Source organism: Triticum aestivum, chromosome 2D (genome assembly GCF_018294505.1).
Source record: "Triticum aestivum cultivar Chinese Spring chromosome 2D, IWGSC CS RefSeq v2.1, whole genome shotgun sequence".
NCBI classification, from domain to species: domain Eukaryota; kingdom Viridiplantae; phylum Streptophyta; class Magnoliopsida; order Poales; family Poaceae; genus Triticum; species Triticum aestivum.
In genome coordinates, this window is record NC_057799.1 from 11036389 (window position 1) to 11108477 (window position 72089).

General features: G+C 47.5%; 2 protein-coding genes and 1 pseudogene across 2 annotated transcripts; all 3 read right to left on the minus strand.

The window, feature by feature from the left end:
• Positions 1 to 2856: 2856 nt before the first annotated feature.
• Positions 2857 to 4876, minus strand: LOC123048234 (tyrosine N-monooxygenase). Its single transcript, XM_044471375.1, has 2 exons — positions 3849 to 4876; positions 2857 to 3721 (listed from the first exon to the last, which is right to left on the minus strand). The coding sequence occupies exons 1-2, from the start codon at positions 4815 to 4817 to the stop codon at positions 3080 to 3082; spliced, it is 1611 nt and encodes a 536-aa protein (XP_044327310.1). The 5' UTR covers positions 4818 to 4876; the 3' UTR covers positions 2857 to 3079.
• Positions 4877 to 21258: 16382 nt separating this feature from the next.
• Positions 21259 to 23889, minus strand: LOC123048235 (probably inactive receptor-like protein kinase At2g46850). The gene has a single exon (XM_044471376.1). It carries the CDS (start codon positions 23509 to 23511, stop codon positions 21451 to 21453), a length of 2061 nt encoding a protein of 686 aa, XP_044327311.1. The 5' UTR covers positions 23512 to 23889; the 3' UTR covers positions 21259 to 21450.
• Positions 23890 to 31603: 7714 nt separating this feature from the next.
• LOC123051043 (disease resistance protein RGA5-like) lies at positions 31604 to 40565 on the minus strand (annotated as a pseudogene).
• Between the last annotated feature and the right edge of the window lie 31524 nt (positions 40566 to 72089).

The window sequence follows — 72089 nt, forward strand, 5'->3', positions numbered from 1 at the left end:
TTTTGAAGATTTTGGAGAACCTTTGTTTGATTTGATTAGATTAGAATGTTGCATGTATTAGATATCTAATTTGTCGTACGGGCTGTGGCTGCCTTGACTATTCTCTCCTCTTCTCGTACACACCGTGTCAGGCATGCACGCGGACGTTCTTATCCACGACTGCAGAGCCACATTACATAGTACATGATTATCTTTGCGCGTTTTTCAGACGTATATACTGGTGTCACATTTGCCACCTGCTGAAGATATGACAACCTCGTACGTACGTACGTGCTCCCCATGACAATTCAACGCCGCGCGTGGGACCGTGCGGGTGTCGTTGCCATGACTTTTCTCTTCTGATGCACAATGTGTCTGCAGCACGTGATTTGCAGCACGTGATGATGTGCAAGTAGCGATGGTCCGGCCAAGTGTAAGTGCTGTGATAATCACAGCTCACAGCCAGAAGACAAGCTAAGGTTGGTTGTGAGTCCCAGTCTCCAAAATTGCCCTGTCACCTGGAGACATGTATTATATTCTATTTTGGTGTTAAAAGGGATATGTATTTTTCGAAAACTAGGGTTTCCTCCAGCTTTCTTGGCAAAGCAACATCACCAATACAACCAGTAATCAAGTAGCACAAACTTTCTTGAAAAAATAAGCCACCTATATTGGAACCGGGTGTTGACCGTGTGCATCTTTTTCTTTTCCGAAAAGGCCACCTTTATTAAGTAGCACAAACCCTCACAAGAACACTCTTATAAAATTGAAAACTACATCCAACCCTTCAGGGTACCAAAGTGTTCTTCGTCATGCATCCACCGGCCACACGTGGTGAACGAAGCTCGTTGCCGCAGCAGATCAAACTTGTTTTAACCAAGGAACATGTAAAAGCAATGACCAGGAGGTCATCGATATAGACCAGAAGACGTCGATCGCCGTGATGTACATGTTAACCATGCAGAGACCTGGCGTATACTCATTGTACGTATCTCCTAGATGTCATATTATGAGTCAATAAAGGCGCCCTTAATGCAAAACTACTCCGGGATAGCATGATGGTATGTAATTTAACATAGGAGACCGTGTTAGTATCGAACACGATGACTTTTCTTATCGGAACCCGAAAGAGTATTGTGGAAATTAAATCTAGAAAAAGTGCATGACTATCCATTCTCCACGTCTGCAGGCTATAAACAGGAATTAAAAAAAATCCACCATCAACTATATCAGCCAGCAAACTCCTATAATAGCATATTTCTCAAATCAACAAAATTACATATTTCAGAAGTACCTTTAGAGATACATATATGCATATGATTTATAAACATCGTATCTGCATATTTTTAAAGTTGATGAAAGTAATAAAGAGAAGTTGGAAAACAAATAAAACTCCAGCTTGGCTAGCTCAAAACCCAGTAGGAGTTATTTCTTAAATAAGGTAGCTGCGAGTCCCAGTCTCAGACCTGCCCTTTCCTCGGAGACATGTACTATTTGTATTTGGTGTTAACATGGCCGCACAATTGGATTAGGAATTCATAAGTCACCATCGACTAGATCATTAGCAGAGCACGTGGCAGATCATCGGGCATAATGAAATATATAAATAACCAAATTCTTGAAAACACATAAAATAAGTCAACAAGTGATAAAAATTGCATACCAATGGATTTGCAGGTCTGACTGTCTGCCGGACAAAAAATTATACAGAAAGAGACAGACATGAACCGAAAGGCCATAAGTGTTTAGAAAATAATAAAGGAAACAATTAGATTATAATTTCCAGCAAAAAATAAAACTTATCACATTTTTATAATGTGAAATTCATGATTGAAAGAAAAATAAAATTTTAACAAAATGCACAATTAATCTAAGAAAATTAAGAAAAGTCTGGAAATACTTTAGGAACAATCAGTTTTTTAATTCCCAAGTTAGTAAAGCAATGAATATCATGCTACCTAAAATAAAAAAGAGCAGATTGGTACAATATAAACTTGGAAACTCTATCTCCACCTATTATATAGTCTACTTAAGACTGGTCTTTTTTCTTTTGTAATACTAGATATAGAATTCACTACATGAATGCAACTTGTATGATGTATGATATGATCTATGCCACAGGTAGATAGTCTATTCCATAAACACCTGTGGATAATGACGATTTTGTTCTTTAGACTAATTTGCAGTTTATGCCAAAAAGTGTAATTACTATAGCAACTTTGCCCGTGTAATTCAGCAATAATTTTTTCTTTCTGTCTTTGTTGTTGCACTGATGAAATGAAGAACCTGCAGCAATAAACGAAAAAGCTGAGAGTACAAACCAAACAACAAGAACTTAGTTGTAGCATTATCAACAATAACCACTAGCCTGATAATAAACTGTCCTGTAAAATACAATTCATTAAACAAATACAAAGTAGAAAATTACTTCCAAAATAAGAATTCTCGCATCGTATTCAAGCACCAAGCCATATTTGTGAACAGCGTGTTTCACTTGATTATTAAGCAGAATCTGCCGCAGTCCAGTTCTTCAGAATTTTAGTTGTTTCAAAGGGAAAATGAACTGGGCATTGAGCCTGATTAGGATGAGCATTTTCTTTTTTTCGCCTTTTCGATGACAGGGAACCTTCCCGGCCGGCTCGTTAATCATTGTGTATAAGTTATTTCTACTAAAATGCATGGTGATACAGCTTTTATATCTCAGAAGAAAAGATTTCTCACGACAAAAGAAACCCTAGTTAATAGAATAAAAAAACTTAGTTCATAGAACAACAAGTTAGCAATACAGAACATATCAATGCATGAGTGACATAATGGTAAGACGGGGTCAAAGCTGGGCACACAATTGTACAGGCAGGCATGTATACACCATAAACATAAAACTTTTGTGCAGTTCCAAGGATTATTTGCATGGTACACCATAATGGAAAATACAGAGGTTTTGTTTTACATAATGATAAGTACACACATCGATTGCTTCTTCGTTTGTACACACATGCAGTGTCATAACATTACAAGAGAACCGAACGCAGCGCCAGAAACATGTAACACACACTAGTTCCAGATACATTTTATTGATACATAAATGAGAAAACGCGTATTAACTCTTTTTAGCTGGATCATATATATAGAGATGTGCAGCCAAACGTGGTGTAGCTTGCAGAACAAGGGGTTCAGCTAGTGCAAGGCCCGCATTGCGTTCTTGGAGACTGATACTCTTAACGCCAGGAAGCTTTGTCCAAGTGAATCCCTGCAACATCCTTGCGAACAACATCATTGTCATAGAGGTACCAAGTGACATCCCAGGACAACCCCTCCTCCCACTGCTAAATGAAATGAAACGTAGGCCTGGATCAGTGAGAAGTACATTCGCAGTGTTCAAATGCCTCTCAGGTTGAAACTCCAATGGTTCAGTCCAGATCTTGGGATTGCGGCCAAGTCCAAGCCGGCTTAAAAGTATGTGGCTATCCTTGGGGATTGTGTAGCCAGCAACAGTTGTGTCCGCCATGGCGACATGGGGTACATTAAGAGCATGGTATGGGTGTATGCGGAAGGCCTCCCGGATGCACGATTTGAGATAGTTTAGCCGAGGAATGTCAGACTCTTCGACTAGTCTATCTTTACCGACAACGGTGTCGAGTTCCTCAGTTGCTTTTTGCATGATCTCTGGCACGTTCATCATCTCAGCAAGTGCCCACTCAACCGCATTAGATGGGTTATCGACTGCTGCAAACATCATTTCCTACATCCATAGATGTGAGAATAAATAAAGTAATTAGTACAACGCAACAGAAAAGGTCAATACATGTATAATATGGCTCAAAGAACAATTAATGAACTTTCTATCGAGCTTAAGGAGACATACTAACCGTTGTTTGTGCTCTAATTTCTTGTAGGGACAGCAATGGTTGTCCCTCTGCATCTTTTAGATGAACTAGGACGTCCAAAAAGTCTCTCGCCTCTTTCTTTTCACCACATTTCTCAAGAGTGGATGACCTTTCGTGGATCCGCTCCTCTATAATGGGATCATGCAACCGGTTGAGTGTTTGCATGGCATCCTTCGAAACCTTTTCTTGGCCATCCATGTCAAGGCCTATAAGGGCTGGGAAGTAGTCGGACACGCAAAAGCTGTAGAGATGGTTGAGGGCCGTGAAGAGAGCGGCAACATGTGCCACCTCATCATGTCCAGGCCCACTAGTGGATGAAGCTGGTAGGTCACTGAAGTATCTTTTACCGAACACAAGCCTTCTTATCATGTTACCAACGAAGTGTTGGGTTACATGACGGACGTTGACAATGTTGCCTGGACATGCCATGTCGCTGCAATAAGTTTTATTAATGTACCTCACAAGGTGGCCGTACTCCTCTTTCCTGAGGTGGTAGAGCTTTCGCTCCATGGACGAGGCGAGGATCTCAACAGTGAGGACACGCCTCATCTTCTTCCACTGCTCTCCGTGTGGTGAGAAGATGGAGCCCTTGTACCCGAAGCTGAATAAGCCTGAGGCGAAGGTGGTGGGACGGGAGGCGAAAACTTCGTCTTTTTTTCGCAGTACCTCACAGGCTATCTGTGGGCATGCGACAACAATGACATGAGTAGCCCCAAGACGGAGGCACATGATGTCTGTGTTCATCTCCTTGAGCAGGCCATGGATCCACCGGAATACCGCTGGCTTGTTCAGAATCAGCTGGTGCATGTTACCGATGATGGGCAGCGTGGCAGGCCCTGGGGGCAGCCTGCCTCGTCGCCCCCGTTGCTGCTGGGACAATAGCACTCTTTTATTCTTCAAGACAAAATACACCAGCAAAGTCACCATGATAACAAGAGTACCAAGAGTCATCTTTGGATGAGCTGGGAAGGATGTTATATGGAGTAGGATAGAAGGCAATTTGTGGAACGGATCGGTAATAGACAGATATTTTAAGACTTGTGCTTGAGGACAGTCTTGCTTGGTGCATCTAAGTTTGTTAGTTCTCCGGGTATTTATAGGACAGCCGGGGAGCCTGCATCCCTGACGTACATATAATTGTTTTATCAGTTAGAGACTCCTTCCATTACCACACGTGGCCACATATACCATTCATGTCTAGAAGGATCATGCCTCGTGCATTTTCAATGCATTCTGAACAGTCCACCTTCTTTTGGTAATTTGGTTAGTAGGAAAATTAATTGATAGAGAGCAAATCAAGTGAATGTTGGCAAAAAAATATGCAGCTCTCAGTTAGACATCTTCATGAGCGAGCCGAAGCCCCCGCATCGCCACCCGCTAGGGCGACTCGGGCGGCACCCAGAAACCTAGCCGCCGCCAGCCCGCACTCCCTCTTCCCCTCCCTCCGCCGCCGCCGGGGGACGCCGCCGGTCTAAGCCCGGGGGCCGACGGCGGTGGCGGAGGACATCACCTCTCTCCCGCGTCTCTGGGGTTGTGCGGAGTCCCGATTCATATGGAGACGCGCTCGATCCGATCTGTGGCGCGGAGGCGGCGCGTCATCTTCCTTTGGATCGGCGACGGCGGCGTGGAGGGCCTGGTGGTAGCGTTGGTGGCACCTCGAGTCGGATCTGTTCTGGCCGGTGCAGTCGGCGGTGGTCGTCATCTCTTCCGTTAGAGATGGTCGGCCCGCGGCTGGGTGGTCGGATCTTGAGATTCGTCATCTAGTCCCGGCTACGAGTCGGGGAGACATAATTGCCGGTGAAAACCGAGTCGTTGGCGGGCGATGGCGGCGTTTTGCGTCGTTACCTTGATGAACGCATCGTCGTGTAACTGTTGTCGACCCACTCGTGCTGCTTCGGAGGAAACCCTAGGATCTGGTCTTTCAGATCGGACGATGGCGGCACTACAGTGCCATTTCTCTCTTGGGAGCATCGTTTGTGGAGCAACGCTGGAAGACAGAGGAAGGAGGTGGAGCGGCTTCCTCTGGCATGGAGCTTCGGTGGAGATGTCAAGTCATGCCTGGCCGACAGATGCTATACTGAGTCATGCATGGTTGGCAGGTGCTACGCACGACAGATCTTCCAGATTCTTCGCGTCTGGACGGACGAGCAGGACGGTGGCGCCGTTGGGCGCCTTGGTGGCGTCAACGGATGTCCGGGTTGGCAAGGATGATGCGGATCTCTCTCCTGAAGATGGATCAGTGGTCCGATGATGATGGCAGCTCCTAAAATGTGTGCATGTGATGTGCGCTTTAGGTAGGCTGCACCGGATGTTGCTCCCGATACGTTATGTGTTGTTTCGGCGGCGATACCGGTTTTAGATATGGGAAGTGAGAGCACTCCACATTATCGAGTCTGAAGGTGTGAGTGATGATTTCGGGTGGATTGATGTATGGAATAATTAATAAAGATGGCTACATGCATCGATTGATGCAGAGGCCGGGGGTTAACCTCCTTTTCTATAAAAAAAGACATCTTCATGAGCTCTTTCAAATGCCATTGTCAGAGAAGGCCTTTGCTGAGCTGGATCATATGGAGTAAAGTATTTCCTTCCGCCTTTGGCAGCCTCTGACCAGAAAGAATCTTGCAAGTTTTATGGAAATTCTTCTCAGTTCAGAGTGTCCCAGGCATATAAACTCCTCTCGTAGATTTTCCTTTTTTGCAAAAATGAGGGAACACCCCCGGCCTCTATATCGGTTGATGCACACAGACGTCTCCTGTTTGACTGTCAATTATATTTGCCCTGGTAACAGCAGTGCTGCATGCTCGTAGTCCTCGAAGTTGACTGGGTAACAGTGAAAATGCCCTAAAATGTGTTATTCATGGCTCCTGGTTGGCGTCTCTTGCTTTGGAATCTTGCACTGAGGCTGGCCGGGTTGCTGTGGGTGACAGTCGACCATAACGTTCACTGTCCGAAGCCATTCTCCTCCACACACACACGCACTAGCTGCAGGTAGCACATGATGCACGAGTGTCGCTGTTCCGGTCTATAGCTAGTCTCAGTACTGCTTCCATGAGCGTGCGGAAGATCACTGTTGACGAGTTATTACACATGCATATTGCTCGCTAATTGACATCCACGCATATATAGCTCGTGTGATACGTGAGTTAAGGGCGTTGAACCAGAATCCAATTACCCTTTCTCTTATAGTACTGTCGATCATTCTGACGTCCGCCTTCTAGATGGAACATAGCTATAGGTTCGTTTTCTTTGGGATATTTTTATTGCATTCGGCCTCTCCATCCACCGGTACACACATGTAGAAAAAGTTTGTTACCCTCAGAGATAGAGGTAAATAAATTTGGTTCAAACGAACAATGGCTTGCTTTGTATTTGAATCCTCTTCCCACCTTGTTTTCTATATATCACTTCTTCTATACAAACCCCTAAACACAACAACGGCTCAAATCGCTCTGTACCTTTCATAAAAAAGGGCAAGATCGTCCTACCACTAAAAAGACCACCCACCCCGGTGTACCCGTGTCAGCTCCACGGCATACGCGGTCGCCCCGGGTGACGTACATGTACGGACGCACGCCCGGGCGTGGTACACGTACGGCACGTACGCCGCATCAGCCGGTGTGACGTGTGGCATCAAAGCGCGTCGGGTAGTCAACCACGTAGCGTCGTTTCCCGAGGCCACCGTCGGCTCTCGATGCCGCCGCCATTAGTCCTGCAGTAACGCCGGCGGTTGGACGCCCGTCCGCCTACACTAGTAGAAAAAGGGTCATCTGTCCCGGTTGATAAGGGCCTTTTGTCCCGGTTGTTGAACCGGGACTAAAGGGTCGTTACTAATGCCCTAACCCTTTAGTCCCGGTTCTTACACGAACAGGGACAGATGGGCCTCCACGTGGCCGGTGCGGCGAGCCCAGGCAGGAGGGCCTTTGGTCCCGGTTGGTGGCACTAACCGGGACCAATAGGCATCCACGCGTCAGCATTTCAGGGGCTGGGGTTTTTGTTTTTTTTGAAAGGGGGGGGGTTGGGGGGTTTTTGGGGGGTTAATTTAGGTGTTTCATATATTGTGTTAGCTAGCTAATTAATAGAGAGAAGTGTCCTCTCTTATCTCCGTGCTTGGTCGACGCTACGTACTATATACGTATAGAGAGGACTAGACACGCTAGCTAGTAAGCAAATGAAGGAAACAGAAGATCGTCATGAACATATGCATACAGAGAGAAGTGATATCGACCACCTCTCCTTCTCCGAGAGATTGGTCGAACAACAAGTTCTCGTATATCTATCCGACACTACCGGCTACATATATACAATAATTATCTCTTACAATATAATCTCCTAATTATATATGAACACAGGGTCCACATAGTATTCTCCGTTTTCAGCGATCACGTGGTCAAGGAAGAATGCCGCCAATTCCTCTTGAATTGCTCGCATACGATCTGGTGGTAGGAGTTCATCCCGCATCCGAAAGATCTAATTTGAAGAAGGGGGTCAATACATATATATATGAATAAATGAAACTCAACACAAATGATGGTAATAAAATAAAATTGTGAATATTATTGCTTACGCACTTCATATTGTTCGTCAGAGTAGCCCCGCTCACAGGTCGTGTGGCGGATGGACTCGCAAACGTAGTATCCACAGAAATCATTCCCTTGTTCCTGCCACAACCACTTTACAAGAAATAGAGGTCAATCAAACTGATAAGCAAGCATGCTAAATGGTATTGATGAAACTAGCGCTTGAATCACTAGGAGATGCGCGGAACATGCTACTATAGTACTTACTTTCGGGTGTCTAAATTGCAGCTTCTTCGGCAGTCCCGGAGCTTTTTTGGTGAATTTTCTCCAAACCCTGCCAGACAAAGAAAACAATTACTTGATATCAGGAAATGAACAAAGTTGCTGATATGGTGGATAATGATCGATTTAACTTACTTCTCGAGCATTTGAGTCATGTCCGCATAGTCCTGGGGATCTTTTCGTCTCGAGTCTAAGACGGTTACTAGTCCCTGCTCAAGCTTAATCTCTAGGAGAATATAGTGGAAGCTGCGCACGCATGCATAAGTCATCAATTACATTACTATAACCTGGACTAATAAGGGAAACCGAATATGCACAAGACAGTAACACTCACTTGAAGTTGTAAGGAAAGAGTATTATATCTTTGTTTTCATTTATTACCAACGATCGTAGCAAGTTGGCCTCGGTATTTTCGGCATGATATTTAACCTCAGTTGCATCTATGAGATTTGTGTTAATGAACCCAATATCACCGATTTGTCTTTTCTTCAATTCGGCGATCTTCAATCTGCATAATATAGTGAGGATAATTATAAATACATGCAATGAAAGAGCTGACCTGTATAGAGAGACTTAATGACAGAAGTAGTACTACTTACAGACAGTAGCAAGTGACCGTTGATTTATCGAGGGCCTTTTGATTGAAAACTAGAAGGACTCCTCAAATGCAACATTCAACAGTTCAATTCCAATGAGGTCATGCTCCTCTTTAACTCTCAGCGTCAAAGTATTCCTCCCCCCAGACTCTGTGCAGGTTTTCATGTACCAATCATGGAATCTTCGCATCATCGTTGTCAGAGATCTTTCATCTTTGACGAGAGGCTTCCCGTACTCGTATCTGTGTTCCTCCACCTCCAAGAAATCATAATGTACATCGTCGGGCAGGTAATCTCCAAGATTGCTATAACCGGGCACCATCCTCGGATCATTAGCGACGATGTCGCTAGACACCTTGAGCGGGGGGCACGATTGGTTCGCTTGTTCGCCGAGCTGGGCAATTTTTTTCCCAGCTCGTCATTCTTTTAACCTTTGATCACTGACAGTACTTCCCGACCGCTCCGCTTCGACAAATGTCTTTGCAATAATGCACTCATAGTTGCCTTTCGGCGGAGACTTTGGTGGTTTTGTCAGGGCAGCCAGAGTGCGCTTCGCTTTCACTGGATCTACCTTCTCCTCCGGAGGTGGATGTTTCTTTGCTTTCACCCCTTGAAAGAAGTTTGTCACTTCGGCTCGCACGATCTTCGCGTTCTCCTCCGGGGTCCTCTTGTATGGTAACTTCTCTGGAGTCTTCAGAGAAGGACCGAATCTGTATTGCCTCCCGCCTCTGGCTGTACTGCTAGACGCCGGCAGAACAGACGGAGTGGCTGCGGCTGTCTTCTTTCCTTGCTTACGAGGCGGAGGAGAAGGACTACAATGCGCCGGAGCAGCCGGAGCGGCGGCGGGTCTCTTCCGCCCTTGCTGACGAGGGGGAGAAGGAGGAGGCTGGCTGCTCGGGCGCGCCAGCGCAGGCGGAGAAGGAGGCGGAGTGCCGCCACGCGCTGGAGAAGGAGGCTGAGTGCCCTGATCACTCGCCGGAGGAGGAGGTGGAGTGCCCTTACTCGCCGGAGGAGGAGGAGGAGGAGGCGGAGGCGTCCAGTTCGGAAGGTTGATGAGCTCCTTCCGCCATAGGCATGGAGTCTTCAGAGCAGAACCCAGCCGAGTCTCCCCTTCACCGGTAGGGTGGTCAAGCTGGAGGTCCTCAAATCCCTCCGTTATTTCATCCACCGTCACCCTAGCATATCCTTCTGGAATCGGATGACAGTGAAAAGTTGCGCCGGGTTCAGGAGGTCGAACAGAGCCGACAGCCGCCTTGACTTTGAAGTTCTGCCATTGCGTCATAAGGTGGCAATGTTGAGACTCCGTGATAGCATCCACGGGGTAGCTAGCAGGAGCCGTCAAGACATGCTCTGGCTGAAGCAGCTCGGTGGAAGCCACGCTGCTTCTCCGCTGAGATGGCGGGGTAGTTTCGGCAGGTCGCTTGCTGCGAGTTACGTCTCATTCCTCTAGCGCTTGAACCCTTTCGTGCAGCTTCTGAATTTGGGTCTGCTCCACTTTTTTCCTCCTCTCCTGGCATTTGTAACCGCCTGCGTCCGGAAAACCAGCCTTCCACGGAACGGAGCCTGGCGTGCCTCGTGTCCGTCCAGGGTGCTCAGGATTCCCGAGGGCCATTGTGAGCTCGTCGTTCTCTCTGTCTGGAATGAACGTCCCTTGCTGCGCTGCATCGATATAGTGCTGAAGCCTCTTGACTGGTATTCTCATTTGCTCGTCCGTCCAAACGCACTTCCCTGATACAAGGTCCAAGGTTCCGCCAGCCCCGAAGAACCAAGTCCGGCAACGGTCTGGCCAGTTCATTGTCTCTGGTTCGATCCCTTTATCAAGCAGATCATTCTCAGCCTTGGCCCACTTAGGCCGGGCTTTGAGGTAGCCACCTGACCCCGTGCGATGGTGAAGCTTCTTCTTCGCAGCATTTTTCTTGTTTGTCGCTGACATCTTCTTACTCTTTTCCGATGTCTTGTGGGCCACAAATGCGGGCCAGTGATCTCTGATCTTCTCATATTTGCCGATGAATTTTGGTGTCTCTTCTTTGTCGACAAATGTTTTCAGCTCATTCTTCCACCTCCTGAATAGGTCTGCCATCTTCTTAAGAGCATGAGACTTGATTAATTGCTCTTTAACTGGCTTCTCCGGATCCTCCTCTGGCGGTAGGGTGAAATTTGCCTTCAGCTCAGTCCAAAGATCATCTTTCTGCATATCATTGACATAAGACACCTTAGGGTCTTCCTTCTTAGGCTTATACCATTGGTGGATGCTGATCGGGATCTTGTCCCTAACAAGAACCCCGCACTGAGCAGCAAATGCTTCCTTTGTCCGGATGGGTTCAATCGGTTGGCCGTCGCGCGCGATTGCTGTGATCTCAAACCTTTCATCCGAGCGCAACTTTTTCTTCGGGCCTCGTCTCTTTACCGAAGTTGTGCTCGATCCGGAGGGATAGAAAAAAGAAGAAAGATGAGAGTTAATTAATATGTGTACATACCAAAACAATGAATGCATCAATTAGCTAGTCAGCACAGGCTTAACTAATATATTTACCTGGCCGGACTCTGTTCGGTCACCGGAGCCGTCACCACGGGCTCCTTCTTGCACCAGCATTGGGTCACCGGAGCCATCATAATCATGTCTTTCCTCCTCCACTCTTCGATCACCGTAGCCTGCTTCTTCACCCTGTTCTTCCAGACCATCATTGTCGTTAAGATACGACAAGACATCACCTCCGGCTAAGATTATGTCCCCCAACACCTCTTCTGCTTGCTCGTCTCGTCCGTGCTCCATTGTTTCTGCAAATATTACAACATGGCAATTATTACACAAACATGACAGCAGGTGGATATATTAGTGCAAACGTAGACCTAGCTTATTCCGGGTTTGGGGTGGCCTCGGCAACGCTTCAAGGGTAGGGGCGCGGCGTGGGGGGGGGGGTAGGAGACCGACATCGTTTTTTTCTAGGGTTTGGGTGTCCTCGAGAGTTTTGGTCAAGCGAGAGGGCCGGGGGGTGCTCCCGTGGTATAAGTTATCACGGTCGAAGTTATCCGTGAGGGGGTTATATTGATAATGACGACATACATACATTGGAAAATAATGTTATCGGGGAGGGGGTAGGTCGAACCCCGCCCCCCCCCCCCTCATGTTGAAGTTATCGGGACACGGGGTATATCGACAACGACATATCCGATAAAAAATAAGAAGACCAAGAAGAAATAAAAAGAGGAGAAGAAGATATTAATAGAGGAGAAGATTGAAGAAAAAAAAGAGGAGAAGAAGAAAGGAATAGAGGAGAAGAAGAGAAAAATAGAATATTCTATTTTCTCTTCTTCTCCTCTATTCCTTTCTTCTTCTCCTCTTTTCTATTTTCTCTTCTTCTCCTCTATTCCTTTCTTCTTCTCCTCTTCTTTTTCTTCTTTTTTCTTCTTCTTATTTATTTCTCCTCTTCTTCCTCTCCTCTTCTTCTCCTTTCTTCCTCTTCTTATTTCCTTTTTCCTCTCATTCTTTTTCTTCTTCTTCCTTTCCTAGCTAGATATATAAAACTTTTCTAAAAATGTAACTTTTGCATATATACATGGAAAAAATGTTATCGGGGAGGGGCTATATCGACCCCCCCCCCCCGACCCTCTTTTCCTTCTTCTTCCTTCTTCCTTCTTCCTCTTTTCTTCTCCAACACAAAACACATCTCATCTCATCTCATTTCATCCAAAAATAATTCTTTGCATATGAACATACATACATTTACTTTTTTTCTCAAATGTTACATATGAACATTTTCTTAAATGAGCATATGAACATTTTCTTAAATATTAATGAGCATATGAACATACATATCACCAAACAATAGACCTTTTTCTTGGTAACAAAAAAATGCAAAACGAGCATTATACAGCATATACAGAGCATTATACAATGAACATACATACATACATCGTAACAAAAAAATGAAAAATAGGCCGGTGGTCGGCGACGGTGACGATGGTTGGCGGTGGCGCGCGCTTACGGATGGCGTGCGGGGACGGCAATGAGAAGGAAAGGGGAGGAGGCAGGGGCTCACAGCGCGGGGAGGGGTCGAGGTCGCCGGCCGGAATCGGTGCGGCGGGGGACGAACGGCCTCGGGGATGAACGGGTCGCGGGAGCCGGCGTGGTGCTTCCCTGCAACGACGGGCGCGGGCGACGGCGACGGCGACGATGGGCGCGGGCGACGACGACGGCGTCGGCGGGGGCGGCGGGCGGCGTCGGGGCAGCCTGGCGGCGACGGGGCAGGGGCGACAACGGCGGCGCGCGGACGGCGTCGGGGCGGCGCGCGGACGGCGTCTGGGCAGTGGGCGGCGTCGGGGCAGCGGACGGCGTCGATCTGGGCAGCCTGGCGGCGTCGATGAGCTCGGCGTCGTCGGGCGGGGCGGGGGGCAACTGGCGATGAGTTCGTCAAATTTTCCAAAGTGCTGCTTATATACCCAGGCCTTTGGTCTCGGTTCATAGCAGCAACAGGGACCAAAGACACCCTTTAGTCCCTGTTGGTGCCACCAACCGGGACCAAAGGCCTCTTTTCAGCGGCGGCCTTTGGTCCGGTTGGTGGCACCAACCGGGACTAAAGGGGGGGCATTGGTCCCGGTTGTTGCCACGAACCGGGACCAAAGGGTGGCATTGGTCCCCGTTCGTGCCACCAACCGGGACCAATGGCCTTGCACAGCGGCGTGGTGGTGGGAGTTTAGTCCCACCTCGCTAGTTGAGAGCGTCGACTACCTGTTTATAAGCACTGCTGCCTCCTCTCTCTCGAACTCCTCTGAACTGCAGGCCTATGGGCCTAATTTGACACTGCTTTGCCTGTGGGCCTGCTGGGCCTTCTGCGGGCCTGAATCCTGGCCCAACTAGCTGGGTTTCTAGTCGTATTCACGCCGTGGTGGCCCAGGAGGTGGCTTTTTTTCCAGTTTTTTTGTTTTCTTTGTTGCTTTGTTTTTTTATTTTGTTTCTACTTACAACAAAATACTTACTGTTGCTATTTTATTTATTTTATTAAGGTTTATTTATTTTGTTTTATTATAATTTATTTTATTTTATTTTGTTTCTACTTATTTATTTTATAAAAGTTTATTTTATTTATTTTATTTCGTTTCTACTTATTTATTTTATTTTATTTTATTTTGTTTCTACTTATTTATAAAAGTTTATTTTGCTTATACTTATTTATTTTATTTCCTTTTTTGCTTTTTCTATTTATTTTATGAAAATTCTTTTTGCTTTTAATGTTTTGAACAGAAAATACTTTGATAATTTTAGTTGCATAAATTCTATATAATTTTAGTTTCAATAATACTAGAGGTTTATAAAAGTTTTTTAGTTGATTCCTTTAGTACCGGTTCTTTCTGCCTTTCTGACTTCATTTGTTAATTTTCATGCATTTATTGATTAGTTTGAGCTATAAGACCCTGAAATTGAAAAGCATTTCAAATGAACTCTAAAAAGGTTGAAAGTTGGCATGGTATCATCATTTCATCCACATAGCATGTGCAAGAAAGTTGAGAGGGTTGCGGCAAAAACTGGATGCACTTCGTGTACAAAACGGACAATGGTATCATACTCATCTGTTACAAAGTTGGCATGGTATCATCATAATAGTTGCGGGAGAAAGTCTTCACTTTTTCTACGCTTGTGTCATTTGCTTATTGCGCCATAACCATGGATAATCTTCATCGTTTATCAGGATGCTTGGGTCAGCCTTGACTTTGAAGGGAGGAATTTCATGAAACTTTTCATAATCTTCAGACATGTCTGTCTTACCCTCCACTCCCACGATGTCCCTTTTTCCTTGAAAAAACTATGTGGCGCTTTGGCTCATCGTATGATGTATCCGCTTCCTTATCTTTTCTTTTTCTCGGTTTGGTAGACATGTCCTTCACATAGATTACCTGTGCCACATCATTGGCTAGGACGAACGGTTCGTCAGTGTACCCAAGATTTTTCAGATCCACTGTTGTCATTCCGTACTGCGGGTCTACCTGTACCCCGCCTCCTGACAGATCGACCCATTTGCACTTAAACAAAGGGACCTTAAAATCATGTCCGTAATCAAGTTCCAAATGTCCACTATGTAACCATAATATGTGTCCTTTCCGCTCTCGGTTGCTGCATTAAAGCGGACACCGTTGTTTTGGTTGGTGCTCTTTTGATCTTGGGCGATCGTGTAAAATGTATTCCCATTTATCTCGTATCCTTTGTAAGTCAATACAGTCAAAGATGGTCCCCTGGACAACGAGTACAGCTCATCACAAACAGTGTTGTCACCTCTGAGACGTGTTTCCAACCAACTGCTGAAAGTCCTGATGTGTTCACATGTAATCCAGTCATCGCACTGCTCCGGGTGTTTGGAGCGCAGACTGTTCTTGTGTTCATCGACATACGGGACCACCAAGGTAGAGTTCTGTAGAACTGTGTAGTGTGCTTGAGACCAAGAATATCCGCCCTACATATTATTGAATCCCCTCTAAGCGTGCCTTTTCCAGTCAGTCTCCCCTCATACCGCGATTTAGGGAGACCTATCTTCTTAAGGCCAGGAATGAAGTCAACACAAAACCCAATGACATCCTCTGTTTGATGACCCATGGAGATGCTTCCTTCTGGCCTAGCGCGGTTACGGACATATTTCTTTAGGACTCCCATGAACCTCTCAAAGGGGAACATATTGTGTAGAAATACGGGCCCCAGAATGACAATCTCATCGACTAGATGAACTAGGACGTGCGTCATGATATTGAAGAAGGATGGTGGGAACACCAGCTCAAAAGTGACAAGACATTGTGCCACATCACTCCTTAGGCTTGGTATGATTTCTGGATCGATCACCTTCTGAGAGATTGCATTGAGGAATGCACATAGCTTCACAATGGCTAATCGGACGTTTTCCGGTAGAAGCCCCCTCAATGCAACCGGAGGCAGTTCTGTCATAATCACGTGGCAGTCGTGAGACTTTAGGTTCTGGAACTTTTTCTCTGGCATATTTATTATTCCCTTTATATTCGACGAGAAGCCAGTCGAGACCTTCATACTGAGCAGGCATTCAAAGAAGATTTCTTTCTCTTCTTTCGTAAGAGCGTAGCTGGCAGGACCTTCATACTGCTTCGGAGGCATGCCGTCTTTTTCGTGCAAACGTTGCAGTTCCTCCCGTGCCTCAGGTGTATCTTTTGTCTTCCCATACACGCCCAAGAAGCCTAGCAGGTTCACGCAAAGGTTCTTCGACACGTGCATCACGTCGATTGAAGAGCGGACCTCTAGGTCTTTCCAGTAGGGTAGGTCCCAAAATATAGATTTCTTCTTCCACATGGGTGCGCCGGGACACTTTCCAAAGATTACGTGTAAATCATTGACCATAGCAAGTACGTGATCACCAGTACGCATGGCGGGCTTCTTCCGGTGATCTGCCTCGCCTTTGAAATGCTTGCCTTTCTTTCGACATTGATGGTTGGTCGGAAGAAATCGACGATGGCCCAGGTACACATTCTTCCTGCATTTGTCCAGGTATATACTTTCAGTGTCATCTAAATAGTCCGTGCATGCGTGGTATCCCTTTTGTGTGTCCTGAAAGGTTACTGAGAGCGGGCCAATCGTTGATGGTTACAAACAGCAACGCGGGCAGGTGAAATTCCTCCTGTTTGTGCTCATCCCACGTACGTACACCGTTTCCATTCCACAGCTGTAAAAGTTCTTCAACTAGGCCTTAGGTACACATCAATGTCGTTGCTGGGTTGCTTAGGGCCTTGGATGAGAACTGGCATCATAATGAACTTCCGCTTCATGCACATCCAAGGAGGAAGGTTATACATACATAGAGTCACGGGCCAGGTGTTGTGATTGCTGCTCTGCTCCCCGAAAGGATTAATGCCATCCGTGCTTAAACCAAACCATACATTCCTTGGGTCACCTGCAAACTCAGCCCAGTACTTTCTCTCGATTTTTCTCCACTGCGACCCGTCAGCAGGTGCTCTCAACTTCCCGTCTTTCTTACGGTCCTCACTGTGCCATCGCATCAACTTGGCATGCTCTTCGTTTCTGAACAGACGTTTTAACCGTGGTATTATAGGAGCATACCACATCACCTTCGCAGGAACCCTCTTCCTGGGGGGCTCGCCGTTAACATCACCAGGGTCATCTCGTCTGATCTTATACCGCAATGCACCGCATACCGGGCATGCGTTCAGATCCTTGTACGCACCGCGGTAGAGGATGCAGTCATTAGGGCATGCATGTATCTTCTGCACCTCCAATCCTAGAGGGCATACGACCTTCTTTGATGCGTATGTACTGTCGAGCAATTCGTTATCCTTTGGAAGCTTCTTCTTCAATATTTTCAGTAGCTTCTCAAATCCTTTGTCAGGCACAGCATTCTCTGCCTTCCACTGCAGCAATTCCAGTACGGTACCGAGCTTTGTGTTGCCATCTTCGCAATTGGGGTACAACCCTTCTTTGTGATCCTCTAACATGCGATCGAACTTCAGCTTCTCCTTTTGACTTTCGCATTGCGTCCTTGCATCGACAATGACCCGGCGGAGATCATCATCATCGGGCACATCGTCTGGTTCCTCTTGATCTTCAGCAGCTTCCCCCGTTGCAGCATCACCGTATTCAGGGGGCACATAGTTGTCATCGTCATCTTCTTCTTCGCCGTCTTCCATCATAACCCCTATTTCTCCGTGCCTCGTCCAAACATTATAGTGTGGCATGAAACCCTTGTAAAGCAGGTGGGTGTGAAGGATTTTCCAGTCACAGTAAGACTTCGTATTCCCACATTTAGGGCATGGACAACACATAAAACCATTCTGCTTGTTTGCCTCAGCCACTTCGAGAAAATCATGCACGTCCTTAATGTACTCGGAGGTGTGTCTGTCACCGTACATCCATTGCCGTTTCATCTGCGTGCATTATATATAATTAAGTGTGTCAAAAACCATTACAGAACATCATGAATAGATAATTAAGTGACCAAATTAATAGAAGTTCATCATCACATTAAAACCAAAGTACATACATAGTTCTCATCTAACAACATATAGCTCTCCAGAGCATCTAATTAATTAAACCATACATCTAAAGTAAGAATTTTTTTCTTTCAGAAAGAAGATAAGAACAAGAGGCTCACCACGGTGGTGTCGGCGACGAGATCGGCGCAGGCGATCGACGGCGGTGAAGACGGGAATGGGACGTGACAGGCCACTAAACCTAGACAAATCTCGAGGAAAATGGAGCTTTGAGGTCGAGCTTCCAGAGGAGAAAGCTTAACTAGTGTGGCTCGAGCATTTCGTCGAACACCTCATGTGCATAGGAGGTAAGCTAGAGCACCACAAAGCCCTCCCCTCGCCGGCCAGAGAAAAACAGAGCACTGGAGTGCTCCACTCGCGGGCGAGGGGTATATATAGGCACCTCATTGGTCTCGGTTCATGGCATGAACCGGGACTAAAGGGCAGCCTGTGGTCCCGGTTCAAGCCACCAACCGGGATCAATGGTGGTGGGCCAGGAGCGAGGCCCATTGGTCCCGGTTCGTCCCACCAACCGGGACCAAAGGGGCCAGACGAACCGAGACCAATGCCCCACGAGGCCCGGCAGGCCCTGGCCTCACGAACCGGGACCAGTGCCCCCATGGGTCCCGGTTCTGGACTGAACCGGGACTAATGGGCTGACCCGGCCTGAACCAAAGCCCTCTTTTCTACTAGTGCTACCTACCCCATCAGCCCGCGTGGCGTTGATTCACGAGGCCCCCGTCATCTCCCGAGGCTGCTGCCATTACTACGGGAGTAACGCCGGCCGCCCGTCCACGATCTACGGCAAGTATTATTTGATGTTTTTAGTGAGTGCAATTATTTTGAAATATTGTTATATATAATTGAATGCTTAAGCATATACTTGCAAATTTCAAATACTGCCAAGTTGTAGAAAATCAATTGAAATATATTTTTTCTATTTTTTCTGGCACAGTTCAGGTGATTTCAATGGTCGCGTCTTTCGGGAAGTTACGAGCTGGAAAAAGCAGCACACTGGTAACGTGTTAGTCTAGTAATTATTGTGCTTTTCTTCATTGTTTTTTCCAAATATGTCTTTTCATGAAGACAGATCAATTTCAACAAGGGCTGAAGAGTCATATTTTCACCATGGGATATGTCTTTTTTACAAAGGCACTTCCTTTCTCAGAGATGTGTATTTTAACCAATGGACATGACTAACCGTATGCCCCAACTACTAAGGTCTAATGTACTTGACTGATCCTCGATATAATACAATGACAATTCTTTCAGAGTGATGTGGCTTGATGTGGACGGTGCATTAAGAGTGGGTTTTCGAATAAAATCGATGGTAGAGAACCAGAAATCTACGATTATCAAACACCTATAAGGAAATAAAATGATTACAAAACATGTGAGTTCTTAGAGCATGACTAATAGTATTAGGCAGTTGATGGCCATATGTTGCTATCATGTCGTTTAGAGATATCATATATATATTATTCTTATTTGCAGGAAATATCATTTATGATCTCTCATGAGGTTGAATATTATATTAGACTTTTTTCACCTTATGTTCTCTCTTCTACATATTTATTATGTTTGCCTAGAAGAACATATAGATGCCAGCTCTCCTTTTTTTGGGGGCATGTATAGAGGTCGACTCTTACGTGACTGCATACTCCCCCTCATTTTTCTGTTTCTCTCTTTTTCACATTCCACATCGTACTTGCTATTATGAATACCTCGAGTTATTCCAAGTTATCGAACCTATCGCAAGTTCCCTGGATGAGCTTTAGATTAACTGGTCCCTATGTTCTGATTACTTGTGCATGGTTGTCCCCTACCTTTTGCCTTGATGAATATTGCTAGTGCGTGTACTTGTTGTTTGCAGTTGTTGCAACAGCTGCCTTCTCCAAGAAATGCATTGCTCTACTCTATGAGCATCATTAGGGTCTCGCTTATCAATTCCAAGGGACGTTATTGGGATTCACATAATTATATCATGTTAAAACTGCATCTCAAGACATCTCCCAAGGCAAGTAGGCATCACGGATTCAATAGTGCACCTATGTAATTGTATCTAGCAGCTTGCCGATTTTATGAACAGTCCAGGGATCTGCATCACAAAACCACATATGGCCATTAGTTGTGGGGCAAAAGAAGAGGAATATCTTGAGCATATTTGTTCTTTGGATAACATTATTTACCCATTTGACACAAAAAGAACAAAATACAAGGGAAAATGGAGAGAATTTTTTTTTAGCCGAACACTGTATGAACACGAAAATTACATCAACTCAATAATAATTATGTGTGAGAATGAGACGAGAAAGTTCAGTGATGTAATAATAACGACTGCAACGTTATTATTACGTCATCTCCGCCACCTCCTCGATGTTATGAAGCCATCCAAGCGTCGTCTCCACCGCCTCGACGGGGAGATGGCGAGGTACGGCGAGGAATGGTCCCTCACCGAGATCGCCGCCGCTGCCAATGACGACGCCTCACATGACCGCCGCCCTCTTCCCAGCCCACGTCCTCCATGGCCGCGGTCGCACTGCGCACGACGCGGGAAGAGGCGGAGAGGATCATCCGCGAGCGTCGGGCGGCCTCCGGGAAGCCCTGTCGCGACGCCGCCACCTACCACAACCCCAAGCCCGACCCCGACGAAGGGTCGGGCAACGATGACGGAGGAGGAGCCGCCGGCCAGCCCGGCATGACTTACGAGGTCACTGTGGAGTATATGATAGTTTACGGTTTTACTTTTAGGTTTTTAGTTCACCAAACGAAATATCGTCCGGTTTATGTACAAGTTATCCTACTTCCAATGAAATCGGCCGTGTTTATATCAAAATTCGTCCGGTTTGATCGAATTCGGTCCGGTTGTTCGAGTTGTTGTGAAAATGTATGCGGCTACGGTTGGATGGCGTCCTCCCGCATCCGTGTCCGCGGACGGATACGAGAGGAAATTCAGGGGTTGCTGCCGAAGATGCCCTTACTATCATGACAATAATGGAACAACTTTTTTTTATTTGAGATGTTTTCAGCGAAATTCTTGTGAGCAGAGTGCCCTGAGGCATGCTCTGCTCCCAAGTCCCAACCTGACTAAGAACAGGTGCGCACCAAATTCAGCTGGGAATATACAGACGGGCTTCACTCTACACTGAATATAAACAAGCCCATTTGCATACGGATGATCATCGTCCTCGTCTATAATGGGAGGTGGCGGTGGAGGGTGTCGGGCGACATGGAGATCATCTGGAGGAGGCTGGAGCTGGAGAAGGTCTCCTCCAGGGAGATCTCGATCTTGCTGCTGCTGCTCCCCATGTTGTCCACCATCTGGACGAGGTGCATCAGCTCCCGCGCCACCGCCACCATCCCGACCCCGTTCTCCGCGCTCAGCAGGCACCGCACCGCCAGCTCCAGCACCTTGCGCACCTCCTCCGCCGCCGCCGGCAGCTGCCCCTGGCTCTTCTTCCCCGACGACGACGCCAGGAGCAGCGTGGGGTCGATCACCTCGTGGAGCCTGCCGTCCCTCACCTTGGGCGCCACCGAGTCGAACGGGTTCTGGTGCCGCAGCCCGGTCAGCAGCTCGATCAGCAGCAGCCCGAAGTTGCACACCACGTCCTGCTCCTGCGCCCCGGCCGTTGAGGATGACGAGGAGCCGTAGTAGTGGTGGTGGTAGCTGGCGGCCGCCGGGGTGGAGGAGGAGACGAGCTTGTGGCCGGCGATCTTGGCGGTGAGGTCGGCGTCGAGGAAGACGTCGCTGGAGCGGAGGTCGTGGAGGAAGGTCGGCGCCGTCTCGTGCGCCTGCAGGTACGCCAGCGCGCTGGCGAGCTCGATGGCGATGTTGACGCGGTGGTGCCAGCCGAGGGTGGCGCGGCTGCCGCCGACCGTCCGCCGCAGGTGATCCTCCAGCGTGCCGCCGGCGAAGTGCTCGTGCACCAGCAGCAGCGCGCGCGCGCCGGGGTCCTCCGGGAGGCAGAAGCCGACGACGCGGGCGATGTTCCGGTGCGAGACCTCGGGCAGGAGCGAGACCGCGTCCAGGGCCGCCCGCAGCTTGTCCTGCGTCTCGTACCCGATCCTCTGCACCGCCACCACGGTGCCGTCGTCGAGCACGCCGGCGTGGACCGCGCCCTCCGCGTCGACGGGCTTCTGGCCGCCGTCCTCGAACCGCCTCGTCGCCGCGTCCAGCTGCTCGTACGTGAACTGCCTCGCGTTGCACACGCCCCCGAGGATCTTGGGGATGCACGCCGGGTCAAGGTCCCACCGCTGGTTCACGTCGCCGGAAGGCTGCCGGAGGAACAGCCAGAACGACACCGCCGCCGCGAGGAAGAACACCGAAACGAAGAACCCGGCGAGCGCCACCGCCTTCTTGGAGCAGAACCTTCCCTGGCAACAAGCAGCGCCGTCGCCATCGCCGCACTCGAGCCGCTTGGAGCAGCCGGTGCCCTGCGCGAAGCCGTCGCCGACGAGTCCGGACGTGCATGCGCACCGCACGCCGCCGCGCACCGTCGTAGAGTTCACGAGCCTGGCGCCGTCGGCGCACACAGCGAGCGCGCTGCCCCTCGGCATGGCCCACTCCACCTCGATCGCCCTCGTCACGCCCGCCGTCGCCGACGACCGGTTCTTGACCCAGCTGGAGAAGCCCCGGCACCCGAAGCCGGCGAACACGCCGAGCCCGTCCCCGGGCTTCCACACGCTGCCGTCGGAGAGCGGGTAGCAGCACCCGGCGGCCGCGGGCTTCTTCCCGGCGCAGGCCGGCGCGGCCACGTCGTCGCAGCCGGCGCGGCAGAGCGAGGAGTCCTCGCAGGCGTAGAGGCGGAGCACGTTGGCCGGCGCGACGGCGAGGAAGGACGCGGCGGCGTCGAGCGCGGCCGCCGGGGAGGACGGGCGCGAGAACGCGGCGTACGCCGGGTCGCACGGCGGGGCCGCGGGCGGGGCGTAGTCGAGGAGGAGGGACGTGCCCGAGGGGAGGAACTCCAGGACGCGGAAGGCCGCGGCGCCGAGGGTGAGTGTAAGCGTGGCATTGTGGCCACCGCCGCCGTCGCAGGAGAGGTGGAAGAGAGATGATGAATTGCCATCCGCGGCAGTGCAGGCGGCGGAGGAGTTGAGGTGGAACGGGAACGGGAGCACGAGGTCGCCGCAGCTTTCGGCCCCGCCACCGCAGCTGCCGCCGGTTGGTTCAGCGCCGGAGATGGCTCCGACGGAGACGGTGAGGAGGAGGAGGAGGTGTAGGAAGGGTGGCGGCGGAGGAGACATGGGTGGCATGCAGATGCAGCGGCGGTGGACATGGCGCTATGGTGGTGAATTGCTTTGCTACTAGTAGTGCTAGCGTCGATGATGACGGAGGAAGATTGGGGTTGGGAATGGTGAGCTCGATGGTACGAGTACGTGGGTTGGCGCGCGAAGTTGAGCAGTTTAGTGAGGCAACTGCATCTGTTGGTGCGACGTTTGCATGGTTCTTCGTTTCTTTTGATTATCAGTTCACGTGCGGGTTGATTATATGTCCCCCAGATCGACGATGTGTAGCCCGAGGTATGTATACACATGTACTACTTTTCTGTTGTTGGAAAAGGATGCCAATATTTAGATGGAAAAGGCTATCGCTCAACCGGCGGATCTAGTAGGGGCATCCGCCTCCTCCGTTGATCGACACCTGGTTTATTGGACCACACATCTCTCTCCCTCGTCTCATCTCTTCTCCAACCTCTCTTCTGTACACAAGTGCTCATCAATGGCGTCCACCTTGTCAGAGAGGAAGATGGCAGCGAGGCCACCTGGTTGGAGGTCCGGCGCATGCTGGTGGCGGCGCGGGGCGGGGGCGGCCAGGGCCGCTCCTCCCGCACCACCATCCGGCAGGCTCGCGGTGAACGATGGTGGTGTTTTCTTTTGCAACATCTAATCTGTCGCAAGAAAGATTTCTGCTGAAAGGATCGATATAGTTGACTAGAGGGGGATGAATAGGCAACTAACAATTTTTAGCTTTTCTTTATCAATTTAAACTTTGCATCAAAGTAGGTTGTCTAGATATGCAACTAAGTGAGCAACCTATATGATGCAATGACAACAAGCACACAAGCAAGCAAGGGATTTAACACAAGTAAGCTTGCGAAAGTAAAGGGACGAGATAACCAAGAGTGGAGCCGGTGAAGACGAGGATGTGTTACCGAAGTTCCTTCCTTTTGAGGGGAAGTACGTCTCCGTTGGAGCGGTGTGGACGCACAATGCTCCCCAAGAAGCCACTAGGGCCACCGTATTCTCCTCGCGCCCTCACACAATGCGAGATGCCGTGATTCCACTATTGGTGCCCTTGAAGGCGGCGACCGGACCTTTACAAACAAGGTTGGGGCAATCTCCACAACTTAATTGGAGGCTCCCAACGACACCACAAAGCTTCACCACAATGGACTATGGCTCCGCGGTGACCTCAACCGTCTAGGGTGCTCAAACACCCAAGAGTAACAAGATCCGCTAGGGATAAGTAGGGGGAATCAAATTTCTCTTGGTGGAAGTGTAGATCGGGGCCTTCTCAACCAATCCCGAGCAAATTAACAAGTTTGATTGGCTAGGGAGAGAGATCGGGCGAAATTGGAGCTTGGAGCAACAACGGAGCTTTTGGGGGAAGAGGTAAGTCAACTTTGGGGAAGAAGACCTCCTTATATAGTGGGGTAACAATCCAACCCTTACCCTCAAAACAGCCCCGCAGGAGCGGTACTACCGCAGGAGGCAGCGGTACTACCGCTGGGCACAGCGGTGCTACCGCTCCCCTGGGTACTGCCGCGGTGGTAGGGCGGTACTATCGCTCATGAGCGGCACTGCCGCTGCAAAGTACCGCACAATCCGACACGAAAAATGACCCCTCGAGTCGACGCGGTAGGGACCTGGTACCGCAGCGGTACTACTGCTGAGGACCCACCGGCGGTACTACCGCTGTGGAGCGGTACTGCCGCCTGTGACCCCTAAGCGGTACTACCGCTGGGTACCGCGGTACTATCGCTGGGACCAGACTCGGCCCAAAGAAGGGGGAAAGAGACCTCCACTGAAGCGGAAAGGCTCAGAGGGTGCAAAGAGCATGTGTACGTGTTGATTCCACCCTAGCCTTACCAAAACGAACCCCCTCTTGATAGTACGGTGACTCCTACGAAACTAGTTCACCAGAAAAGAAGCGAAAGAGCTACACCGTCTTGAATGACACTCCGAGGGGAAAGAAATCGTCTCGTGCCAAATGATGAATCTCTGAAATGCTCAAAGCACACGATTAGTCCGCAAACATGTTGTCATCAATCACCAAAACTACATCTAGAAAGATATGCCTTAACATCTGCAACATCAGTTATGTTGCAAAACTTTCTTCCGTAACAACATATAAAGGTGAAGATAAAGAAAAAAAATTGCAACATTTTGCAAAAAATTCTGCAACAATACCTTTGTTGCAAAAAAAAGTGAAGACAGAAAAAACCGCAACACGACCTATGTTGCGAAAATAATAATCCCGCAACCCAACCTATACTGCAAAAAAAAAATCTCAACACAATCTCAAGTGTTTCCGAAAAAAGATCATTGTTGCAAAGAAGAGAAAAACGTTCAGCCGCTTGATTTTGTAATATGCGATGGCTCGCGACGCTTAGCAGCCCCCATATTGGATGGGGCAAATTCTATACTACTAGTATCGATGAAAGAAAAAAAATCTATAGTAGTATGGTGCTCATAATTAGGGATGAGAGGCTGGGGCATGGACCGGTTGGCTTTAAAGCATCTATAACTGGATGTCCCAAACCCGCTCTATACGCTCGGACGGACTGCTCGGTCACTGACCGGTGACGAAAAATCGACCCAAACGGCGCCTCAAACGCTCGGGCTGACCAGCACCCCTCATATCCAACCCAAATATGGGATAGATATGGGGGCGCCCGGGCGCGCCCGTCACTCGCACCCAGCCCACGCTGGCCCACCCGAACCCACATATATTCCTCCACATCCGCTCGTCGGACCAAACCCTGGAAAGTTCCCCATCACCTGTCGGGTGGACTATGAGTCCCACCTGGACCGGTGTGCCCGCCGTGGGAAGAGGGGATAAGGGTCGCCGATGCTCGTCTCACTGCCGACATGGCGGCCACGGGGGCGGCTCATGCGACGAAGCGGGCAGCCGCAGAGGAGGAGGTCATCCGCACCCACGTTGTGAAGAAGCGACAGCGGAGGAACACGCGCGCCCTCGCCCAAGAGCGGAATCAGGCGGTCCGTGCCGCGACCGAACTGCCATCAAAGGAGGAGAAGGAGGACAGCGACAGTGAGGACAGCCCCGGGATGCGAAGATCCGGCTCGATCCCTACCGCGTCTTCGACCGGTACTTCTGTGATAAGGACAACAAAGGCGCCAAGAAGGGCAAGGGCAGCCATGGATGATCTTCTCCACCATAGCCGTGAAACAACATGACATTTTTCTTATCAAGAGCACGACATTTTTATTATTAAGAGCATAACATTTTTTTACTATTAAGATTATGACATTTTTATTACTAAGAGCATGCCATTTATATTATCAAGAGCATGGTGTTTCTATTATCGAGAGGATGGCATTTTTTAATTAGTAAGACCATGGCAATCTAAAAAAATTTAAATCAAGAGAATGACATTTTTTCATATATAGCACGGTAAATTTATTTTTAATGACATGGCATTTTTTATTTTTGTGGCAAGGCAATTTGTGTGTGTGTGTGTGAGACACTTTTTTTGAAAAAGAAAATACATATCATGGAAAATTTAAAATTTGCCACATGACATATTTTTCTACCAAGGCAATTTGTGTGTGTGAGAGAGAGAGAGAGAGAGATTTTTTTCCAAAAAAAAAAATACATACCGTGGCAATTTTTAAATTTTCCACATGGCATTTTTTGTGCCATGGCAAAAAAAATAATCAGACCATCACATTTTCCTATATCTATTAGACCATGGTAGTTTTCATTAGGCCATAGTTGTTTTATTTATAGGTAGCATGACATTTTTATAAGTGAGAATATGGTAATTCTATTTATGGATAGCGCGACATTTTTATTTAAATAGACCATGGTAGTTTCATTGTATGTACCATGTCATTTTTATTATTTGGGCCATGGCAATTATATTTTGGTTAGACCATGGCAGTTTCTATGTAAGTTGTCTATGGTAGTTTTAAATAGGCCAGGGTAGTTTTATTATATATAGCATGACATTTTTATAAATTAGACCTTGACAATTTTAGTTACTATACATTGCAGTTTTAATATAAGCAACATGTCAATTTTTTTAATTAGACTATGGTAGTTTCATCAATAAACTACTGTGGCAGTTTGATTATAAGCAAACATGAGAATGATTTTTTCCATTGTTCTCATGGCAACTTATAGGATTTTTTTGGCATTTTCATAACTTAGCACTTTTTTTATAAGAAAACACAGTGGGGAAAACCCCCACTCCAACTCTTTTTCATTAATAAGGGTGGAACAGTTATATATGGTTGTACATATAACTTGACACATGTACACAACATGGCAAATTTTAGGAAATTTGTAAGACATCGTAGTTTTTATAATTTTTTGGTCTTGATCAGATGACAACTTTACTTTTTTTTCCTTTTCTTTTGATCATGTTATATTGGAAGACATGGCATTTTTTTTACCGTTTTACCCTATACATATTGATGGTAACATAGCATTTTTCAAAGTTTTTGTTCTTTTTTCAATAATGAGGTAGTGGGATGGCAATATCCAGATTCTCTTTTTTTTTAAATTACCATGTGAAATTCTTTTCTCAAAATTTTCTGTAATTTGTTTTTCTGGGGGAACCTGATGGCATTTGTATTTATGTACATCATTTCATTTTTGTGCTGTTTTTTACTATTAGCATGAGGTCCATATCAGTTTTTAAGTGTGACAAAACATAATCAGAAAAATGGGCTTTATTTGGCCCAACTGGGGCTCACAGACGTGCGTGTGGAGAGGGGAGTTCGCTGTGGGCATTTTTCCCTCGAGAACCTTTTCCATGGGTTATTTGATGCTCCAGATTAAAAAGCTCTCGGAACTGCGTGGGTTTATTCCATTGAGAACTATAAGCCAGTCAAACTAGGGTTGCTCATACTCGCTTCGTCCATGAATAAGTTTACATATACTCCCTCCGTTTAGGTGTATAAGTCACTTTATGAAAACCAAATAATTTTAAAACTTAGGCGCGGAGCACAATAACTACGCCAAGTACTATTTTAACGCAAGGCTTTGCCACATTGGGTCTTCTGGTAGTGTCCTATGTTTAAAGCTGAACATGAACGGGCGCTATCGGGTCTCATTAGTACGTGAGCATCTGTATTTGGAGCTGGGCATGCATCCATTGATTCTAGCACTTGGAGCTTTGAACGCTGGAAAGAGAAATACAATCTCCGCCCTACAAGTGGATCGATAGGTTCATACATCTTGTAGTCAGTGCAGCTCTGGGAAGGAATGGGCTAGTATGAGTTCTGGTTTAGTCAGTAGTTCACTTCTCCCTTCTTGTCCGCAAACAAAGCAAACTAGAAACCTGCTTTTGCTGAAGACAGTGCTCAATGAGAGGAGGTGGGCAAGTATTAGTTAAGGGATATCAGGAAGGAGGTCGAAGAAAGGGGAAAGAGCTTCATCGTCGATTAGCAATTGAAAGTAGGGGAAACTATCGAATGTGCGTATCCATTGGGGCTAGTGAAAGATTACGGTAGGGGAACCCGTTTCACTACTGACTTCGTGTATGAGTGACAAAAAGTCAGGGCAGAATAGCCCCTTCAAAGTAGGGGCTTCACAACCCGCTTCTCTTCCTTAATTTAGTGAATGGTGGGTGCGTTCAATCCGTATACTCCAAGCGCCGTAACTATCGCACTTTCCAAGCAACCCTCCAATGAAGAAAGTGCAATTGAAACAATCAAGAACGGAAAAATAATTAGACTCCCTCGTCAATTGTTTGGATTGGAATTAGGCTCCTCTACTCTAGTCGTCCTCTTCTATTTCGGGCAGTAGCTCAGCCCGTTCCGGGCCTTCCTTTACTGAATCTATTAGTAGTTGCACTTTTCGACATATGCCTTTATTTAGGCATTGGTTGTAGGCATCCCCTTCTCTTCAAGGAATTTCTGCGCCCGGTTCCTGATCAAGTGTTGGAAAAACCGGAGTCCGCCGTCGGACAGAATAGCTGCTTAGTGACTAGGAGCGGAGCGCCCCTTTCTTGTTCTTGGTGGCGTCTATAGCGAAGAAGACCTTCCCGAACGAGGGCCGTCCAGTCCCTGGCCGGCTCTCGGTTCTTACAAGGCGAAAAAACAGTGATTCGATTCCGGATTGCCCAGTGTCTCCCTTTCCCTCTTTCCTTTCACTTTCCTCGCATAACGAAAGCATGATTTACCCGAGCCGAGTATCTTGTTAGAGTAGTAGATTCCGCGCTCGGTGCATTAACTCTCACCTCGTTTATTGTTTTTTGACATAAATAAAGGAATCAACCGATAAGATATGTGGTATGTGTATGCTTGCAATGACTTGAGACTATCAAACACGACATGCAGTGGTCAGTTCATTGCATGCAATGCTATTACTCCCTCCGTTTCTTTTTACTCCGCATATAAGATTTGGTCAAAGTCAAATTACACAAAGTTTGACCAAATTTATATAAAAAATATGAACATCTACAATACTAAAACTATATAGTATGAAAATACGTTTCATGGTGCATCTGATAATATTGATTTCATATTGTGAATGTTTATATTTTTTAATATAAAGTTAGTTAAACTGTACAAAGCTTGACTTTGACCAAACCTTATATGCGGACTAAAAAGAAACGGAGGGAGTAATTAGCAAATAAACATTAAATTTTCTTGGCAAAATTGGCAAATTTGACCTATGGACGAAATCAAATCACAGAATGAACTGCTCGTGAAACTATTTCACGCGGCTGACCTTTTTGTGTGACGCCCGACACGAAGGCGCCACACTACACTGTGCAACGCCTCATAGATAGGCGCTACACGCCTGGCCAGCGTCGCATCCGTGTGATCCGAAAATTACTAAGTCAGTGTGCAACGCCTGAGAGCTAGGCACCACACTATACAGTGTAGCGCCTAGCTTCTAGGCGTTGCACTAGTGGTTGCTTCATTTTGTAGTGCAACCACTAGTGCAGCGCCTGAGAGCTAGGCGCCACACTATACAGTGCAGCGCCTAGCTCTTAGGCTCTGCACAATGACTTCGCAATTTTTAGGCAGTCTGGGGTGCAACGCTGGCCAGGCGTGTAGCGCCTATCTGTGAGGCGTTGCACAGGGCGTCATACAAAAAGGTCAACCGCGTGAAATAGTTTCACGGGCAGTTCATTCTGTGATTTGATTTCGTCCACAGGTCAAATTTGTCAAATTTCTTGTTGTACCCTCCGCCTTGGTTGCGATGCACAACCTAAATTGACTTATACACCTAGACGGAGGGAGTAAAATTTTTAAGACAAATTATAAGGTGGGGTAGAAAATGCACTGGAAAATGCCACCATCTCTCTCCTCTTTAATTACCTCACCCCAATTAGCTAAGCGCGTGTAGAAAATGAGGAGATCAGGTGTCAAATGTTCTTGGTCTTGCTTACCTGTGATGAGTGAGAAGAATCTATTTTCTATTTTAAAATGCATTGAGAAGATAGAAAAATTTTAAATGCCAAGCATATACTTTATTGGTGGACGGAGGGAGTACACTCTAGCTAATCTTGGTCACTCCGGAGATAGCACCGCTTGTTGGTTGCGCAGTCTTCCAAATTGTGCTCTGGTGTACGTGTGTAAGAGCATATACAGTCGGACTTGGCAAATTCGACCCCTCAAACGCCTGCAGACGCGCCCCGGCGCGTCCGCGGACAGTGGTCGGCCATGCCTTAAAAAATGTATTCCACATCCGAATACCTCAAATTAGAAACCTCAAATCCATATTATTACATGCAACGTGAAACCAGATCTAAGCGGAGCTCACCCGGTTCCGCTCCTCGCTCGCCTGTCTCTGCCGTGGCCATGTCCGGCGGCTGGCTGCGCTCCTTAGAATGTTGGTCCGGCCGCCGGCAAGGTAGAGTAGGGGCATGGGACACGAGCTGGCTCACCGGACTCTAGACGAGCTTGGGTGGCGAGAGGAAGTGAAGTGGCTAGGGTTTAGTCCGGCGAGCGGATGAAGAGGAATTTATGCGGGGTCGAGTGGGCCAACGTGGACCGGGACCCATGTGGCGGGCGTGCCCGGGTGCCCCATATCGGCGCCATATTTGCTGTCAACCCGGGCATTTGAGGGGACCGTCTGGATCGAAAAAACGTGACCAGGCAGTATGTCCGGACGTATGAGGCGGGTTTGAGAGGTCCGGCTGTAGATGCTCTAACATTATTTATGATGAATACAATCCACAATACCCCTGCAAAAAAATCACTGGATGACACATGAGTTGGGGTCCTCCCGGGACTGGTGGACCTCGTGGCGGTGTTGACGGTAGGGGGGTGGCCGGTAGGGAGGGGAGTACGGGGTGATGAGACTGTGCGGCAGCTGGGGTGGGTTAGATTCAGGCTTCTGTTGTCCCTCGGGCGGGTTACGTCCAGGCATTTTGCGTCCCTCGGGTTTGTTCATCAACCCCGTTCTGACGATCTGCACATTGAGTTTGGCCTTCTGTAATGCCAGCACTACGACCACCGGGTCCAGGTCCCCCACCACAGTTAGCGTCCCCTCCTCCTCGTTTGCCGCTACCGAATTGGTCCCTGGCAAAAAAACAAAACAAACAAAGCATCAACTATCAAGCTTGCTATAAAATTCACATGGCAATTAATCATGGGCTTCCCTACTACAAAACAAACGTCAGATTTTTATACCATGGTAAATCAAACGTTTTGCCAAAAAAGGGTTTCCCCCGCTTTGTATTACAAAGCAATCAACCGAACCATATAGGGATAGGTGCTGGGGCGGAAGCAGCACAAACACGCTCAAAAGAAACGACAGAGAAAGAGCAAAAGAAACAAATGCCGACAACGGCGGATCAACAAAATGAAGAAGCCTCGCGATCGCTGCGCCCACCGGGATCTTCCACTAGGCTCCAAGGCTCCGAAGCGCCGGCACCTATCAACACCTTCAAGAAGGATCGCGACGATGACGACGCTGCTGCCAAGGGTTTCCCCCGGTACACGACGAGGCGAGAGGAAGGGTAGCCCCCGACGCCCTCCCGGAAGGTCAGGTGGCACCCACAGGCGCCACCGCGCCGGAGTCGGCCATGCCGACAGGGGTTTCCCCTGATCCCAACCCGCACCCCGGGCGCTCCAGAGCCTGCCACCAAACCAACCACCACCCTGCGCCAACACGGTCTTGAGGCCCCCACGTCGTCTCACCATGGCACCGCGAAGCGAGGACAGCACGGCAAGGAATCAGAGCCGAGACTAGGGCAACAGCACCGTCGGCACGCGGGAGGGCTCCACCTCCACCATCAGCGATGGTAGCCGTCCAGACGCAATAGCAGGAGCACACCCGGCCCGTGGGCCCACAGGCCCGGCCGAGCCCTCGTAGGCCCGTAAAGCTCCCGCCCTCGTGCTGCTGCCGGCACGCCGTGGCGCCGCCGCCCCACATCCGAGCCGCACCTCCTCCTCACTGCGCCGCAGACAATGAGGCCACGCTGGGGGCCGGCCCGCTAGGACCCAGATGGGGCCCGCCGGACCAAGATCTGGGCCGGGGGCGCGACGCCGGCCACCCAGCTCCACCATGCCGCCCCGCCGCCAAGGAGCGGCTCCGACACCACGCCTGCCGCCGACCGCTGCCGCAGGGCCGCCGGACCGAAGCCAAACCGAGGTGCACCGCCGCCGCCTCCCTGCCCTGGGAAGGGAGCACGCGCGCGCGGGGACAAGAAGGCCGCCGCCGCCGGCACCACCCGGGCCAGCGCCGAGGGAGTCCGCCGACGGCGGCAGGGGGAGACGAGGGAGGAGAGAGCCCACGGGAGAGGAGCTCGGGCTCCACCCCAGCCACCTCCCGGGGAGGCGGTGTGAGGTGGATCTGGACGGGGGAAGGAGGAGGGGAAGGGAACGGTGGCAGGGGCCTAGGCCGGCGGCCGGCGGCGGCGGGAGGGGAGGCGGGGGAACCCTAGTCGCCTCTCGGGGAGGAGGAGTGGGTTACAGTCAAATCAAACGTTTTTCATGGCAATTATAGTTGGCGTGAAAGGATTTGCCATGCTTGCTAAAGGAAACTGCCATCATCACGATAAATATAATTGCCATGAAAAACCTTGCATTTACCATGGTAAAAAATCTGACATCATATTTTTAACATTACCGTTAATGATCGAGTGAAAAAATATGATATGATTATCTTTCCAAACTTACCATGGAGCTTCGAAAGGACTTTGAAGGCACTGGACTTCCACCGCTTGTCTGTAATGTCCACTATCTTGATTACGATCACCTGCGAAAGGAACCAAACGGATTGGGTAGGGATGAGATATTGAGATCGATAGGATGACCCAACAATGTTGAATTAATCACAGAGGAAGCAAACGCTTAGAAGCCGTTGTGATGAAGCGTTTTGCTATTGACGAGGCTAGGCTAGGAGATATATGTTGGATCTACCTAGTCCGTTGCCTTTTTGTCTGTATTTTTGGGTGTTGATGTAAGGATGTTAGTGGTAATTTACTAAGGAGTCCTAATGTTCTTCCATTTCCGAAACCATTAATGTCCACCAAGAATCACAATCTTTTCTAAGGTGTGAGAAGTAACTCTTTAACATTTTAATGTTGATCAAAATTTTCTAAACAAAACAAAACAAAAACGCCATACATTTCCAGATGGACAGAGTACATTAGATATGACCGTGGGTTTGCATGCGCGTACATGGTTTATAGCTCAGTCTTTTCTTATACACTATGTCAGCTAAAGAAGACAAAATTTATGTGATATACTGGATTATCTCTTAGTGTTATCTCTAGTAATCACAGGTGATAAATGGATGGCCTTGCTACATTTGGTCCAATGAAGTCTTCTTTGATCAAATCGATGTATTCTGAGACGGTGAACGACACTCGCCACTTTTGCCAAAAGTTTATTATGAACTAAAAGTACTGCCGAAGATCAAACACTTCGTTGGTACCTCATAGGTGCTGGTATAACCGAAACTAAGAGCAAAGTCCAAGGAGCAAGTGGAATGAGAGTAAGAAGTGCTGTTTTGTGACGAGAAAGAAACCATTCAATATCAATTTCTCTTTCCCATGTCCCTTTTCTCAACTTTTGTGGCGGACACATGGCTTTTTCTCGGATATGTTCGGAAAATGGTTGGCAGGAGTTAGCGCACAACTTAATTAATGCTCAAACACAGAGGGGGAGGGGGGTACGCTTTATGTTGGACTATTTGAAATTGGTGCAGTGATTATGTTTTAAACAAAATTAGAGTTTGTAACTTAGCCTACCCACTGGTATGTGGTGCTTATTGCAGCATGCGGAATCACAGGAGTCTCTGCCCTCTGAGTGAAAAAACTTGGAGATAGTAGCGCACACTATTTTTCAACGAGTCTAGAAATAAGATTTATGATGCATAAGTGCAACATGTAATTTTTTGGTGGTTGTTCTAGCCCATCAGCAAGTTATTTACTTTATTTCTACGGATGGATTAGAACTCCGTAATAAAGTTAGCTGTGTGCATCAATCAATGTATAGGACAAGGGCTTCCCATTTTGGAAAAAACCTTTGTATACTTCTAAAATTACAAGGTTAATAAAATAAAACAAAAAACACATGACTAAGAGAAAACTTCTTTTACAGTGGAGAAAAATGGCTTAACTTTCTTACTAATAGATCATCTCCAAGCTTAGATTTCCGTTTCTGTTTTTTCCAGCTTAGGAATCACAATTTGTGGCATTGAAGATAGCATCGTTGTACTTCTCGTTAGGTGGATTTTGTTTGTCTTTTTTAGATTCACTTTGTACTTTTCATTTCCTCAGAGTCCTTTCTCATAATTTGGAGATTTGTACTTGTAAGTCATGCACTTACCTTCTATGATGGTACAAAAGGAAAGATTATAACATGAATGAACATAAAAATTTCATGAATTTATTTGGAAGAAATTAAACTTATGACATTAGGGATCACACCTGCACCGATGATCGCGGGTCATTCGGTAGCTCCACACTTGCTTGTTTCTTGCCATCACTTCTCCTGGTAGAAAAAAAAGTCAGACTTTTGCAGGAGAAAATTTTATTTTTATACTTTTATAGCTCGAATAAACACTAAAGATTCCTGACATTTTTAATTGCACCTGTCAAATCCATGTATGAAAACACAAAAACAGTAACAATAAAAGGTGGAAGTTGAGTTGTGCCCTTTCTGGTTATTAGTATGCCATACAGCAGAGATGTGATTCAAGAAAGCAATGGGTTAGTGCAGATTTTTTATGGCTAATTAATCCTCAGTTTGTCTGCCATTGTGCTAACAATGTTGCGGGCTGTTATGCACTTCTTTGCATAATCAAGAAAGAAAGTGTTGAACCAGGATAAGAAACCATACCTGCTAATCAACTGAGAATTGTTATGTGAGTTTTGCTTTATAGCTTGCTGGGACTCTTGTTTTCGACTTCCAGGATGTTCACTTGATGTCGATGGGTGTTTCCCTCGGACCAAATGCTGTTTTTCTAGAGGACCATACTCTTCCACAACAATATCTGATCTTTTTATGCTGACGTTACTATGATGTTTGCCAGTGGCATCCTTGAATGCAGACTCTGCAGCTTGCAAGTCATATTCCTCTGCACCGACGGTTCACCCAATTATTCCAGAAATCTCCTGGACGTTTGACAGGTGCTCAATGCCCACAAGCAAACGACCGTACTGTTCTCCTCTGTGAGAATTGAAACCTAGCTTAATCCTCTGAAGATTAGGCATTGCTCCTTCCTCAAACATCAGGCGCAGTACGCCACACCTGAACTCAAAATATTCTAGAGCATTAAATGCTCCAGGTGTGAAGCCAATTAGTTCTGTAGTTCGTCGCTGGACATGCAATGTGAGAACAGTCAGGGCTGGCAATCCTCCCAGGATATGGATATCATCCCTTAGCAGTTCACCGACGACAACTTTCAGAATGCAGAGGTTGTTAAGCTGTCCAATCCACTCGGGGATTCTACAAATGGGTGGCAACAACTCGATTGTCATCACTGATTTTGGAGGACTGCTTGACTCATCCAATAAATTGGCAACACTAGGCACAGTGACATTTCTGGGTATACCAGTCACATCAGGCAGTTCTGTCCCACCTCCGAGACGGAGATGCAACAAGCTCTGAAGATGAACAACATCCGATGGAATAACTATTACTCTTGCATTTATTTCAAGTGTTTCCAAGTGTTTCAGACCTTGCATCTGATCTGGAAGATATACGGTGTCGCTGCAGGTGACCTGCAAATATCTCAACAGACCAAATTCACAGATAACCCTGAGGTCGAAGTATGTGCTTGGTTGATCACTCCAAATATGAAGGTTCAGAAATCGAAGAAGCTTAAACTCCACAACTGAAGGAAAGCAGCTCATCAGTCCAATAAAAGTAAGCGACCGAATTTGTGATAGTCCAGTACTTGCTGGTGTAGTTGCAAATGATGCACCGCCAAACTGGAGGGACAAACGACTAACCTTGTTAGAAAGCCGCAATTGCCTCTGAGAATAATCTATCACAGTGATAAAATTATCTTCTATGGACTTAGAAGTAATAAGATCATGTACCATGTGATTCACTGCATAGTACAATACCGTATTGCTATAGTCTACGTCTATATGTTGGATCATGCCCATATTTACAAGCATATCAAAATAGCTCCCGGCCACTTCCATTTTTTCTTTCTCTGTTGGTGCACGGATAAAACATTCAGCTACCCATTGCTTCATTATATCCTCCTTCAAGATTATATAGTTCTCCGGGTATATGCCAAGATACAACAGACATGTCTGAACACAACTGGGAAGACTATTGTAGCAAAAGTTCAGTATCTCGTCGGAAGTTGTACTTGTTGGCAAATTGTTCTGTACGTGCTCCCAGTTCTCTACCGCATTTGCTTCCCTATGGCTTACTAGAACACTGGATATGCTGATAATTGCCTGTGGTAAACCATCACATATTCTTATAATCTCATCTGACACTTCATCTAATTGGGGAGATTTCTCTTTTCCAGAGCCAAACACTGCATTGGTGAACAATTCTTTTGATTGACTGACACTGAGAGGCTCCATCTTAAATATGTACTTGGACTGGTAACTACAGCATGCTAGGGCAACATCCTCAATTTCTGTTGTTGTTATTATCCTGCTTCCATGATTACCCTCTGGGAAAGCACATGTAGCAACATCCCATACTGATGTAGCCCATATGTCATCAATTATAATAATATACCTGATAAAAAAGTTTGATTAAAAATAAGTGGAACACCGTAAATACCCCAAGCACACTTAGACCAACCATTTGCGTATTACCCTCGTACTTTTGGGAACCTATCCTTGCATATATGGGTGCCACCCTCATGATACCCTTCAACTTCTCAGGCGAAAAAAGCTAAATTAATGGATAAGTGCTGCATAAGAGTTTCCCGATTAAGTACTAGGAACAAGATATTGTCTTCCACCTATTAAGTGGTTCTGTCGTCTATTCACTGTAAATGCACCGAATGAGCATGGCACTTGTATATTATCTGGTATTTGCTTCCTAACCTTGTTTTGCCTTTTGCATTCATTGTACTGCCTTTGTTTTTTACAACAACAACAACAAAGCCTTTAGTCCCAAACAAGTTGGTGTAGGCTACTGGCCTACTGCCTTTGTTCTTTGCTGCAAGAATTTTGAAGAGAGTTCTGTTGGCTGGTTCAGGTTGGCTTGAAAATGGTGGAGGAAGCTTGCCTAAGGGCCAAAACAATAACAACTGCAGCAAGTGTAGGGATGGCGTACACTTATAATCCTCGTTGAAGTTTAATTCACGGTATTTCTTAGTTAGCTTGTGCGGTTTTCAATTTTCCTTTCATTTGCTAATTTTGAGCTGCTGAAATTTCATTTGTATCCAGCTCTTCTGGCTTTCTCTATTGCCAAACATTGTTTCCTTTGTTCGGTGTGGCATTACAGACCTACACACAACCGCTGGTTCAGTTTGGTACCTAATCAAACGTATCACGAAAAACTCCCATTCCTAGACCCACAAAACAAACAACTCCAATTTCCATTATTTGAAAGATCTAAGGACCAACTGTTCATGGCAGATGCATGTGCACAATTTGGCGGGTGGATGTTGGATCCTCTCTCGTCCACTAGTCCTATTTTCCTATATATTGATAGGTATCTCTGAGAGTAAACTTTGAATGCTTTGCTTGTGTGCATCATCGTAAATTGTAATCATAGGCAGGGAGTTGAATTTTTTGGTGTTTTATCAGCTTCGACAATGAGAATCAGTAAACATTACTTTTAATGAAAAAAGTGTATTCAAAAATACTTCAATAGTAAATGATTAAGCTTAGTTTGAGGATGTTGAACTGTGTTGTGTTGTGCTTAGCTTATATTCAGCTGCAAAAAAACTATAGAAGTAACCAAAAAGGGTAAAACAAACCCTAAAATGGCAAAAAAAAAGGGGGGGGGGGGCTGAGAAAACGGAATTATGATAATGCACCACAATGGCATAAGACTTTTTTTTGATCTAAAAGGTTGACTTGTAATGTTTCTCAGAATGATGAAACTTCAATGAATAGATTAAGCGAGTTATAGAAATATATAGTGTGCATATGGCCAAGAAAACCATACCTTTTATCCTGTAGATGCTCGGTGAGATCGTGAATGAGGTCGTCCACCTCGCTAGCATCAGGTGGTTGGTGCGGACGAACTTGTGCGAGTATGCTCCTTAGGATCCTCCTCATGTCTGGTTTCTTGGCCGTCCGGACAAAAGCCCGGCAGTGGAAGTAGTCCCTGAGTTTGTGCTCACGCCATAGCTGTTTGGCAAGCGTGGTCTTCCCGATCCCTCCAACACCGACAATGGATAACACCTTGAGCTGCTCATCTCCATCGGTCAGCAATTGGCAGAGCCTATCAACCGGGCCACCCTTGTCATGAAGGCCGACGACTAGACCTGTCTCCCGGCCACGGTGGTGGATGATTGGAAAGACATCTGTGTGGCTGGGGATGCTCTCAAGCCTGTACCTCTCGTACCGTGCATTTGCTTCCTTCACACGGCCCATGAATGGTGACATGTTGTGGATCCAATCTTCTTCAGTGTCGACAAAGTTCTCCATATCATAGGATAGTTCACGCACATCCTTCATCCAGATCCTCGCTGTAACGGGAGGGTCTCGTGCCTTGGAGAGCTCCAGCAGCCGGGTTCCGAGTTTCCCCATCTCATCCTTGTGTTCTGTATCGAGGAGCGCATCCAGCTTGTGTGCAAGGGAGCCCATGGCACCAAGAGAAGCACTGATCGGCGGTAGCAGCAGATCCATGTCGATCTCTCTGCAACCAGAACAATAGAGTAGACCTGCAACCCGAACAAAAGAGTACTAATATGTATTACTCCATCCGTTCCAAAATATAAGTCTTTCTAGAGATTTCACTACGGACTATACAGATATATATAGACGTGGTTTAGAGTGTAGATTCATTCATTTTGCTCCGTAATAGTCTATATTGGAATCTCTAGAAAGACTTATATTTAGGAACGGAGGGAGTAGATCGATAATAAATTGGGGATCTGTCTACTAATCTATATGCATGACAAAGTATACTAGTCTGATGTCGATGCAGAAGCCGAAAAATCTCCTCCTGCATCGACAACAAATGAACACAAAAACAGAATAGATGTTGCTACTGGAGTATAAATTAGAAATGGAATCACCCGTCGGGCTGCCAGACGGAGGCGATGCGGTCAGGTTTCTTCTCGGCCTGATCCGGTCCGACGCTGACGATCTGCGGGACGAACTTGGCCTCCCGCAGCGCGCTCACCACGCCCACCACCTGTCAGCGTCCCGCTCTCAGCACGATGAACTTGGCATCTTCTGCAAAAGCAACCGGATGGATTGACAGGCATGAGATCCATAGAACGGGCCAAGAAATGTAAAATCAGTTACACAGTTAGCAAGTAAGATGATTTTGATGTGACGGAATCAGAGTTGATGCTTACCATGGTGATCGACGGAGCAACTGAGCAAGGATCCGGGGCAGAAAATCGGACCTGGAAACAGTGGGGGTGGGGATTGAGCGCGGCCGGGCGGGGGATGGATGTTGTGTGTTAGGTGGAGTGGATGGGGAGAAGAGGGAGCTGATGCGGGGTCGTCACGCCCCCACCTCGACTTCGTCCGTGGGCCGTTCGTCAGATGGATTGATTGCCTCACACTGTAGCCAGCCGGATGGAGCAACCCCAAGGCGCCCACGCGCATTTTTGCCTGTTTTTTTTTGTTTGGGTCAGATGTCGGACCGGTGCATCGAACCGACCGACCCAACTCTTGTTCGCTCAAAAAATAATTTCAACATAAAAAAGACCCGCGAGCAAAGATTATGCCAACGATGATGACATCGTCCAGAGTTCATGCCGGCGGCCGACATACATGCGAGCCTTCAAAAATCACCACACGGTTCAGGCTGGCACACCTGCCAGCGCCCGACACAAATGCTAGCACACAACAGGCTGTGGGAGTTCAACCACTTCATCTCGACCGTGGTCATGCCGGCATACAAAAAGATGGCGCTCTCCGTCGTAGATCAATCGTCAAGCTTGAGCCTGTCGGCATGCATGTTCTCGAACCATGTCCTCTTCCTCAGTGATACCGTGCTCAAGTCCACCTTCATGATCCCCTTCAACATGCAAGCGAGCGTCACTTCTTTTGCTTCGGTCTTGCCTTTGGTAGCCTCGCTATCGAGCATCTTTGCTTGCATCTCCGGCTCCATCCCGAGCATCTTTGCTTGCATGTCCGCCTTCATCTCGAGCTTCTTCCTTTGTCGAGCATCTTTGCTTGAATCTCCGCCTCCATCTCGACTTTCTTCGCCTTCATCTCGAGCTTCTTCCTTTGTATTTCCATGTAGGCCTTCATTTGCTCTTCTTTGTTTGCCGACACTTTTCTCCCTTGTATCCTTTTGGGTCATCATGCCTTGCAAAGTTTCTTGCAAGGGAAATCGACACCACATCATGCTTGTCCTCTTTCTTGGAGCTTGTCTCTCCCCATGGCCGCGACTTCTCTCCCTCATCACGCTCCTTGACGGTTTGCGGCCCTCCATCCTTCCAGAAAGCAGCATATTGCTCCTTGAATTTCCTGTCGCCATTCGGAGGGTGGATTTCTCTTTGAATGGGTGTGTATGTGGTAAATAAAGAGGATTGGTCAAAAGAGCTCAAAAGAGACAACTATCAAAGGTCCATAGTTCCCAAATATTAAGCCATAACGAAACTATATGCATGTTCACTTATTTGGCATAATCCCTTCACTTGACAACCAAAATTTCAGCAAATAATGATTGAAATGAAGTGTTTAAGAGCCTTGAGGACGATATAATTGTGGGTGTGTTAATGAGCACTTTAACATCATGTTTTTCTACATGTCTTTCACTGCCTAACTTATGTTTTTATGGCTCCACCAAAGAAGAACTCTTTCGTGCATTCCCGGCAAGTAAGTGTTGTCTAGAATAAATAGAATTGAGTGTTCCAAAGTTGTTTTATCTAAAGATCAAAAACTTTGTGTTGTTTATCTTTGCATCACTAACACTTGCACAATTACCATGCCACCACTACAGGTATACTATGTTTTCAGGTTAAGAAGCGGAGAGCTATCTAAGTGTACCGATCGTAAGTGAACCAAAAACTTCTCGTTATTTCGGTTTAAACAACTGAGTTCCTTATGATTCGGATTTCTCTCTATGTTGCTCGAGGGCGATCAAGTTTAAACTGGGGGGAGTTAAATAAGTGATATTTTAACACTCATTCACCCTTTTGTTGAACTGAGACATTTCATTAAAACCGAGATATTCGCTCCGATATTGCTAAAAATGACTAATAAATGCAAAGGATTCCACAAATCCTCTTTCTGATGTGTTTCCACCAAAAATGGGCTAATAAGCGAAGAAATCACGTGTGAACATGAAAAGTAGTGGAAAAGGAGATAGAAGAAATCATCAAGAGGCGCACCAGTGAAGACAGTGCAAAAGACGACGTTTCATACGACTGCCGCGCTCGTATGGCATAGACTCCGAGGCTACTCATCCACCCGAACAACTTTTATAAAGGGGACCACGCCAAAATGTTAACATAACAACGTAGAGCGAAGACAGAACAAAACCAACTTCATCCCCTCTCATCAACCCTAGCCGCTGCCATTTCCATCTCCATAGCCACCATCACCACCATAATCCATCTCCCTCTAGTTCATACTTGTAATCGTGCATCATACAAGGCATCCGTGTCCACCGTACCCGCGACCGCTTCAATGCAATGCAGAGGGCCAGCTCCTTCTCGCCACCCTCCTCGCGGAGGAAGGCATCCCACTCATCGTCGGATCCGTCAGAGTGGTTGTCGGTGCTGCACATGGTAGACCGAGATCGGGAGGGGGCAGATCGGGGAAAGGAAGGAGAAGAGATGGAGATCGGAGTGAAGTGAAGTGAGATAGGGTTTGCTCTTGGTGGGAGTTTTATGGGGACGGAGTGGGGTCGTGGTGGGCCAACGCTGGCTGGACAGACTTGGCGAACATGCCCCACCCGGCTCAAATCCGCCCTACATTTGAACTGAATACGAGGGGTGGCGAATAGCCCAAACGTTTGAGTCCAGTTTAAGACGTCCGGCTGGGTCATTTTTTGACCGGTAAGTGACCAATCCGTTTGTCCGGGCTTTGGGCGGTGTAGACGCTCATAGACAACTCCAACGCAGGACCCCAAATGGCAGGTTGCATCTGTTTGAAGCCAAGCGGACAGACGCAACAGCTAAATGTGTGGCCGCAACCGCAAAAATATGTCTCTTTCGCGTCCGACCCGACCCAACCCCAGAGTGAACTTGCTCCTTGTTTGCGTCTAAACAGACACCCACGCACCCGCTCCGTGCCTGCCTCGGGCCCGCCTGTCAGACGTCCACCAACATCCCACCGACCACATTTAATCCTCACGCACGGGCGAGCCCACCTGTCAGCCACCCAGCTGTTGGGTCCTCGTCCTTTCTAATGAGGAAGCTGTGGACCAGCCAGTCCATAGACTTCCACTCCCGGCAACACGTGTGCCTCCTCGATCCCTACCAAGCCCAAACCCTAGCCTCGGCCGATGCTCTTCCACCTCCTCGTTGTCGGTGTCAAAACCGGCGGATCTCGGGTAGGGGGTCCCGAACTGTGCGTCTATGATCGATGGTAACAGGAGACGGGGGACTCAATGTTTACCCAGGTTCGGGCCCTCTCTATGGAGGTAATACCCTACTTCGTGCTTGATTGATCTTGATGGATATGAGTATTACAAGAGTTGATCTACCACGAGATCGTAACGGCTAAATCGTAGAAGTCTAGCCTGCATGACTATGGTAATGAGTATATCTGATCCGGACTAAGCCCTTCGGTTTATATAGACACCGGAGGGATCTAGGGTTACATAAGGTCGGTTACAGAGAGGAATCTTCATATTTGGTCGCCAAACTTGCCTTCCACGCCAAGGAGAGTCCCATCCGGACACGGGTGGAGTCTTCGGTCTTCGTATCTTCACAACCCATCAGTGCGGCCCATGGCTAGCAGGCCGGATGCTCGAGGACCCCTTAGTCCAGCACTCCCTCAGTAGCCCCTGAACCAGGCTTCAATGACGAGGTGTCCGGCGCGCAGATTGTCTTCGGCATTGCAAGGCGGGTTCCTTTTTCTGATTACTCCAGAATAGTCTTCAGACGCAAAGAATGTATCCGGACCTGTAACACAAGCACCACACACAGCCGCAGAGAGTATAATATTCCACGAGTCTAATCCGCTGATAACTTTTATTTGTAATGTGACGTCACATCCACTCGGTCATTATTTCGGACTGTTTTCATCTGTCGTTCCACGTTTCGAGATGCGGTTTCCATCGGCACGTCTTGTCAAAGAAGAGATCGTGTACCCTTATTGCGGGATTCTTATCAATACGGGCGTGGGTAACCCAACCGTGTCGTTTGCACAGCCCTTGGGAATAGGCGAGTTTTAAGGCGAGTGGGGAGGCGTTCGATATTTACTGCCCTTATAAGGGGATAAGGATTCCCTTTCTTCACCCACGCCTTCTCTCTCTCTGCCCTTCCATTCTCGAGCACCAGCGCCCAAGTTCTTGCCCTCCCCCCAAGAAAGCATTCCACCATGTCCGGATCTGGAGGGCAAGGCAAATGGATGGCCTCCTCCGTCAAGGAGAAGGACATCACCAAGCTTCGGGAGGCCGGGTATCTGGCGAAAGAGATCACCCACCGGCTTCCAACCAACGGGCAAGTCGTCCCCACACCGAAGCCCAACGATAGGGTGGTGTTCCTCCCTCATTTCGTCCACGGGTTAGGGTTTCCACTCCACCCCTTTGTCCGTGGATTGATATTCTATTACGGGCTAGACTTTCATGATCTAGCCCCGAACTCCTTCCTCAATATCTCGGCATTCATCATTGTGTCCGAGGCTTTCCTCCGCATCCAGCCCCACTTCGGGCTGTGGCTCAAGATCTTCAACATGAAGCCGAAGGTGGTGGATGGCCAACACGCGGAGTGCGGAGGAGCCATGGTGAGCAAGATGCCCAACGTCGCCTGGCCCAAAGGTACGTTTGTGGAGACCGTCAAGGAGTGGCAGAAGTAGTGGTTCTATATCACAGAGCCTCGTGACGCCACTTGGGCCGCGGCTCCAGAGTTCAAGTCCGGAGCTCCAATGCGGCTCACCTCCTGTCTAAAGAAGGGCCTGGACTGGTCTTCGTCGGATGAACTGACAGCGCTGCAAATGCGCATCAAGAACATGATGGATAAAGACATAAAGCTTGTCAATGTGATCCAGGTGATGCTTGTTCGCCGGATCCTTCCATGCCAGAGCCGAACATGCCCTTTGTGGGAATTTGATTCGGAGAAGCACCAAACTTTGGAGAGGCTCTTCGGAACCACTCATGAAGATGTCTGGAAGTTGCTCTTCAAGGGCACCGAGACGCCGCCGGCCATAGACTCGGACCGTGGGCACGATCTTGCCCACCCTGCTAATGCGGCAAGTCATTTATGTCTCAAGGTGCATCCTCCTCTTAGTTATTCAAGGAAGGTATCTAAAAACTTTTACTGTTAGATTTTCAGGCGTGGACAGAGAAAGCAGAGCGGATTCGATGTCCGGCTCCGCTGCCCGAAGAACCAGTTATCCCGCTCTTGGAGAAGATGCTGGTTCTAGCGCCCTACAAGGCCCCGGAGAAGAAGGCCAAGAAAAAGGCCAAGGGGGTCCGAAGTGGCCCCCGCCGTAAGGGAACTTCGGACGTGTCGTCCGAAGACCAAACTCACTCCTCGGCCACCGAAGACGATGACGCGGAGGAGGAAGAAAGCAACTCCCCCCCGGAGGGAGGAAGGAAGAAGAGGGCGGCCTCCATAAATTTGGAGGCAGAGGCGCCCAAGAGGGGAAAAGGTAAGGACGTCGACAGCAGTCCGGAGCGGCCCCTCAGGACCAAGCCCCTGGCCGCATCGTAAGTACTAAAAACTTGTGCATGTCCCCGTGTCCAGCCTCATGGTATTAATATGTTAGATTGTGCTATTACAGTCCGCCCATGACAGCCTCCAGCGATCCTCATCAGGGGGTTCGTTGGATTCAAAGGCGATGGCCAGCGAGTCACCGCCGACCGCTCACTCTCCCACGGCCAGGGGCGACAACGAGATGATGTCCCAAAGGACCTTCCCAGGCCAGGGAAAGGTTCAGGGGGCCGCCAGGGCGGTGCCAGAGGATGACTCCTCGGTCGCCGGACACATGGGAAGAAAGCCCCCATGGAGACTGGCAATGGGGGCCATGGCAAATTCGGCCCCCAGCCGAATATCCTCCTGGAGACCTATGCGGCTCCGGAGTCAAGCGAGCAGCCTTCCCCAAAAGGAGGAGGTGTGTCTGTCCCGCCGGTGACCTCTCTCCAACCAGAGGCACCGGACAATCTGCTGGAAGCGCTTCCATTGTGGACGAGCACCGTATCCTTATGGTTACGGTGATTGAGAAGGTTCAGGCCGTCAAGAGCGGACTGACCGAAGCCTGCAACAATCTGCTGACCGGCTTTGAGGTAAGCGACACAAAAGAGAAAGTCCCAATATAGACAGTAGCCCCTGAGACACTGTCCGGTGTTCGGAAAGAAAAAGCCAGATAGAGCATCAATACCCTGTACGAGACTAACTAGATATGTCTTTATGTGATTGAGCAGGCGTCGCTGTTGGCCACGACCTCACGCGCTGCCGAAGTCTCCGGACTGAAGCAGAAACTGGAGCGGGCCGAGGATGAGCTCGGCCAAGCGAGGAAGCAGCTGGAAGACCAACAAGGTATGTAATAACTTGCTATATATTCGGAAAGAATAAATGATGTTTATTGACCGTAGTGTCATGATATATGTAGGAACTACGACTGAGGTCGAGGCCCTTAAGAAGGCCCTGGCCGAAGCCGAGGAGAAAGCTGTCAAGGAGCAGGCCGCTCGTAAGAAGCTGAAGGCCCGGGTCAACGAGGTCCAGCAAGAGCTCCGGGATGCTGTTAAAAAATGCGAGACCTTGGAGGGTGATATTTCGGCCCGAGACACCGAACTCGCCAGAGCTCGCCAAATCGCCGAAGAGGCCTGGGTTGAAGCCCAGGGCGCCCTCCAGGAGATCCAGGAGGCCAAGAAGATTGCAGCGGGTAAGGCGTTTAGTATGCAAAGCAAGTATGTGAAGAAGAAGTATTTCTTACTAACCCGGATTTAGAGTTCTCCAGGGGCGTTTGCGGATCTACCGTGCAGTGCGTCCGATGCTGCGGAGTTCTTCCGGACTGAAGAAGGGAGCTCAACGGAGAAGCTGTTCTGGTCGCAGTACCTTGCACCAGAACATCTAGTGCCCTTTAGCGATCAGCTCAAACAGCTGGTCGAGCTGCATAGGGTGGACGAACTGGCCATGAAGGATTTGATAATCCAGCTGTGGCCTGCCGAAGCTATACCCAGCAGCTACTTCGGCCTCGTGAATGGACGTCGTCAAGCGGTCGGTCTGCATCGAGGGTGCGCGCATGGCCTTCGCACGGGTCAAGGTGTGGTGGGCGAAGATGGACGCCGTCAAGCTTGTGACCGAGGGGCCGCCTGAGGGCAAAGAGCACCGCAAGTCCGAACTGTATTTTGATAGTGTCCTGGAAGGATCCCGCATTGTGGCGGACCAATGTGCTAAGGATATTGTTTTTGAATGAATACATTCGTATTATCCCTGCCTTGTATGATAAAACAAAGCCGTTATGTAATATAATGCTTGTATTTAGAATTTTGTTTCACCTCGTGCGCGACTGTTTTTTATTAAATCTGAGAGTTGGTCAGTCGTTGGCTTCAACCCCATGTAGGAAGTACAGGGGTGTTCGGTTGGCGCCAAAACACACTTGATCCAAAGGTTTTTGGTCCGTTAAGGAGGTGTTAGCGCTGCGAACCAGGCAATCAGACTATACGGCTTTACCACCCTCACTTAGCCATAGGAGTTTGACGGATAAAATTTTAGGCGCAGCCCCTAGTGTTCGTAAGTCCGAACTTGGGATGTTGTAGACACCTGATCGGGTAAAAAGCGATCCTTCGCGAAATGCGGAAAAAACCTCTAACGATTTGTAACCTCTCGAACAGCTGACCGGCTCACGCCGCATCATGACAGTCAGTTTTCGGCTTTCTCTACTGAGGTGCTCAGTCGGATGAACCAGGGCACAATAGCAGTAGTTCTCCCTTTACTACCCTAGCCGATATAGCGGAACGTAAGGTAGTAAGCACAGGAGCCGGGCAACCCAACTATTGACCAAAGACATGATTCGGAGCCGATGCATATAATGCTAAAGATCGAGGTGCCGAACTATACTGTAAAAGTGTTCGGACTTTGTTGCCGTAGTGCGCCCCTGGCAAATATGAAACGTACCAAAGTGTACGGGCGCTATGTGATAAAATTATCAGCAAAAAAATACGAAGGAAAACAGAGAGAGAGCAAAGGTAATAAGCTGGGGCCTTAAAAATTTGGGCCGCACACTGTTTCCATTATAATTTGATAAATACGTCAAGGCGTATTGATACAAATAGTGTGATAAGCAGCAGGCTATTTGACATGCCAAAACCAAGGGAGAGCAATGTGTGGGTCCTGAGAGTGGGTAGAGTGATCGCTAAAGAAACCACCTAGAAATTCCCCGTACGTTTGTGCTTCATGCCATCTTGGTGTATTCGTCCTTTGACAGGACCAGTCAGCGGGTCGTCAGGGAAGGCCTGTAGAAAAGAAACCTGAAAAGGAGAAAGAGTAGATAATGAAAGTATATGTGTCCGAGAGCGGTCGAGCCGTACTATGGATCACAAGATAAGAATGCCTCCGTCTAGGCCCATGGTATTTTGAGTGCGTAATTATGTACGCGCGGTACGAATGCCGCCACTTGATTGGGGCTGGAATGGAGGCAGAATTGCTATTCGAGCTCTTGATGAGCCGAACTGTCCTGCTGCAGAATAGTCCGGACTCTCTTAGTGGTGTCCGGGAGTTCGGCCGCCGAATTAAGGTTCTGCTTGAGAAGGCCGCTCTGCACCTCTACTGCTAGGGCAGCGGTGTGCTCCTCGGTACGGAGGGAGCGTTCCGTGTTTCCATAGACTGTTGTGACGCCGCGTGGTCCGGGCATCTTGAGCTTGAGATAAGCATAGTGTGGCACCGCGTTGAATCGAGCAAACTCGGTTCGTCCCAGTAGTGCGTGATAGCCACTGCGGAAGGGGGCGATATCGAAGATTAGCTCTTCGCTTCGGAAGTTGTCCGGAGACCCGAAGACAACCTCTAGTGTGATTGAGCCCGTACAACGGGCCTCTACACCCGGTATGACTCCTTTAAAGGTAGTCTTTGTTGGCTTTATCCGTGATGGGTTAATGCCCATTTTGCGCACTGTATCCTGATAAAGCAGGTTGAGGCTGCTGCCGCCATCCATCAGGACCCGCGTGAGGTGGAATCCGTTGATGATTGGATCGAGGACCAGTGCGGCCGACCCGCCATGATGGATACTGGTCGGATGGTCTCGGCGATCAAATGTGATCGGGAAAGAAGACCATGGATTGAATTTTGGGGCGACTGGCTCCATCGCATAGACGTCCCTGAGTGCACGCTTGCGTTCCCTCTTGGGGTTGTGGGTAGCATATATCATATTTACCGTTTTGACCTGGGGGGAATTTCTTCTGCCCCCCTGTATTCAGTGGCCGAGTATCCTCGTCAGCGTCCTCGTTCTGCGACCCCTTCTCCTTGTTATCGGCATTTAACTTGCCGGCTTGTTTAAAGACCCAACAATCTCTGTTGGTGTGGTTGGCTGGTTTTTCTGGGGTGCCATGTATCTGGCACGGACGATCGAGTATGCAGTCTAGACTGGATGGGCCCGAATTGTTCTTATTGTACGGCTTCTTCAGCTGACCGGACTTGGAGCCACTGAATCTGGCGTTGACCGCCGTGTCATCGGTACGGTTGCCATTGATTCGACGCTTGTGTCTGTTGCATCGGAGCTTGCCGTTGCTATCCTTGGCTTCAGAGGTGCCAGGTTCGCTTGCATTAATATTGCAACGGGCTAGCCAACTATCTTCGCCCGCGCAAAAGCGGGTCATAAGTGCCGTAAGGGCCGCCATGGACTTCGGCTTTTCCTGCCCGAGATGTCGGGCGAGCCATTTGTCGCGGATGCTATGCTTAAAGGCCGCCAGGGCTTCGGCTTCCGGGCAGTCGACGATTTGGTTCTTTTTAGTTAAGAACCTAGTCCAGAATTTCCGAGCTGATTCTCCGGGCTGATTCTCCGGGCTGTTGGACTATATGACTTAAATCATCTGCATCCGGAGGCCGGACGTATGTTCCTTGGAAGTTGTCCAAGAAGGCTTCTTCCAAGTCCTCCCAGCTGCCGATGGAGTTTTCTGGCAGACTGTTCAGCCAGTACCGAGCTGGTCCTTTGAGTTTCAGTGGGAGATATTTGATGGCGCGGAGATCATCGCCACAAGCCATATGAATATGGAGGAGGAAATCCTCTATCCAGACCGCAGGGTCTGTTGTCCCATCATATGATTCGATGTTTACGGGTTTAAACCCTTCTGGGAATTCATGGTCCATTACTTCATCAGTGAAGCAAAGAGAGTGTGCGGCGCCTCTATATTGGGCCACATCGCGACGTAGCTCCGACGGAGTCCATTTGCAGAGTTCGGCCCGGGCGTGACTGGGTTTATTACGTCCAAATAGGTGGCCGTCGTGACGTGTCGGGGCACGCCCTCGCGATCGGTAGATCGATCTAGTATGTCCTGCATTATTGTCCAGTTTTTGTCGTAGGTCGTAGGTATGTCCCAGAGCTGTTTGATCTCTACCTTTACGGTGAGGTGGAGCGGGCTGGTGTTCGGCTTGAGTTGCCGCCTTGTCCCGACCCCGTGGTGCTCAGTCAGCTGCATTGCACGATGATGGTATGGGCTCCAACACCTCATCATCAAACTGAGGTAGCAATTTACGCTGCGGGTAACTTTTGGCTGGGCGCTTAAGGCCGTATTCTTCGGCTGCCAGGACATTAGTCCATTTATCGTTGAGCAGATCTTGATCAGCTTGAAGCTGCTGCTGCTTCTTTTTCAGGCTCCTTGCAGTGGCTATTAGCTGGCGCTTAACGCGCTCCTGCTCGAGGGGTTCCTCAGGCACGATAAAGTCTTCGTTGCCGAGGCTCACCTCCTCCTCGGAGAGCGGATGATAACTACCGTCCTCCGAGTCTTCATTTATGGCCTGTTCGTCAGGGCTGGCTTGCCCATCCTCCTGATTGTTCTGTTCGGCAGTTTGTTCGTCGTGGTCTTCTACATCCTCGGCACCGTCCGGAGTGTTGTCGTCCCCTGTGCCGGTGTTGCTGTCCTTGCTGCGGTGTGGTTTAGAGCGGTGCCGCTGACGCCGGCGCTTTGGTTGTGTCTTAGGGGGGTCACCCTCCACTGGTTTTTCCTTGTCCTCACCGCTATTATCTTTTGGCGTGTCCACCATGTATACGTCATATGAGGAAGTGCCCGTCCATCGTCCGGTGAACGGCGTGGCTTGGGCCTCCTCTTCTCCGGCATCGTCGTCCATACCATCGATGTCTTCGGAGTCATAATCGAGTGTGTCGGTTAAGTCATCGACAGTGGCTATGAAGTGGGTGGTGGGTGGGAAGCGAAATTCTCCATCATCAGCCTCCAGTTCGAACCGGACAAAATTCGGCTGTGAGTCTCCTACCAAGGACAGATTCTTTAGTGAGTCTAGCACATTGCCGAAAGGCGAGTGTCGGAAGATGTCTGTAGCACTGAATTCGAAGATCGATAATCGATCAAGTTCGGCGCCCACAGACGCACATGGTTTGGAACCTATAGCCGGAAACGAGTCCGGAGTTCTGGTGACACAGACATCACATGAGGCTAAGTCTGTGTGCGGCTCCAACGTCGCGGAATCTGCGGCCTCCGTGGTGGGGTTGAGGTTCCCGTCCTCGGATGGCGCGATTTGCTCCGGATCTAAGGCCAGAGTAGTTACAGGAGCTATCTCCTAGATGTGGTCCGATGACAGATTTAAGTCATGTTCATCGAGGTGACAGGGAGAGGCTGCCGCGGTCTCGAATCCATCGAAGATCAAGTCTTCGCGAATGTCCGCGATGTAATTCAAGCTCCCGAATCTGACTTCATGGCCAGGGGCGTAGCTTTTGATCTTCTCCAGATGGCCAAGCGAGTTGGCCCGCAGTGCGAAGCCGCCGAATACGAAAATCTGCCCGGGGAGGAAGACTTCCCCGTGGATGGCATCGTTGTAGATGATTGAAGGGGCCATCAAACCTCTTGACGACGGCATAGTGGAACTCTCAATGAAAGCACCAATGTCGGTGTCAAAACCGGCGGATCTCGGCTAGGGGGTCCCGAACTGTGCGTCTAGGATCGATGGTAACAGGAGACGGGGGACACAATGTTTACCCAGGTTCAAGCCCTCTCTATGAAGGTAATACCCTACTTCCTGCTTGATTGATCTTGATGGATATGAGTATTACAAGAGTTGATCTACCACGAGATCGTAACAGCTAAACCCTAGAAGTCTAGCCTGTATGACTATGGTAATGAGTATATCTGATCCGGACTAAGCCCTCCGGTTTATATAGACACCGGAGGGATCTAGGGTTACATAAGGTCGGTTACAGAGAAAGGAATCTTCATATTTGGTCACCAAAGTTGCCTTCCATGCCAAGGAGAGTCCCATCCGGACACGGGTAGAGTCTTCGGTCTTCGTATCTTCACAGCCCATCAGTCCGGCCCATGGCTAGCAGGCCGGACGCCAGAGGACCCCTTAGTCCAGGACTCCCTCACTCGTCGTTGGCCATGGGCTAGCATTGGATCCCCTACACCGACCTCACTAGCGACACGGACAACGTCGGCGACTGAAAACGACGACGGCGGGCATATCTAGTTTTTTAATGTCATTTAAATTTTAAGTCTAGTTAAGAATATGCTGGACTGGATTTTTGTGGATGTTTATGTTATATATTAATGTTTTTAAATTATTTGCTATGACTATTTGGATTTGTTTTGGGTCAAATTTACAAGTCCGACAGTTTGGGATGTAGTGGGTAGGTTGGGCACACCGACAGCCGGACGACCACTTGCGAACGCCCTTCTCTGTTTTTTCGACACAGAACAAAATCTGGACAAAACGGACGCCCGTTTCGGGTCGACAGTTGGAGATGACCTTAGAGGAAGTACAATAAGGCAACATAAGCATGCTATAAGGACTAAAATATTATATATTTGCTTAGTTGGAAGAGAGAAGAAAAGCGCACTCTTAGAGCAAGTACAATAAGGTAATGTAAGCATGCTAAAGAATTAAATATAATATTATGCTTAGTTGGAGGAGAGAGAAAAGAATTGGGCTGTAAGCTTGTATCCGACTGTAGCATGAGCTCCAACATACTTTGTGAGACGAAAAGTAGGCCACATATTAATGATATAGTATACTACACTAGTAGAAAACAGGGCTTTGGTCACAGGGCAATATTCACATTAGTCCCGGTTCAGTCATGAACCGGGACTAATGTGAGCATTGGTCCCGGTTCGTGCGGCCAAGGGCCTGCCGGGCCTCGTGGGGGCATTGGTCCCGGTTCGTCTGGCACCTTTGGTCCCGGTTGGTGGGACGAACCGGGACCAATGGGCCTCGCTCCTGGCCCACCACCATTGGTCCCGGTTGGTGGCTTGAACCGGGACCGTAGGCTGCCCTTTAGTCCCGGTTCATGCCACGAACTGGGACCAATGAGGTGCCCCCTCGCCCGCGAGCAGAGCCTCGCCCCTGGCCCATGACCATTAGTCCCGGTTTGTGCCACAAACCGGGACTAAAGGGTTGGTCCTAGTTGCGGTCAGAGTTTAGTCCCACCTCGCCAACCGAAGGGCGCTCACACTAGTTTATAAGCCCGTTCCTCTCTGCCTTGTTGAGCTCCTCTCAAAGTGAAAATAGATGCCCTTATACAGGGAATTTGACCTAAATTCAGAGTAAATTTCTTTGAAATTCATAGAAATTTATTATGAATTTAGGTTGAATTTTCTCTATAGGCGCATCTATGCTCATTTTTTTTATGTTGGGGTTGGCGATCTTTACAGACTTTTTGTGTGTTGAATATGCACCATTCCAAATCAGTCTCTGCTTTGAATGGTTCATTTTGAACACACAATAAGTTCAAAAAAAATGAAATCCCTTTGTAACAGATGAGTTTCTGTCCGAAACCCTGATAGTTTGAAAGAGATTGTCCATTTTGTTCACGAAGTGCATCCAGTTTTTTCCGTAACCCTCTCAACTTTTTAGCACATGCTATGTGGGTGAAATGATGATACCATGCCAACTTTCAACCTTTTCAGAGTTCATCTGAAGTGCCTTTCAGTTTCAGGGTCATTTAGCTCAAAAAATTCAGTAAATGCATGAAAAATAACAAATGAAGTCAGAAAGGGTTGAAAATTGATGATGTGGCTTTGAATGGTGCATTTTGAACACACAAAAAGTCTGGAGTTCAAATAAGTTCAAAAAAATGAAATGCCTTTGTAACAGATGAGTTTCCGTCCGAAACCCTGATAGTTCGAAAGAGATTGTCCGTTTTGTACATGAAGTGCATGCAGTTTTTTCCGTAACCCTCTCAACTTTTTAGAACATGCTATGTGGGTGAAATGATGATACCATGCCAACTTTCAACCTTTTCAGAGTTCATCTGAAGTGCTTTTCAGTTTCAGGGTCATTTAGCTCAAAAAATTCAGTAAATGCATGAAAATAACAAATGAAGTCAGAAAGGGTTGAAAATTGATGATGTGGCTTTGAATGGTGCATTTTGAACACACAAAAAGTCTGGAGTTCGAATAAGTTCAAAAAAATGAAATGTCTTTGTAACAGATGAGTTTCCGTCCGAAACCCTGATAGTTCGAAAGAGATTGTCCGTTTTGTACATGAAGTGCATGCAGTTTTTTCCGTAACCCTCTCAACTTTTTAGAACATGCTATGTGGGTGAAATGATGATACCATGCCAACTTTCAACCTTTTCAGAGTTCATCTGAAGTGCTTTTCAGTTTCAGGGTCATTTAGCTCAAAAAATTCAGTAAATGCATGAAAAATAACAAATGAAGTCAGAAAAGGTTGAAAATTGATGATGTGGCTTTGAATGGTGCATTTTGAACACACAAAAAGTCTGGAGTTCAAATAAGTTCAAAAAAATGAAATGCCTTTGTAACAAATGAGTTTCCGTCCGAAACCCTGATAGTTCGAAAGAGATTGTCCGTTTTGTACACGAAGTGCATCAGTTTTTTCCGTAACCCTCTCAACTTGTTAGCACATGCTATGTGGGTGAAATGATGATACCATGCCAACTTTCAACCTTTTCAGAGTTCAGCTGAAGTGCTTTTCAGTTTCAAGGTCATTTAGCTCAAAAAATTCAGTAAATGCATGAAAAATAACAAATGAAGTCAGAAAGGGTTGAAAATTGATGATGTGGCTTTGAATGGTGCATTTTGAACACACAAAAAGTCTGGAGTTCAAATAAGTTCAAAAAATGAAATGCCTTTGTAATAGATGAGTTTCCGTCCGAAACCCTGATAGTTCGAAAGAGATTGTCCGTTTTGTACACGAAGTGCATCCAGTTTTTTCCGTAACCCTCTCAACTTTTTAGCACATGCTATGTGGGTGAAATGATGATACCATGCCAACTTTCAACCTTTTCAGAGTTCATCTGAAGTGCCTTTCAGTTTCAGGGTCATTTAGCTCAAAAAATTCAGTAAATGCATGAAAAATAACAAATGAAGTCAGAAAGGGTTGAAAATTGATGATGTGGCTTTGAATGGTGCATTTTGAACACACAAAAAGTCTGGAGTTCAAATAAGTTCAAAAAAATGAAATGCCTTTGTAACAGATGAGTTTTCGTCCGAAACCCTGATAGTTCGAAAGAGATTGTCCGTTTTGTACATGAAGTGCATGCAGTTTTTTCCGTACCCTCTCAACTTTTTAGCACATGCTATGTGGGTGAAATGATGATACCATGCCAACTTTCAACCTTTTCAGAGTTCATCTGAAGTGCTTTTCAGTTTCAAGGTCATTTAGCTCAAAAAATTCAGTAAATGCATGAAAATAACAAATGAAGTGAGAAAGGGTTGAAAATTGATGATGTGGCTTTGAATGGTGCATTTTGAACACACAAAAAGTCTGGAGTTCAAATAAGTTCAAAAAAATGAAATGCCTTTGTAACAGATGAGTTTCCGTCCGAAACCCTGATAGTTCGAAAGAGATTGTCCGTTTTGTACACGAAGTGCATCCAGTTTTTTCCGTAACCCTCTCAACTTTTTAGCACATGCTATGCGGGTGAAATGATGATACCATGCCAACTTTCAACCTTTTCAGAGTTCATCTGAAGTGCTTTTCAGTTTCAGGGTCATTTAGCTCAAAAAATTCAGTAAATGCATGAAAAATAACAAATGAAGTCAGAAAGGGTTGAAAATTGATGATGTGGCTTTGAATGGTGCATTTTGAACACACAAAAAGTCTGGAGTTCAAATAAGTTCAAAAAAATGAAATGCCTTTGTAACAGATGTGTTTCCGTCCGAAACCCTGATAGTTCGAAATAGATTGTCCGTTTTGTACACAAAGTGCATCCAGTTTTTTCCGTAACCCTCTCAACTTTTTAGCACATGCTATGTGGGTGAAATGATGATACCATGCCAACTAAAACAACTATAATATTCTTCAATAACAAAAAGAATCAACTAAAAAGCTTTTATAAAACTCCAATAGCAAAAGGAATCAACAAAAAAACTTTTATAAACCTCTAGTATTATTGAAACTAAAATTATATAAAATTTATGCAACTAAAATTATCAAATCATTTTCTGTTCAAAACATTAACAGCAAAAAGAATTTTCATAAAGAATGTTTTTGTTAGACATTTTAATAGCAAAAGGCATTATCATAAAGATTTTTTTGTTAGAAACTAAAATAACAAAATCTGTTTTTTAATAGAATCATAAAACACAGTAATATTAAATAGCAGGAAAAAGAATCACAGAGATTTCAAAGAATTCAAATTTGAAAACTAATGGCACTAACAGAAAGTTAATAATTTTTGTGACCTAAAAGCAAAAAGAATTAAAAAAAATAAAATTTAATAAAATAAATAAAAACAGCAACATTAAGTATTTTGTTGTAAGTAGAAACAAAATAAAATAAATAAAGCAACAATGAAAAAAGTGCCACCTACTAGGCCACCACGGCCTGAATACGACTAGAAACCCAACCATGGGCCAGGATTCAGGCCCGCAGGAGGCCCAGTAGGCCCACAGGCACACAGTGTACGGTTAGGCCCGAAAGCCTGCAATTGAGAGGAGCTTGAGAGGGTGGGCGCATCAGCGCTTATAAACCACTCTCGAGCTCTCTCAACTAGCGAGGTGGGACTAAAGTTTGGCCGCGACGCGGGCAGCACATGTCCTTTGGTCCCGGTTGGTGGCACCAACCGGGACTAAAGGTGGGCATTGGTCCCGGTTGGTGGCACGAACCGGTACCAATGCCCCCCCTTTAGTCCCGGTTGGTGCCACCAACCGGGACCAAAGGCCGCCGCTTCCCGCCCTTTGGGCTGCTGAAAAGAGGCCTTTGGTCCCGGTTGGTGGCACCAACCGGGACTAAAGGGGGTCATTGGTCCCGGTTGGTGCCACGAACCGGGACCAATGCTCTGTGTATATAAGATGGACTTGTGAAATTGTTCATTCAGTTCTTCGATCTGCCTCTCTGCCGCCGAACGCCTCAACACCGACGAACACATCGACGCTGCCAGGCTGCCGGACCTCGACGCCGACGCCGTCGCCGCGCCCTGCCTGCCCCGACGCCACCGCGCCCCTGCCGTGCCCCGACGCCGTCGCCGCGCCCTGCCTGCCCCGACGCCGCCGCACCCCTGCCGTGCCCCGACGCCGACTTCGTGCGCCCCTGCCCTGCCCCGACACCGACGCTGTGTGCCCTGCCTCGCCCCGACGCCGTCGCGCCCCTACCCTGCCCCGACGACGCCGTCGTGCGCCCCTGCCTCGACCTCGACGCCAACGCCGCCGCGCCCCTGCCCTGCCCCGACGCTGCGCCACGCCCCTGCCCTGCCGTCAACGCCGCCGCACCACTGCCCGCCGGACAGGCCGGTACTCCCTCCTCCCTCCCACCCCTCTCCTCTGTCCTTCCTTCATGTATGTGATGATGGTGAAGTTGGTTCAGTGCAAAGTTTCAGAGAATTGCATGTTTTCAGCCATGTCCACAAGGTGTTTGATGAAATGCTAGGGCTACCTAGGGAACTTTGTTTTATGTGAAACTTGGCAGGATGATGTCTCCTTGGATGTTGGTGAAGATGGTCAAGTTGGTTTGTTAAAAGGAAAAACTTGTTAGTGCAAGTTTTCTTAAATTTAGTGCTGGACAGAAACTACATGAATTTTTTTGGTGGACTTGCTAGATGAAATTGGGGCTGCCCTTCTGGACTTAAGGGTTTAGTAGGAAGGACTACAAGATGTAAAAAATTCAGAATTTTTTTAGCAAGGAAAACTAGGGTTGTAGTTCAATGCCAAGATTGGACCAAAATTGAAAAATGGAAGTTGTGCTCAAAATTTTCAAATGACCAAAATGGGGTTTTGAATAAAAATGATCTATAGGCATCAGAGGACTTCTCAAAAATTTTGTGGCATTTGAAAGGAATTATTTGAAATAGTTCTAGTGCAAAAAGTTACATTTAAGAAAAAAAAATAAGAAAATTCTACTGATGTTTTTGTTCATAGCATTTTTTTCCATGTATGTATAATTTATGTATGTATGTTATGCAAAAGTTACATTGAAGAAAAAATAAGAAAATTCTACTGATGTTTTTGTTCATAGCATTTTTTTGTGCATGTATATATGTATGAATGGATGGATGGATGGATATGGATGTATATACAAAATATTCATATATGATGTTTTTTTGTTCATAGCAATTTTTTTCCATGTATGTATAATTTATGTATGTATGTTCATATATGCAAAAGTTACATTGAAGAAAAAATAAGAAAATTCTATTTTTTTTCTTCTTCTCTTCTATCCCGATAACTTCAACACGAGGGGGGGGGGTCGATATACCCCCTCCCTGATAACATTATTTTCCCATGTATGTATGTCGTCGTTGTCGATATAACCCCCTCCCGGATAACTTCGACATGAGGGGCAGTCGATATATATACCCCCTCTCGACCGTGATAACTTATATACCACGGGAGCACCCCCCGGCCCTCTCGCTCGACCAAAACTCTCGAGGACACCCAAACCATAGAAAAAAACGATGTCGGTCTCCTACCCCCTCCCGCCGCGCCCCTAACCTTGAAGCGTTGCCGAGGCCAACCCCAAACACGGAATAAGCTAGGTCTACGTTGTTGGGGATCGTAGCAGAATTTAAATTTTTTCCTACGCATCACCAAGATCCATCTATGGAGTATACTAGCAACGAGGGGAAAGGAGTGCATCTACATACCCTTGTAGATCGCGAGCGGAAGCGTTCCAATGAACGTGGTTGATGGAGTCGTACTCGCCGTGATCCAAATCACCGATGACCGAGTGCCGAACGGACGGCACCTCCGCGTTCAACACACGTACGGTGCAGCAACGTCTCCTCCTTCTTGATCCAGCAAGGGGGAAGGAGAGGTTGATGGAGATCCAGCAGCACGACGGCATGGTGGTGGATGTAGCGGGATCTCGGCAGGGCTTCGCCGAGCTTCTGCGAGAGGGAGAGGTGTAGCAGGGGAGGAGGGAGGCGCCCAAGGCTGTAATGTTGCTGCCCTCCCTCCCCCCTTTTATATAGGCCCCCTTGGAAGGGGGGGGGGCGCCGGCCAAGACCCATCAACATGGGGGGGCGGCCAAAGGGAAGGGGGGGTGGCTTCCCCCCCAAGTCAAGTGGGGCGCCCCCCCACCCTAGGGTTTCCAACCCTAGGCGCAGGGGGGAGGCCCGTGGGGGCGCCCCAGCCCACTAAGGGCTGGTTCCCTTCCTACTTCAGCCCATGGGACCCTCCGGGATAGGTAGCCCCACCCGGTGGACCCACGGGACCCTTCCGGTGGTCCCGGTACAATACCGATAACCCCCGAAACTTTCCCGGTGGCCGAAACTGGACTTCCCATATATAATTCTTCACCTCCGGACCATTCCGGAACTCCTCGTGACGTCCGAGATCTCATCCGGGACTCCGAACAATTTTTGGGTTTCCGCATACTCATATCTCTACAACCCTAGCGTCGCCGAACCTTAAGTGTGTAGACCCTACGGGTTCGGGAGACATGCAGACATGACCGAGACGCCTCTCCGGTAAATAACCAACAGCGGGATCTGGATACCCATGTTGGCTCCCACATGTTCCACGATGATCTCATCGGATGAACCACGATGTCGACGATTCAATCAATCCCGTATACAATTCCCTTTGTCAATCGGTATGTTACTTGCCCGAGATTCGATCGTCGGTATCCCAATACCTTGTTCAATCTCGTTACCGGCAAGTCTCTTTACTCGTACCGTAATGCATGATCCCGTGGCTAACTCCTTAGTCACATTGAGCTCATTATGATGATGCATCACCGAGTGGGCCCAGAGATACCTCTCCGTCATACGGAGTGACAAATCCCAGTCTCGATCCGTGCCAACCCAACAGACACTTTTGGAGATACCCGTAGTGTACCTTTATAGTCACCCAGTTACGTTGTGTCGTTTGGCACACCCAAAGTACTCCTACGGTATCCGGGAGTTGCACGATCTCATGGTCTAAGGAAAAGATACTTGACATTGGAAAAGCTCTAGGAAACGAACTACACGATCTCTGAGCTATGCTTAGGATTGGGTCTTGTCCATCACATCATTCTCCTAATGATGTGATCCCGTTATCAACGACATCCAATGTCCATAGTCAGGAAACCATGACTATCTATTGATCAACGAGCTAGTCAACTAGAGGCTTACTAGGGACACGTTGTGGTCTATGTATTCACACATGTATTACGATTTCCGGATAACACAATTATAGCATGAACAATAGACAATTACCATGAACAAAGAAATATAATAATAACCATTTATTATTGCCTCTAGGGCATATTTCCAACAGTCTCCCACTTGCACTAGAGTCAATAATCTAGTTACATTGTGATGAATCGAACACCCATTGCGTCCTGGTGTTGATCATGTTTTTCTCTAGGGAGAGGTTTAGTCAACGGATCTGCTACATTCAGGTCCGTATGTACTTTACAAATATCTATGTCTCCATTTTGAACACTTTCATGAATGGAGTTGAAGCGACACTTGATATGCCTGGTCTTCCTGTGAAACCTGGGCTCCTTCGCAAGGGCAATAGCTCCAGTGTTGTCACAGAAGAGAGTCATCGGGCCTGAAGCATTGGGAATCACCCCTAGGTCGGTAATGAACTCCTTCATCCAGACTGCTTCCTGTGCTGCCTCCGAGGCTGCCATGTACTCCGCTTCACATGTAGATCCCGCCACGACGCTTTGCTTGCAACTACACCAGCTTACTGCTCCTCCATTCAAAATATACACGTATCCGGTTTGTGACTTCGAGTCATCCAGATCTGTGTTGAAGCTAGCGTCGACGTAACCCTTTACGACGAGCTCTTCGTCACCTCCATAAACGAGAAACATATCCTTAGTCCTCTTCAGGTACTTCAGGATATTCTTGACCGCTGTCCAGTGTTCCATGCCGGGGTTACTTTGGTACCTTCCTACCAAACTCACGGCAAGGTTTACATCAGGTCTGGTACACAACATGGCATACATAATAGACCCTATGGCCGAGGCATAGGGGATGACACTCATCTTTTCTCTATCTTCTGCCGTGGTCGGGCATTGAGCCGTGCTCAATTGCACACCTTGCAATACAGGCAAGAACCCCTTCTTGGACTGATCCATATTGAACTTCTTCAATATCTTGTCAAGGTATGTACTCTGTGAAAGACCAATGAGGCGTCTTGATCTATCTCTATAGATCTTGATGCCTAATATATAAGCAGCTTCTCCAAGGTCCTTCATTGAAAAACACTTATTCAAATAGGCCTTTATACTTTCCAAGAATTCTATATCATTTCCCATCAATAGTATGTCATCCACATATAATATGAGAAATGCTACAGAGCTCCCACTCACTTTCTTGTAAACACAGGCTTCTCCATAAGTCTGTGTAAACCCAAACGCTTTGATCATCTCATCAAAGCGAATGTTCCAACTCCGAGATGCTTGCACCAGCCCATAGATTGAGCACTGGAGCTTGCATACTTTGTTAGAATTCTTAGGATCGACAAAACCTTCCGGCTGCATCATATACAACTCTTCCTTAAGGAAGCCGTTAAGGAATGCCGTTTCGACGTCCATCTGCCATATCTCATAATCATAGTATGCGGCAATTGCTAACATGATTCGGACGGACTTCAGCTTCGCTACGGGTGAGAAAGTCTCATCGAAGTCAACCCCTTGAACTTGTCGATAACCCTTAGCGACAAGTCGAGCCTTATAGATGGTCACATTGCCATCCGCGTCCGTCTTCTTCTTAAAGATCCATTTGTTTTCTATGGCTCGCCGATCATCGGGCAAGTCAGTCAAAGTCCATACTTCGTTTTCATACATGGATCCTATCTCGGATTTCATGGCTTCTAGCCATTTGTCGGAATCCGGGCCCGCCATCGCTTCTGCATAGTTCGAAGGTTCACCGTTGTCTAACAACATGATTTCCAGGACAGGGTTGCCGTACCACTCTGGTGCGGAACGTGTCCTTGTGGACCTACGAAGTTCAGCAGTAACTTCATCCGAAGCTTCATGATCATCATCATTAACTTCCTCCCCAGTCGGTGTAGGCACCACAGGAACATCTTCCCGCGCTGCGCTACTTTCCGATTCGGAAGGGGTGACTATCACCTCATCAAGTTCCACTTTCCTCCCACTTAATTCTTTCGAGAGAAACTCTTTCTCCAGAAAGGACCCATTCTTGGCAACAAAGATCTTGCCTTCGGATCTGAGGTAGAAGGTATACCCAATAGTTTCCTTAGGGTATCCTATGAAGACGCATTTTTCCGACTTGGGTTCGAGCTTTTCAGGTTGAAGTTTCTTGACATAAGCATCGCATCCCCAAACATTTAGAAACGACAGCTTAGGTTTCTTCCCAAACCATAATTCAGATGGTGTCGTCTCAACGGATTTCGACGGAGCCCTATTTAAAGTGAATGCGGCAGTCTCTAAAGCATAGCCCCAAAATGAGAGCGGTAGATCGGTAAGAGACATCATAGATCGCCCCATATCCAATAGAGTGCGATTACGACGTTCGGACACACCATTTCGCTGAGGTGTTCCAGGCGGCGTGAGCTGTGAAACGATTCCACATTTCCTTAAGTGCGTACCAAATTCGTGACTTAAATATTCTCCACCACGATCTGATCGTAAGAATTTTATTTTTCTGTCACGTTGATTCTCAACCTCACTCTGAAATTCCTTGAACTTTTCAAAGGTTTCAGACTTGTGTTTCATTAGGTAGACATACCCATATCTACTTAAATCATCAGTGAGAGTGAGAACATAACGATATCCTCCGCGAGCCTCTACACTCATTGGACCGCACACATCGGTATGTATGATTTCCAATAAGTTGGTTGCTCGCTCCATTGTTCCGGAGAACAGAGTCTTGGTCATCTTACCCATGAGGCATGGTTCGCACGTGTCAAATGATTCGTAATCAAGAGACTCCAAAAGTCCATCTGCATGGAGCTTCTTCATGCGTTTGACACCAATGTGACTAAGGCGGCAGTGCCACAAGTATGTGGGACTATCGTTATCAACTTTACATCTTTTGGTATTCACACTATGAATATGTGTAACATCACGTTCAAGATTCATCAAGAATAAACCATTGACCAGCGGGGCATGACCATAAAACATATCTCTCATATAAATAGAACAACCATTATTCTCGGATTTAAATGAGTAGCCATCTCGAATTCAACGAGATCCAGATACAATGTTCATGCTCAAAGCTGGCACTAAATAACAATTATTGAGGTTTAAAACTAATCCCGTAGGTAAATGTAGAGGTAGCGTGCCGACGGCGATCACATCGACCTTGGAACCATTCCCGACGCGCATCGTCACCTCGTCCTTTGCCAGTCTCCGCTTATTCCGCAGTCCCTGTTTTGAGTTACAAATATGAGCAACCGCACCGGTATCAAATACCCAGGAGCTACTACGAGTACTGGTAAGGTACACATCAATTACATGTATATCACATATACCTTTGGTGTTGCCGGCCTTCTTGTCCGCTAAGTATTTGGGGCAGTTCCGCTTCTAGTGACCACTTCCCTTGCAATAAAAGCACTCAGTCTCAGGCTTGGGTCCATTCTTCGGCTTCTTCCTGGTAACTGGCTTACCGGGCGCGGCAACTCCCTTGCTGTCCTTCTTGAAGTTCTTCTTACCGTTGCCCTTCTTGAACTTAGTGGTTTTATTCACCATCAACACTTGATGTTCCTTTCTGATCTCCACCTCCACTGATTTCAGCATTGAATATACCTCAGGAATGGTCTTTTCCATCCCCTGCATATTGAAGTTCATCACAAAGCTCTTGTAGCTTGGTGGAAGCGACTGAAGGATTCTGTCAATGACCGCGTCATCCGGGAGATTCGGTCCTCCGTGTAGCAGGGGAGGAGGGAGGCGCCCAAGGCTGTAGTGTTGCTGTCCTCCCTCCCCCCTTTTATATAGGCCCCCTGGGAAGGGGGGGCACCGGCCAAGACCCATCTACATGGGGGGGCGGCGGCCAAAGGGAAGGGGGGTGGCTTCCCCCCCAAGTCAAGTGGGGCGCCCCCCACCCTAGGGTTTCCAACCCTAGGCGCAGGGGGAGGCCCATGGGGGGCGCCCCAGCCCACTAAGGGCTGGTTCCCTTCCTACTTCAGCCCATGGGGCCCTCCGGGATAGGTGGCCCCACCCGGTGGACCCCCGGGACCCTTCCGGTGGTCCCGGTACAATACCGATAACCCCGAAACTTTCCCGGTGGCCGAAACTGGACTTCCCATATATAATTCTTCACCTGCGGACCATTTCGGAACTCCTCGTGACGTCCGGGATCTCATCCGGGACTCCGAACAACTTTCGGGTTTCCGCATACTCATATCTCTACAACCCTAGCGTCGCCGAACCTTAAGTGTGTAGACCCTACGGGTTCGGGAGACATGCAGACATGACCGAGACGCCTCTCCAGTCAATAACCAACAGCGGGATCTGGATACCCATGTTGGCTCCCACATGTTCCACGATGATCTCATCGGATGAACCACGATGTCGAGGATTATGAACCACGATGTCGAGGATTCAATCAATCCCGTATACAATTCCCTTTGTCAATCGGTATGTTACTTGCCCGAGATTCGATCGTCGGTATCCCAATACCTTGTTCAATCTCGTTACCGGCAAGTCTCTTTACTCGTACCGTAATGCATGATCCCGTGGCTAACTCCTTAGTCACATTGAGCTCATTATGATGATGCATCACCGAGTGGGCCCAGAGATACCTCTCCGTCATACGGAGTGACAAATCCCAGTCTCGATCCGTGCCAACCCAACAGACACTTTTGGAGATACCTGTAGTGTACCTTTATAGTCACCCAGTTACGTTGTGACGTTTGGCACACCCAAAGTACTCCTACGGTATCCGGGAGTTGCACGATCTCATGGTCTAAGGAAAAGATACTTGACATTGGAAAAGCTCTAGCAAGCGAACTACACGATCTTTGAGCTATGCTTAGGATTGGGTCTTGTCCATCACATCATTCTCCTAATGATGTGATCCCGTTATCAACGACATCCAATGTCCATAGTCAGGAAACCATGACTATCTATTGATCAACGAGCTAGTCAACTAGAGGCTTACTAGGGACACGTTGTGGTCTATGTATTCACACATGTATTACGATTTCCAGATAACACAATTATAGCATGAACAATAGACAATTACCATGAACAAAGAAATATAATAATAACCATTTATTATTGCCTCTAGGGCATATTTCCAACATACGTTTGCACTAATATATCCACCTGCTGTCATGTTTGTGTAATATTTGCAGAAACAATGGAGCACGGACGAGACGAGGAAGCAGAAGAGGTGTTGGGGGACATAATCTTAGCCGGAGGTGATGTCTTGTCATATCTTAACGACAATGATGGTCTGGAAGAACAGGGTGAAGAAGCAGGCTACAGTGATCGAAGAGTGGAGGAGGAAAGACATGATTATGATGGCTCCGGTGACCCAATGCTGGTGCAAGAAGGAGCCCGTGGTGATGGCTCCGGTGACCGAACAGAGTCCGGCCAGGTAAATATATTAGTTAAGCCTATGCTGACTAGCTAATTGATGCATTCATTATTTTGGTATGTACACATATTAATTAACTCTTGTCTTTCTTCTTTTTTCTAGCCCTCCGGATCAAGCACAACTTCGGTAAAGAGACGAGGCCCGAAGAGAAAGTTGCGCTCGGATGAAAGGTTTGAGATCACAGCAATCGCGCGCGACGGCCAACCGATTGAACCCATCCGGACAAAGGAAGCATTTGCTGCTCAGTGCGGGGTTCTTGTTAGGGACAAGATCCCGATCAGCATCCACCAATGGTATAAGCCTAAGAAGGAAGACCCTGAGGTGTCTTATGTCAATGATATGCAGAAAGATGATCTTTGGACTGAGCTGAAGGCAAATTTCACCCTACCGCCAGAGGAGGATCCGGAGAAGCCAGTTAAAAAGCAATTAATCAAGTCTCATGCTCTTAAGAAGATGGCAGACCTATTCAGGAGGTGGAAGAATGAGCTGAAAACGTTTGTCGACAAAGAAGAGACACCAGAATTCATCGGCCGGTATGAGAAGATCAGAGATCACTGGCCCGCATTTGTGGCCCACAAGACATCGAAAAAGAGTAAGAAGATGTCAGCGACAAACAAGAAGAATGCTGCGAAGAAGAAGCTTCACCATCGCACGGGGTCAGGTGGCTTCCTCAAAGCCCGGCCTAAGTGGGCCAAGGCTGAGAATGATCTGCTTGAAAAAGGGATCGAACCACAGACAATGAACTGGCCAGACCGTTGCCGGACTTGGTTCTTCGGGGCTGGCAGAAAATTGGACCCTGTATCAGGGAGGTGCGTTTGGATGGACGAGCTTTTGAGAATACCTGTCAAGAAGATTCAGCAATATATCGATGCAGCGCAGGAAGGGACGTTCGTTCCAGACAGAGAGAACGACAAGCTCACAATGGCCCTCGGGAATCCTGAGCACCCTAGACGGACACGAGGCATGCCAGGCTCCGTTCCGTGGAAGGCTGGTTTTCCGGACGCAGGCGGTTACAAAAGCCAGGAGAGGAGGAAAAAAATGGAGCAGACCCAAATTCAGAAGCTGCACGAAAGGGTTCAAGCGCTAGAGGAACGAGACATAGCTCGCAGCAAGCGACCTGCCGAAACTACCCCCGAAGCTACCCCGCCATCTCAGCGGAGAAGCAGTGTGGCTTCCACCGAGCTGCTTCAGCCGAAGCATGTCTTGACGGCTCCTGCTAGCTACCCCGTGGATGCTATCACGGAGTCTCAACATTGCCACCTTATGGCGCAATGGCAGAACTTCAAAGTCAAGGCGGCTGTTGGCTCTGTTTTACCTCCTGAACCCGCTGCAACCTACCACTGCTGGCTGATTCCAGAAGGATATGCTAGGGTGTTGGTGGATGAAATAACGGAGGGATTTGAGGACCTCCAGCTTGACCACCCTACCGGTGAAGGGGAGACTCGGCTGGGTTCTGCTTTGAAGACTCCATGCCTATGGCGGAAGGAGCTCATTAACCTTCCGAACTGGACGCCTCCGGCGAGTAAGGGCACTCCGCCTCCTCCTCTGGCGAGTGATCAGGGCACTCAGCCTCCTTCTCCGGCGCGTGGCGGCACTCCGCCTCCTTCTCCGGCGAGTGATCAGGGCACTCAGCCTCCTTCTCCGGCGCGTGGCGGCACTCCGCCTCCTTCTCCGCCTGCGCCGGCGTGCCAGAGCAGCCAGCCTCCTCCTTCTCCACCTCGTCAGCAAGGGCAGAAGAGACCCGCCGCCGCTCCGGCTGCTCCGGCGCGTCGTAGTCCTTCTCCTCCGCCACGTAAGCAAGGAAAGAAGACAGCCGCAGCCGCTCCGTCTGCTCTGCCGGCGTCTAGCAGTACAGCTGCCAGAGGCGGGAGGCAATACAGATTTGGTCCTTCTTTGAAGACTCAAGAGAAGTTACCATACGAGAGGACCGAGGAGGAAACCACGAAGATCGTGCGAGCCGAAGTGACGAACTACTTTGAAGGGGTGAAAGCAAAGAAACATCCACCTCCGGAGGAGAAGGTAGATCCGGTGAAAGCGAAGCGCACTCTAGCTGCCCTGACAAAACCACCAAAGTCTCCGCCGAGAGGCAACTATGAGCGCATTCTTGCAAAGTCATTTGCCGAAGCGGAGCGGTCGGGAAGTACTGTCAGTGATCAAAGGTTAAAAGAACGACGAGCTAGGAAAAAAATTGCCCAGCTCGGCGAACAAGCGAACCAATCGTGCCCCCCGCTCAAGGTGTCTAGCGACATCGTCGCTGCAGATCCGAGGATGGTGCCCGGTTATAGCAATCTTGGAGATTACCTGCCCGACGATGTACATTATGATTTCTTGGAGGTGGACGAACACAAATACCATTACGGGAAGCCTCTCATCAAAGATGAAAGATCTCTAACAACGATGATGCGAAGATTACATGATTGGTACATGAAAACCTGCAGAGAGTCTGGGGGGAGGAATACTTTGACGCTGAGAGTTAAACCGGAGCATGACCTCGTTGGAATTGAACTGTTGAATGTTCCATTTGAGGAGTTCTTCCAGTTTTTCAATCAAAAGGCCCTCGATAAATCAACGATCACTTGCTACTGTCTGTAAGTAGTACTACTTCTGTCATTAAGTCTCTCTATATAGGTCAGCTCTTTCATTGCATGTATTTATAATTATCCTCACTATATTATGCAGATTGAAGATCGCCGAATTGAAGAAAAGACAAATCGGTGATATTGGGTTCATTAACACAAATCTCATAGATGCAACTGAGGTTAAATATCATGCCGAAAATACCGAGGCCAACTTGCTACAATCGTTGGTAATAAATGAAAACAAAGATATAATACTCTTTCCTTACAACTTCAAGTGAGTGTTACTGTCTTGTGCATATTCGGTTTCCCTTATTAGTCCAGGTTATGGTAATGTAATTGATGACTTATGCATGTGTGCGCAGCTTCCACTATATTCTCCTAGAGATTAAGCTTGAGCAGGGAGTAGTAACCGTCTTAGACTCGAGACGAAATGATCCCCAGGACTATGCGGACATGACTCAAATGCTCGAGAAGTAAGTTAAATCGATCATTATCCACCATATCAGCAACTTTGTTCATTTCCTGATATCAAGTAATTGTTTTCTTTGTCTGACAGGGTTTGGATAAAATTCACCAAAAAAGCTTCGGGACTGCCGAAGAAGCTGCAATTTAGACACCCGAAAGTAAGTACTATAGTAGCATGTTCCGCGCATCTCCTAGTGATTCAAGCGCTAGTTTCATCAATACCATTTAGCATGCTTGCTTATCAGTTTGATTGACCTCTATTTCTTGTAAAGTGGTTGTGGCAGGAACAAGGGAATGATTTCTGTGGATACTACGTTTGCGAGTCCATCCGCCACACGACCTGTGAGCGGGGCTACTCTGACGAACAATATGAAGTGCGTAAGCAATAATATTCACAATTTTATTTTATTACCATCATTTGTGTCGAGTTTCATTTATTCATATATATATATGTATTGTCCCCCTTCTTCAAATTAGATCTTTCGGATGCGGGATGAACTCCTAGCACCAGATCGTATGCGAGCAATTCAAGAGGAATTGGCGGCATTCTTCCTTGACCACGTGATCGCTGAAAACGGAGAATACTATGTGGACCCTGTGTTCATATATAATTAGGAGATTATATTGTAAGAGATAATTATTGTATATATGTAGCCGGTAGTGTCGGATAGATATACGAGAACTTGTTGTTCGACCAATCTCTCGGAGAAGGAGAGGTGGTCGATATCACTTCTCTCTGTATGCATATGTTCATGACGATCTTTTGTTTCCTTTATTTGCTTACTAGCTAGCGTGTCTAGTCATCTCTATACGTATATAGTACGTAGCGTCGATCAAGCACGGAGATAAGAGAGGACACTTCTCTCTATTAATTAGCTAGCTAACACAATATATGAAACACCTAAATTAACCCCCCAAAACCCCCAACCCCCCCTTAAAAAAACAAAAACCCTAGCCCCTGAAATGCTGACGCGTGGATGCCTATTGGTCCCGGTTAGTGCCACCAACCGGGACCAAAGGCCCTCCTGCCTGGGCTCGCCGCACCGGCCACGTGGAGGCTATTGGTCCCGGTTGGTGCCACCAACCGGGACCAAAGGCCCTCCTGCCTGGGCTCGCCGCGCCGGCCACGTGGAGGACCATCTGTCCCGGTTCGTGTAAGAACCGGGACTAAAGGGTTAGGGCATTAGTAAGGACCCTTTAGTCCTGGTTCAAAAACCGGGACAAAAGGCCCTTATCAACCGGGACAATAGGCCCTTTTTCTACCAGTGCTACTAACACTAACTATTGTACTACCAGGCTATTAGATTGGCTTTATGTGATGTGGCAACTTCATATAGCCGGATGTTGGCTATACTATTAATCAGTAGCCAGCTGCAGCACCAGCTTCAAGATAGTTTGTGAGGTTGTAAGAGCATCTCCAATAGGCGCGTAAAAAGTCTTTTTGCACGTGGAAGCGGCTAAGAGGTTTTTCGGATGCAAGAAAACACGGGACCCAATTCGATGGCCCCACCTGCAGCAGCCCCGCGCACAATCCGGCGCCCCGAATTTGTAGCCCACCACCCCGCGTGCACACCCGTGCGCTAAAGTCTTTTGTGTGCGCTCTATTTTATAGCGTCTGCTGGAGTGCTATTTTTTGTCTCCGGCGCACAAAAACGATAGTTTTTAATGCGTGTGTCATTTTTTGGGCGCCTGTTGAATATGCTTTAACATGGGCCAACTGTTTATAAAATACTATATAATCTCTACCTAATAATAAAGCATGGATTGCTCCCATCCGTCGCACCTTTTTGCAAAAAAGCCCTTACGTTTTCTTCAAATCAACCCGCAGTCCAGACTTAAGTGATAAAACGAATCGTTTTTGTATATTTTTTGAAACCCCCCTGTGTTTTCATGAAATAAACCCGCACTCCGGACTTGAGTTAAAAACGAATCATTTTCTGTATGTTTTGAGAAAAATCCCTCGCATTTCTGTTAATTAACCCGTAGTTCAACTATAAGTGACAAATACTTTAAAAAATTCATATCTTTTAAACCGTAACTCCAATTTTAAATTGTTATATATGAAATTTGATTAGAAAAATATGTAGAATCTGAATATGATGTTTTCTTTTATCTGTGTAACATTTTTAAAATCTATTTATGATGTAATTTTAATCAATAGCGATGTGTACAATCTGAATACGGTGTTATTTTACCTATTTAATATTTTTAAAATTCTATTTATGATGTAGTTTTAGTCAATAGTGCACCATCCGCTTTTTTCCGTATCGAGGCCGATACGTGTTGCAAATGAACACCTCATCAAAATCCAACTAAAGACAAAAGAAATCATCAATAACCACGCATGCATGCCTCGACGAAACATAGCAGGGAAAAAAGAAAGTTGATGTTGATGAGGTGTGATTATTAGGGTCTTTAGTCATGATTATTTTACCTATTTAATATTTTTAAAATTCTATTTATGATGTAGTCTTAGTCAATAGTGCACCATCCGTCTTTTTCCGTATCGAGGCCAATACATGTTGCAAATGAACACCTTCTCAAAATCCAAGTAAAGACAAAAGAAATCATCAATAACCACACATGCATGCCTCGACAAAACATCGCAGGGCAAAAATTATGTTGATGAGGTGTGATTATTAGGTTCTTGAGTCATGATTATTGGGTAAGGGGTGTTTCGTATTGCTTTCTCCCGTTACAACGTACGGGCTCTTATGCTAGTTAAAATATAATATTATAAATGCCGTCTATTAACTTGGCCATACATAACATGACAACTCTTTATAGCCGATTGTTGTCTCCCATGCTTTTAGGGTGGCCGGAGATTAACTAC

What these genes read in the sequence shown, in the direction of transcription:
- LOC123048235 (XM_044471376.1), bottom strand. Translation starts at nt 23,511, where the DNA reads ATGCCACCCATGTCTCCTCCGCCGCCACCCTTCCTACACCTCCTCCTC.
- LOC123048234 (XM_044471375.1), bottom strand. Translation starts at nt 4,817, where the DNA reads ATGACTCTTGGTACTCTTGTTATCATGGTGACTTTGCTGGTGTATTTT. An exon ending in AAATTAGAGCACAAACAACG is followed by an intron (nt 3,722 to 3,848) that starts GTTAGTATGTCT and finishes CTATGGATGTAG; the next exon opens with GAAATGATGTTTGCAGCAGT.